This window comes from Carassius carassius, chromosome 26 (assembly GCF_963082965.1).
Source record: "Carassius carassius chromosome 26, fCarCar2.1, whole genome shotgun sequence".
Taxonomy (NCBI): domain Eukaryota; kingdom Metazoa; phylum Chordata; class Actinopteri; order Cypriniformes; family Cyprinidae; genus Carassius; species Carassius carassius.
Window position 1 is genome coordinate 3,589,291 of NC_081780.1, and position 72,089 is coordinate 3,661,379.

Here is a 72,089-nt window from a genome sequence, read left to right on the forward strand (position 1 = left end):
TAAGCAAACAAACACACTCTAACTCTTCTCCATCTAATTTAACATCCCATGCAGCACTGGGGCGATAAAGAGTCAGTCAGAGGTGACGCCCATTCTCAACTACACGTCCGTCACAACCCAAACATTCATTTCCTCCATAGCAGGGGGCTTATGGGACACCTTCTCTCTGATCTTCTGAGATTCTGACCTCTCTTATTTCATGTCCCCTCTCCACTTTCACATCTCCATCTCTTTTTAGGACTAGCTGCTGAGTTTTAAGGTATATATATATTCACCCACAGTGCATATTAAGAAATTTGCATCCCAGCAACCGTGAGGAGCTGTAAATACTGAGCGGGTCATGACCTCTCTTTTCTTTCTTTTCTTTCTTCCCTCTCCAAATGTTTGGAAAGATCCTTTTTTAAATTTGTACTGGTCTTCATTTTTCCTTTCTGCCTATGTTTAGTTGTCTAATTGTCAGTGCAAATTCTCTGCCTGTACAACCCAACTTATTCTTGCACTCTGGATTGTTTTAAGATGGTCTGACTTTTGATGAGAGATGTTTTTTATAGAGGTGCAGTCATGACACTGAGGTCCAAGCCCTAAGGTTACAAGAAAGATCATAATCATGGTGCTGCTCTGTGGCAACATCATGTGAAAGTCGTGGAAACTTATTCCACCACATTTCCAATAAATCAATCGTGTGGCGATAGATGATCATGTTGCAGCAAGGGTTTTTGTGCAAATGATCAAACAGCTGAATTGCAGAAAGCTGTCAGCACAACCACAAAAAAAAATAAAAATAATAATAATCTCAATGGACAACTAGTCGACCATCATGATCTATCATCAAATGATTGCGAAAGTCGACAAGTCTATAGTATAATCACACTTATAGCAATTTGCACTCAAATTAAAGCTGACTAATTAGATGACTATCTAATTAAGACCAGACTGTGTTGTATCAGCTCCTGGATGGCTGAGATCACTGGAAAGGAGTCAAATTAGGTTGAATTGTGACCATAATGAGTTTAGAATAATTACTTTAATCTGTTGTTCTGTGTGTGACTGATGGATTTATGTTGGTAAATGAAAAAGGTCTCTCTTACTTATTTTCATTCAACCACAACTGGGAAATTATAGGCGCCATTACTATTGCTAAGACAAACTGTAGCCAAACCACCCTGCTCAATTTTACCAGATGTTATGATAAGACCTCCGATAAAGAAAGTCTAAATCATGAAGTTGTCATGCAGAGATTCCCTCCACCTGCAGTAATGATGCACTTAAAACATAAGCTCTTCTCCTAAATGACGAAGCACTGTGTCATCACACTGACAAAGTACGTGCAGAAAATCAGTCAAGCAAACGTGTCTCATATGAAATCTTGTGGTTTTTGGCATGAAGAGTTTTATCTAAGGTTCTAAAATAAAAAATAAATTAATAAAAAAAACTATTATGCAACACTGAGTTCGGACTAAATTATCTGCAGCTGTAGAATTAGCTACAACTTAGGCTTTTTAAAGAAGACAAAAAATGTTTAACTCTTCAAAGACATACTGTAATATGAATGAAAGAATGCCAGTCAAGCCAGAAACCTGTGTAGAGATTCAGGGATGAGACATGCTGTGAGCCAACATACACACACATTAGAATCACGTGCAGCTGCCAGAGATAATATTCAAGACCGATATGAAGAATACCCCAGCTAGAGAGAGCGAGAGATGCAGTTCAGTAGTTAGGAGAGAATGAGGGATAGAAGAATGATGGGAAGGAAAGTGGTTGTACTTTCAATCCCTCTCTGGGTTAATTGATATGCTGAAAGATAAATTAGTAAGCTGCTCCCAGCTGTACTCCTTAACCTCTACAAGGTGTGTATTTGGGTGTTCTCTTTTCAAGCAAGAGTGTGTACAACAAATCAGTCAATGCCTTGGTCAGATCTCTTCTTGCATTCATCAAGACAACAGTATCTACTGTGTACAGTATATCAATGTTATGCATTGTCATGTATAACTTCACAGATACAGTATTCTCGGTCGTCTCAAAAACCAAATGCAGCATTATGAAAGGTTTCAATTACAATGTTACTGGAGAATAACTTAATTCGTGGACATAATGATTAATATCACACAACTGATGGTGCCTAGTAATAGGAAGTACCAAGCGAGTATATTGACTTGTCTTGATCACAGAGGCCAGGACACACCAAACCGACTTCAAAGAACTAGCAGCAACAAAAAAACTAACACACCACACAGACTACATCCAACTGCAAACTAGCCAAGGGTGTTCTGCGCCAATGTATAAAGACTGAACTATCCAAATCAGAAGGTTTCAATATTCTATATTCATCATGCAAAGGGGAAACCGAAATGAAGATGTATGAAATGTAAACAAATGCGGTGCTTGCTTACCATACTAAACATCAGCTATGTTTATTAATAACTTTATTTATATTTTTGAATAGAGAAAAAGAGAAATCTGATTTAGCTTAGTGAATACATGCACGAGAAACAAAAATAGCACTGATTAAAGCAAACCAATGACGGCATAAAGAGGGAACACAAAGGCACTTGTTGTCATTCTATATATTTCTTTATCCACAAGACAATATTACAGGGCCAGCAATGCCAGTGGCATTTGCAACTTAGCACTGCTTGCTGTGTACTACCATAGACAGTAAAAGAAATGGACACAGCCAGGGGTGGGTAGTAACGAGTTACATTTACTTCGTTACATTTACTTGAGTAATTTTTTGGGGTAACTAATACTTTTCGGAGTATATTTAAAGATGGGTACTTTATACTCTTACTTGAGTAAATTTTTGGGGAAAAATCTGTACTTTTACTTCGTTACTGTGGGTGAAGCTCCTCTCGTTACTTTATCTTAATGCAATAAATGTTATAATGCTTCAGTTTATTCCAAACGCTCCGTCTACTTTTCTCTGGGCAATGAGCGATGCCCATTCGTGAATGATTCATTCTTTTGAGTCAATTCTGTTCAAAGGCTTGATCAAACCAATTGGCAAACGAGTGAATTGGTTCATGAATCAGTTTGAATGAGTCGTTCAGTTCCCTGCCGCACGCGCTGAGCGTCTGAAGCAGTTCACTCAGAGTTGTAACGTTTAAGAAAATCAGCAGCGTTGAAAATGTGGCTATGGAACTGCACTGAAATGAAAGCAAATCTGCAAAGGCTATTATTCGCTTGCGATGGAGATCCTTATTAGATGAACACTGCGTGTGCTGTCTACTGTTTAACAGGTAATAACTTGGCCTTCATTTGATTACAGTACACGATACCACTGTGACATTAGTTTGTTGTACGTGTGTGGCTTATAACAGAGGGGAGTCAAGTTGAATGCAGCTTCCAAAAGACAAAAAATAGCCGATTAAGATTATTAATTTTAATACATATCATCAGCTGCTAAATTCAGATCTGTGATTGCTTGCTGGCGCTGAGCCAGAGACAGACGGGTTTTTACAGCACTGCGCATTATAACCAATCACACATGATTCCTTTGAGCTTATTAAAGCATTGGCCAATCAGAGGTGTTTCGATGAGTCATCGCTAAAATGCCGGTGCTTCCTTCACTCGCTCACTGACTGAATACCTCTTTCTGGCGAATTCTCTCGTCAGAAACAACAAAGTGCAGATGTGTGTACGAATCTGTAAATAAGATTGATTTCACCGTGTTAACAGTTTCAGTGATTTTTAATGGGAGTTTCTGAGAGTGATTGAAATCTAGACTGTCAGTGAAAATGATCTTTAATAATGTAAATGTTATTTGCTCTCTTTCCGAACAATGAAAGATTAGTAGCAATATTTATATCACATTAACTTTCAATGTTAAATTCACATTTAATATAAAGTCAGTCGTATTAAAAATATGTTATGGCATGACACCTATATCTGTTACTTAAGTAAACAGACAGGGTTTTATAATAAATTACATAAATTGGAGTAAAGGCTGATGAAATATATACATTTATACACGCACACATACATTACATACATTTTATCTATATATCTAAATAAAAATAGGCTCAGTATATATGACCAAAAGTAACTAGTAACTAACTACTTGAGTAGATTTTTTATCCGATACTCTTTTACTCTTACTCAAGTAACTATTCAAGACTAGTACTTTTACTTTTACTTGAGTAAATATTTCTAGAAGTACTTTTACTTTTACTTGAGTACAGTTTTTGGGTACTCTACCCACCTCTGGACACAGCGACCCCATTGGAACTCAATTGAGACAAGTGAAGCCCATTTTTAGCGATTTTTAGCACTTCTGTTTCTGACGCGCAGACTCAAACTAAGCTTGATGACGTCAGCCACCTGTCTGACAGATGTAAATCTTCTAGTAGCTGTGCGTGCAAACTGCCATCGTTAATCTTTAAGAGACGGCAAGCTTGAGCGGGGAGTTCTCTGGCGCGAGTGAGAAGTATTCTGATTAATTATTTTGTATAGTATTTTAAAATGTAACGCCAGTACGCCATATTAAGTCAATGCATACTATTAAGAAGTTATGTAAAATTATGTTCAAGAACTGATATGAATTCATACCCAATAGTTATTTAACTGCCCAGGGATCGAATATTTTAAATATAATTACATTTTTGATGCACATGATGTTGTATAACGTTAATGGGTGCCGAATATAACCACAAAATGGCGTTAACTGCTATCTACACATCTACATCGCAAGAGAAATGGACGAATCAGTCATATAAAAAAGTTATTCAATAAATCGCTTGGACAAGGGGAAGTCGTAGCCTAATGGTTAAAGAGTCGGACTCCCAATCGAAGGGTTGTGAGTTCGAGTCTCGGGCCGGCAGGAATTGTGGGTGGGGGGAGTGCGTGTACAGTGCTCTCTCCACCCTCAATACCATGACTTAGGTGCCCTTGAGCAAGGCATTGAACCCCCAACTGCTCCCCGGGTCCTGCAGCATAAATGGCTGCCCACTGCTCCGTGTGTGTGTTCACTGCTCTGTGTGTGTGCACTTCGGATGGGTTAAATGCAGAGCACGAATTCTGAGTATGGGTCACCATACTTGGCTGAATGTCATGTCACTTTCACTTTTTCACTTTCACAAAAGCGTCTGCTTTGGCCTGTTAAATAACATATAGATAATAAATGGACAATAACGAATGTCACCAATAACATCTATAACTAATGGTTGCCCTTTTCATTTTTCTTTCCTCATAGGTAAAAATACAAACTTTTCTTCTGCTAACACCAGAAAAAGAAGAAAGAAAAAAAACTAAAACCATGGCTAACTACTCTACCAACAAAGGTAAGCCATATTAATATAGTATCATTTAGAATATATAGTATAAAATATGGAAAGCAACACTGTAACAGAGAATAAAACAATAAATAAACCTTGTCTAATACCTATATTGTTATTATTATTTCAATGAACAGATAAGAGCAATTAATTTGTGTTTTATTGTATATTTGAATAGACTTTTTTCTGTTTTGTTCGGATATAAATACATCAATGTCAATGGCCAGAGACAAGTTACTTGTGTGTTAAAATCTGTTTACTCATACTGTATGCTATTAACAGGTCCAGTGATTTGGATCATCGGGAGTAGCTACATTCGTCGTTGGGAAGAGAGGGCCAGAGAGACCATCGGTGCCAATCTTGGCATAGCGGCCAAGGTTTACTGGTTTGGCTGGGGTGGACTTCGATGGCACGGACTCCTTCCTTTCTTCTACCGGTCCCTCAGAGGAAGTGCAGCCCCGGATGTCCTGCTGATTCACTGCGGCGGGAACGACTTGGGATGCAGGAAGAGCATCGATCTCATCGCAGCGATGAAGCAGGATCTGCAACATCTCTATCGGCGTTTCCCTCAGATGACCATCGTGCTGTCTGACATCACCCAGAGACGTCGGTGGAGATCGGGCCTTCCGGGGAAAATTGACAAGTCCCGTAAATGGGTGAACAGTTTCATGGCTACCTTTGTCTTGGGAATGCAGGGGGGTATTGTGCATCACCCTCAAATTGTATTTAACAAGCCTCAACTGTTTCTAAGGGACGAAGTTCATTTATCACCTAGGGGTAATGATATTTTTTTAAATAATTTAATCCAGTAGGGGTGATGCTGGATTAAACCTCTAAGCATGTTTGTAACCAAAGGGTTGCCTGTTCAATCCCGACCAGTAGAAAAAATGTGGGTGGGGGAAGTGGTACAGCACTGCTCTCCCATGCCCACATCCACGGCTGAAGTGGTCTATCTAAAAATATAAACTGAAAATGTGTTTGTTTGTGAAAATGTTAACTTTTTACATTTCAAAATATATTTCAAATGAAACAATTTGCAAAAGTTAAAACATATATGAAAATATATGTAAACATATTTACATATATTTAACTTAAATATATTTATTGGGCCAATTTCAAATATTTGCATATATTCCAAAAATATATTTCAAATATATTTATTTTGTGTATGGGATATGACACACACACCCATATGAATATGCACGTACAGACATGTGCATGCACAAACACACACATTATGCACATACACTCCCTATATTAACAAATATATATGATTGGCACAGCCATTCATTTAAAATAAACCTGTTGTTGTGGCATATCACTTAGAGTACAATTAGTTTTTGGGCTTGGTTTCTGAATTGCAGGTGTTTGAGTTCGTGACCTATGGTCATGACTGCAGCTGGCTGCTGATGAGGCCGAAACCAGCACATCCAGTGCATTTAATTTTAATTTACACTATTTTATATATCCTCTATATTGACAAAATATAATCTATATTTTACTTATAGCATTTTATAGAAAATAAACATGATTGAAATCAGATACTCTTACTGTACTTTTACTTAAGTAACGTTATGGTTTTCAGGTAACGTTACTCTTTACACCTCTGCTTAGGCCTATATAATGATGATTCAAAAATTCATAATCTTCCATTATACAGATGGAGAAAGTGTACTTACCTGAAAAAGCTCAACTCGGAAGAAGAGACTTGCCTCTTAGAACACATGTATGCTACACAGCAAGACATTTTTGCACGAGGGACAATATGCTAGCAACAAGTAAATTGAAGTAAATGGGAAGATTAAATCACGAAAAAAAGGCAACAAACAGTTAACTCACTGAATTAACAAAATACCACCTATAACACAATACTTAGATGTCTTGAATGATGATCAGAAGTTTCCAAGGTCTAAGTATCACGGCTTTCCTGAAATAAGGGCTCAGACTAGCCAGGTGTATATAACGTTACGTTAAGTGCAAGCAAGCTGAACTCGAACGCTCAATGACGCATCAGAATAAACTCACATATGTCTGTGTGTGTGTGATTTTGGAAATCAAATCGTATTGTATAGTAATAACATAAAATAATATAATAACATAATATAATATAATAATATTATAATAATTATATATCATATCATATTACGCTATATATAATTACAATATGACATCTTACATTAAAACATTATAGGCCTGACAAAAGAAGTGGCTAAAATCGACTTTTATTATTATTATCGACTCTGAAATTATAGCCTATTTTTAGATTGTAATCGTTTGCCTTTCTGCAGTACTTAGTCATTTTAGTTAGTTTAGTTAGCTTATTTTGAACACACACACATAATATATATATATATATATATATATATATATATATATATATATATATATATATATATATATATATATATATATATATATATATATTTATATATATATATATATATATAAATAAATAACAGATAACAAAGAACATGTACAATCATCCAAAATTATTAAAAGTGATTCAAATAGCACATGCACACATACATGCATAAACGCACACATTAAAAAAATGTTCGTTTCCTTCTATCTACATCAAACCGAATAGTAACCCATCCAAAGCAGACATATATAATCCCAGGAACCATACTGTCAGTATACAATATACCCTCGAGTCATTTTCGTATCGATTCAATATAGGCTGTTCATTTATGGTCTCTTAAAATTGCTTATTGTTCTACATGATTTCATCTCTTCACGTAAAACATTTGCCCATAGGCTAATATTCAAATAATTGTGAGCTAGGTGTTAAATCATGCAGTTTTGGCTAATAAATCACGGTCAAAAACACTTGAACAAAAAACTTTTTTCTTTATTTCACGTTATGTAGGCTATGACATTTTGTAGATGGCTTCCGACCAGGATGAAAGGGATAGAGCGTAGATCTGTAAATAAATAAAGGAACGTTAACCGCGATTGACATTGAGATTTTTCTTACACTGCCTGTATAATTTCCTGATAATTTCTCCATTCCCCGTCAATATACCGGCCGTTACCCATAATTCATTATTTAATGAAGTAGATAAATTATTAAAGTTTGTGGATAAAAGCTACTTCATATGTATTCACTTGCCACATACCGAATTATTTCCAATTCCCCAAAAACAATGTTGAAATATTTTGTCCCGTTGCTTTTATGGACTCTATATCTATGGGCTTCTCTCTTCACGTCTCCCCGATTGCCTGCGAGCTTCTCCTCCTGTCTGTAAGGTAATTTCTCTACTGTGCGACAGAGAGTCGAGTGGTTATGACGCAATCGTTAGCCTATTTTTACAAAAACTGTTTCTACGGGGCCATAATGTAACATAGAAGGTAATGGAGCCCTTTATACATTGTCGTGTATCTTTAGAAATAAATAATGGACAAATGGAGTCTTTAAATGCCTCAGATGTAAAGTTATTCGCTGTCAAAGTGATGCCAAAATGAATGGGAGTCAATGGGATGCTAACGCAAGTGAAGTTCTGCTACAAGATGGCGGCACGCGGCCGACTTCAACTTCCGGTCGACTTCCTTCCCGCCTGTGTACTACATCCACAGTTCTAGCTCTTCTGCTTTCCCTGTTTGAATGCTGAATACAGACTACTGCCACCTGCTGGTGCGGGAGTTGTGTTCTCTCATGCGAGCGCGATCTGGCCATCAGCTCTAGTCTGTTAGGTGTGTTTTAGTGCATCTTTTCAGGCAATGCAAGGAAAACACAAGTCAACTTTCCTCAGTGCTAGTTCTTTGGTGTGTCTCTACCCTCAAGTGCAGACCAGAGTCCACGTGACATCAGAGTTTGGTTTAATGGTGAAAACATAAGCAACAGCCACCTGAGTTCACAGTGCAATCAGACATAAGTTCTGTGCATATGATTTTGTAGATTTGTTTCAACTAACAAAAACAAAATAGTAAAGCCGACTTGTTAGTTAACTAAGTGGTAAACAATTGGTTTTAGTATTGATGGTGCAGAAAAAACAAAACAATAATGCAGTGAGAAACGAGACCTGTGTGGGCAGCGGAAGATGGGTGGAAACAAACTTGGGTTTGGACCAAGCATTTTAAAGAAGTAGTAAAGTAGTTTTAAGTCTCACGCAAATGCACATCATTTTGAACATTTCTTCAGCAGTTAATCTTTGAAGTCAGTGGACCTCTAATGTTGCGTCTTTCTCCTACATATCACTCCACTGTTGTCTGGTTTAGATCAAACATATAAATGATCAAACCAAACGACATTCAGCACAAAGCAGGATAAGTATCTAATATTGCAAATGTAAATGTTTACATCAGTGATGTCTATTTGTCCATTCTTTGTACTCGAGGCCATCTGGTCTCTCTTCTCTCTCCCATGTGAGGTTAATGTGACAAAAAAATGTGTGACAAATGAGTAAAAGGACAGAGGACACATCAAAAAAAGCAGGAAAACCAGGGTAAAAGCAGTTGCCTGGCTTAAAAGCTTTCATCTCTCTGGGTGTGGATCAAAGCTGACTGCTGCTTTAGGATTCTGCTCTTTAGAAGGATTAACGACCGACGGTTTGCATCTCTCAGATTGCAGACAGCATGGTGGTCTGGACACTACTCTACACTGCACCTTAAACCACCATTAAGTGTGTGCGCATAAGAAGATTCTAGACGGAGATCTACGCTTGTCAGACAAATGAGTAAAAGCATAGTAGATGAAAAGGCCTTTGCTCAACCTGTGTGTGAGAGCTCGGATCGCTACACATTCAAAGCTCATCTGGCCTAGCAACCGAATTGTGCACAAATGAGGTCGCCTGTTTAGATTTCAGTGTGTTTATGTTTGCAAGTTTGTTTAAGCCTCTCTAAGGTCACTATTTGCGTGTGGATGTGTGTTTTCGGCTGAGAGGTTTGGCACAAACTCCCTGTCTGCTGTCTGGAGGTATATGGATGTGTGTGTATTGTTGCTATTTCTGCTGTCTGACTAACACCTGTGGGCACTGCCACCACCGCACTATTCTTTCCTGCTGCCCAAACTGTCACTTTTGTGTAAATGACAGAAAAAGCAAGACAGAACGATGAGTTTTCTGTGTGCTATCCTGTTGGATGAGCAGTTTTACCTATGTTAAGTATGTTTGTGTGTGTGTGTGTGTGTGTGTGTGTGTGTGTGTTTGTGTTGGGCCAGGTGGCTCTGGAGGGAGACAGCTGTTTCTATTTTAGACATCAACCCTAAGGCCTATTATGGAAATAAGGGGACGAAAGAGAGCAAGAGACAAAGACAGAGTGAAAGAGAGAATGAAAAAATAGCAGTAACAAACAAAGCTGTCTCAAACATATGCCCACATATTGACAGTATCACAATTAAACTCATTAAGACGGACTCATCCTCAGCTGGACTGTCTGGGAGCTGAAAATGTTACATGAGAACTATAGACACTTTATCTTGGAATCAGAGTAACACGCAACCTTTTGAATTTACACCATAGTTTACAAGCACGTTTACTCTTTTCTTTTTATTTACTGACAAATAGAACTGAAAAGCTGCATTTTCCCCCATTTGGTAGATACATGTACAGTATGCCTACGCAGTGCACATTACATGATATCTACACTACAAGCAAGTGCTACGCATCAAAACTACCATTTTAATCAATGAAGCTGTCTACTCTGCCTAATCATAAAAGCACAAAAACATGTACTGGTCCTGACATCAGAACCAGCACCATTTGGACAGAAATAAATGATAGTCTTTGCATGCAAAATATATTGGTGGGACAAACACTCGTTCACAATAAGTATTACTTGCTTGGTAAAACTTCCTAGCTAAGCATAACATTACCATTCTGGAAGACAACGTCTCAGCAAAAGTGTGATATTTTGATGCATTTTAGCATTATTCCAAATTCAATTATCTCTTATTTTTAAACATTTAAAAGTCCACAAACAATGCCACCCAAAACTGAAAATATATATGTCTGACTCTCTGTGCATTGAAACCTGAATGCAGACTTAAGCCTATGGTATGAATTGTGTAAATCAGTCAGACAAACTCTTTCTTCTGTTCATAAGTATTTAAAGACCTGCTTCCAGAAAATAGGTACTTTTCTCATGTTTTATTACCAGTAACCATCTAGCCGTCCCAGTACATTGACAGCTATGTCTTTCGCAAAGGATTTATTTTAGCAGCACCCTACCTCAACAGTAACAAGATGTGCTTAAAGACCTGAGGTCACAAAGGGAACACTGGACAGACAGAAACCGCAGATAACATCTTTCTCCTGACATCATACCTCACCTGTGGCCAGATTTAACATCACCTTCTGAAAACCTGAGTCGTCAGGTAACACAGGCTCCCTTCACGTGAGCAGATCATCAAGACCTGTTTATCAGCATGGAGTACTGTGCTAGATGATAATGGGGGTGTCAGGCCTCCTCAGACGGAGAAATGAGCTGATAAGTGAGGTATAAGGGGTCTCAGTGGAGTTATAAACCAAGAATAAATCCTTAAATGCCGGTGGATGCATCATATTTCAGAGCTGCATCATGTAGAGAGTAAAATCCTATGACACTCTAAAAGGCGAGAGGTGAAAGGAAGCTGAACGGCCCAGAGGAAACACCTCCACTCCTAACCAAACCCAGATGTGTGAGTCAGCCTAAAAAAAGCAATGGTGTCAGCTTTCCAGTTTTTGGATAAAAAAAAATAAAAATGTAGAGTACATTGATTTATGCATATTTAACACCACCAGTAATAAAAAATATTTAAAAATTCACATTGCATCTGAAAATCTTGAGCATTCCTCTGCAATCAGTTTCATTAGCTGAATGATTTGAGTTCTACATTCCTTTAGCTTTTTGCTAAGAGATTTTATTTTTTATTTCTCAGGTTACAGGTAAGATTATGAAACACGGAAGGGAACTGAACTAAATGGTCTCTATCAACCCTAATCCACATTATCATGTTCAGAATAAACTCAGGAGAAAAGCAACAATGGATAGACTGGATGACCTTACTTTTTCACTTTGTAAGTCTCTCACAGACCGTCCTTCCAAAATAAACCGCCAGTCCCTAGCAACACAAGTCAAAAGCCGAGACAAGCTGATAAAAATGGTCTGATCTCATCCTGGCTTCATCAAAATAATGGAACGTTGTTCTGCTTCCTGCCACTTTAGACATGAAGTAACAGCGACTAGGTGTCTACTTTCAAAATTAGTCTTAAAGAACCACTAATATTAATGTTGTCATTAGCAATGCAGCTAAATATTGACAAATATATTCATAAAAAATAAAGAACTATTAGACAAATGTTCAGTCTTCTGAGATATCAACTCAATATAGTATTATTCATGAGTTTTGCATTGGTTATTTTGGATTTACTGGCCTTAGGTCGAGATGGATGTTTTTATTTCCTGAGTTCTGGCCTCATCACTCAAATTTAACAGGGGTAGTATCATCACTAGAACATTGGGAACATAAAAATCATGGGTTAAACATGAACCTTGTTTAATTTTCCAATAGTTGCAGTAGATGTAATGTAATTCAGGAACCCTGTCCAACACTATTTCAGTCACTTTAGGATTCCAATTGTCTTCCGTCTGTTTTCTGTTCAAACCAGCCTGAGGGACCAAACAAGTAATTTCTTAAAACAAACCATTACATTACATGTTGGCATGCAGACATCTATTGGGACAAACAGACACATGTGTAATACACACAAATTTTTAATTTGAGTAGACAATATGAGTTTTTACATTTAGAATGGCTTAATGGGTATTGCATGGGAAAACAGTGATATGGAAGAATATCTGTGAAAAACAGCCTGTATCCCATACAGTCCAAACAGAGGCCACATACTGTAAGTGGATGTAGGGGGAAGAAAACTCCAAGGGCACTTGGGGAAGCCAGCCCAGGAGAGGCTGTTATTCACAATGATGGAAGAGAATAAGATATTATTCGGAGTGATTTCTTTTCACGTGATCATGGAAAGGTAATTGAATTTCCAGCCTGGGTTTTTTTTAAGCTTCTTAGCAATATCTGGAGCAGTTCCACTGCGTTCCACTGCCAGGATACTAGGATTACAAGCCTTCATAGAGCCTCAAGCCAGACATTCCTAAAGGGAAGACCTGAGAGAACAGAGGCCTCGTTCTCCAGATCCAGCGGTGCACACAATCCAACAAAGAACGAGTCCAATTTCTAAACAAGACATTGCAAACATGTTGAAACTTACTGTAAGAAATGAACTAGACTAGGGGTCACTACAGACATAGAAAGGCTCAGCTTTTTTCTTATGCATAAGGTAAACTGAGAATGGCAACACAGTCCATGGATAAAATGTCCCCTAGTGGGTGAACATTCAGCTTCTAATGATATACATTGGAGACAGGGTCATAACCCTGAAAGCTGAGAAATCACAGAAGAATATGGTCACTGTTAAAAATCTTCTGGTTAATTAAAGCAAATATACAGTACTGAACAAAATACTATGTGATAAATACCCAGCTGGGTTGACAGTGAATGGCAAGTCATTTGAAACCATTATGGCACAGCTCCCAGTAATTTTTGTGTCTGCGACTTATCTAACAGACTTAAAGCCAAGTGTGCTTCTTTTATATCAAAGGTTGTGGTTTTCCGAAGCTACAACTTGTCTTCTCAAGTTGCTTAAATGCCACTCTTCATTGCTAAATCAAAGATACACCAATGGGGATTGACAGAGGTTTACACTGGCAAATCAGAGACATCTCATTAGGAGACATTATGCTTCCTCTATGACTTCAAGAAAAGCCAAGCCATATAGTCTTGAAAACAGGTGGTTGCAACTTAGACTCCTAAAATTAAACCTGCAAAACTAAGAAAAATCAAAGCATATCAAGTGTAAGTGTAAAGTTAATCCATATATGGGGTTCATACTTGCTGAGGTTATTTAGCGATAGTATGATTGCATGAACATTGATAACCTCATTCGTATCTGGACATGCTTTCCACTTTCTTCAGAGACTTGTATCTTTGGAAGATCAATAGTTAAAGACAAAAACAGTTATTTAGGGTCACCATAATAAAGATGAGTATGGTTTAGCCCACATATATACTTAATAAAGACTTAAACCAAACTCCTCAAAAGAGTAATCTGTATTACGGCCAAATCTTTATCGACTACGCTCCTCTAATATAATTTACGGGCTTAGAACAGTCTCTGGACTTTGTCTGGTGGCTTCAGCTCTAAGAGCAACAAGCACATAAGTGGTTTATACTGGGCATATTATAAATGCTAAAAGTTCTCAAAGAACTCTCAAACAAACACAAGTTCCCAAAGACATCTCCAGGGATGGCCATAACTGTGGTAACAAACCCTGGAGCACACAGGACTTATCCTAGTTCACACACTCTACTATTTTTGTCATCTAAAGCCTCCTCTAGCATAGACAGCATAGCCTTAGGTAATATAGATATTACTTCAGGTGTGGGAAAAGAAGGAATCTTTATCAATAATGCCGGTTAAGTTGACTCAGTGGGGCTTTTTGGGGAAAGAGATGTTTGTCCAGTATCATGGAGACAGAGACAGGTCATTCCAGATTTGTTGGTATTGTAGAGAGGTCTGTTTTATATTAGCCACCTCTCTTGAGACTTCTGGTTATTTAGCGCACTTACCCCTAATCAGATCCATACTCACCCCAGTAGGGGAGCCAGTTAACAGATGAGCCCTATATAGTAATCAACAGCCTGTCAGGCTTATGGGAGGAAAGCAGGCTTCATGTGAACGGAGGAAGTCCCTCTTGGACTTTTGGACAGCTGTGAAAACTGATGGTTTGTCCTTTATGGGTTACTGAGAACACTGAATCAAACTGTCTCTCACAGTAGCAATAAAGTTCTGTACAACCAACACACTGTAATATGCTATAGTTAGTAGCAAGCAGCCTTGTACTTAGCTACATTCTTCTATTATTATATTTTATTTTGTATATAACCTCTTAAACCAGATCTATTCCATCACATAAACCAGAAACTCATTCAGCTTTCCTTCATGTTATGATCTTAAATCTTTGCTCATGAATTTATGTTGCAAGGTCTAGTCCAGATGCAGTGGAAACAAGAAGCATTAAATAGGGGTTTATCTTGGTTTAGAGCAAAAACGGGTTCCTACAAAGATAGATCTAGTGCCATGCCTTAAGGTTCCGAAAAACTCTCTCTTTTTGTCTGCTAAGCGCTTCCTTTCAGGCTAAGCCAGATCAGAAACAGATGCAACAATAAGAGGCATCCCTTCTTAGACATAATTTCATCTTGGTGTTGTGTCAAGCATCGTTCTTCCATCTGCTCCTGAGGGTTGAGCATCGGGTTGTGTTTTAGTGCTTGTTATGGAAAGATAAATCTTAAGGTCAGAGTTTTAATTTGCTCCACTGGCAAAGTCCAAACAACTGCTCATGAAGATACTCACGTAAAGTGGATTTTATGTTATGTAGATGCATGATGAAACTTAGATTTAACGTCTTTCACACCCATCAAAAATTTCCCATCTGCTGTGGGATTCGCTCTCATGTTGCTCAAGCGGATGTGAGTACAAGAGTTTTAGATCATGCTTTGATGTGCAATGTTCTCCTACACCACCCACCAAAAACACTGATGTCCAAAGAAAAAAGACAGAAAGGGGCGTGAATGAAAGTCTGCACATGGTTACAACTTCAAATACAACTTATTTTTCATTAACGTCTAAACAAGAGGGTTCTAAACAAGTGAAGGGGCTCTAACCTCAAAACATAGTCATACGGCCAGAATCCTTATGAGGACAGCGGAGACTAGTCCAAAGCTATTATAAATCCTGATTAATCAGGTATGCACTGCCTCTGAACATGTGTTGAGGCCTGATCTCTGCCCTCTCACTAACCACTGGCAGGAGTTGGCATTCACATTTGCAGTAAAAACTCCTCAATTTTTGTTAACCATCCCCTTAGTCCATGAGAAAACGCCAGGTTTATTAATCACAATATTGACATATTTCTTCATGCATTTCGTTATGGTCTGGCTTTCCTGCTCAAACGAGAATCTAGATTCTCTTAAAAAATAAATGCACGCTATTGATCCTTGTCCAAGACAACCAATAAGCCTAAAGGCATAAAATATAGGATAGTCCTTCTCCAGGCAGTGATGCAAGAACAGGAGTGTTAGTTTCCATTTGCCAAAGCGAAAAAGAAAACATAATGGAGATTCTTCAAGCAGCATGATACCAGGCCTTTTTGAAAATGTTCTGCTTCAGCTGGGTTTTGCTTGGATGGATAGACATCCTTAGGAGGCAGTATGCAAGAACAGAAAAACCAAACATTTGTGCCTCTTCCTCAAAAGCAGCTTAACAAACCCCAGAGACCGAACTCAGTAGGGTTCACTGCAGTGTCGGTGTTCACTCAGTGCTTCAAACTAAATATTAGCAAAAACATCTTCAAAAAAAGCAAAAAATATAATGGTTTAATAGATGAGGTTAACTCTGAAAATAAACAATGTCTGGTGAGTACCTTCCCACAGAGTCCACAGAAGCCTGGCTAAAATCGAATGGTACATAGATGATGCAGGAACAAAAATCCTATTCTGAGCCAAAGGAGCAGTTAAAAAAAAAAAAGAAGAATTGCACAATGACTGAAAGAAAAACATTGAACAGGTGGCATTTTAAAACTCTGGCCCAGGGAACGCCAAAAGCTACTCTTCAATCCACCATTCTAACAGATGTAAACAAAGGAACATGTTCTCATTGGACAATTAACCTTGGTCTGCTGCAGTTCGTCTTAATAACAACATTATGCTTCATGTAACACAATATCAGGATCAATATCAGTGCAGTTTGTCCACAAACTCATGAGAAATGAACATATCAGCCATATCAGGATGCTACCAATTAAAATCTATCTTACAATGCTCACAGGAAACCTGAGAATTCACTTAGGTGATATTTGAACAGAGGTGGGTAGAGTACCCAAAAACTTTACTCAAGTAAAAGTAAAAGTACTTCTAGAAATATTTACTCAAGTAAAAGTAAAAGTACTAGTCTTGAATAGTTACTTGAGTAAGAGTAAAAGAGTATCGGATAAAAAATCTACTCAAGTAGTTAGTTACTAGTTACTTTGGGTCATATATACTGTACTGAGCCTATTTTTATTTAGATATATAGATAAAATGTATGTAATGTATGTGTGCGTGTATAAATGTATATATTTCATCAGACTTTACTCCAATTTATGTAATTTATTATAAAACCCTGTTTACTTAAGTAACAGATATAGGTGTCATGCCATAACATATTTTTAATACGACTGACTTTATATTAAATGTGAATTTAACATTGAAAGTTAATGTGATATAAATATTGCTACTAATCTTTCATTGTTCAGAAAGAGAGCAAATAACATTTACATTATTAAAGATAATTTTCACTGACAGTCTAGATTTCAATCACTCTCAGAAACTCCCATTAAAATCACTGAAACTGTTAACACTGTGAAATCAATATCTTAATTAAAGATTCGTACACACATCTGCACTTTGTTGTTCCTGCGAGAGAATTCGCCAGAAAGAGGTCTCCAGTCAGTGAGCTAGTGAAGGAAGCACCGGCATTTTAGCGATGACTCATCGGAACACCTCTGATTGGCCAATGCTTTAATAAGCTCAATAGAATCATGTGTGATTTGTTATAATGCGCAGCGCTGTATAAACGCATCTATCTCTGGCTAAGCGCCAGCAAGCAATCACAGATCTGAATTTAGCAGCTGATAATATGACTCGCTGAACGTACTTGCACAGGTGTGATTGTATTAAAATTAATAAAATCTTAATCGGCTATTTTTTGTCTTTTGGAAGCTGCATTCAACTTGACTCCCCTCTGTTATAAGCCACACACGTACAACAAAGTAATGTCACAGTGGTATCGTGTACTGTAATCGAATGTAGCCCAAGTTATTACCTGTTAAACAGTAGACAGCACACGCGGTGTTCATCTAATAAGGATCTCCATCGCTAGCAAATAATAGCCTTTGCAGATTTCAATTCAGTGCAGTTCCAGCCACGTTTTCAACGCTCTTTCTGTTCTTAAACGTTACAACTCCGAGTGAACCACTTCAGATGCTCAGCGCGTGCGGCAGGGAACTGAACGACTCATTCAAACTGATTCATGAACCAATTCACTCGTTTGCCAATTAGTTTGATCAAGCCTTTGAACAGAATTGACTCAAAAGAATGAATCATTCGCGAATGGGCATCGCTCATTGCCCAGAGAAAAGTAGACGGCGCGTTTGGAATAAGTAACGAGAGGAGCGTAACACACAGTAACGAAGTAAAAGTACAGATTTTTCCCCAAAAATTTACTCAAGTAAGAGTATAAAGTACCCATCTTTAAATATACTCCGAAAAGTATTCGTTACCCCAAAAAATTACTCAAGTAAATGTAACGAAGTAAATGTAACTCGTTACTACCCACCTCTGTATTTGAAAGGGCATGTTCTTGCAGTGAGGACTATTTTCACTCAGCAGTTAAAAGGCGATTAAAAGGTGAGGTAAACCATGCATGGATTGATGTCATGCTCGGGTGATTAGTGACACATACAGTTACACTTCCCAGTGTTATGCATTCATTCATGGTTTTATAGGTGTCCTATGATTCGCACAAACACAAAACAATGAAATGACAAAGAATATCATAGCTTATAGAATATCCTAGGTTTCTGACCTTTGCAGCCTATTTCCTTGTTTTTCGCTTTCTTTTGTAAGAGTGCATCTTCTAATTAGACATATACTTCAGACTAAAGAAGCTCTTGACTACCTGCTTTTCCTCTCTACACTTACAGGGAGACTGGAGGAGGCTCAAGTCTTTGGAAGTGAATGACCCCCAACCGAGAGGTGAACAGAGCACAGGGGTTTTTCACAGAATTCCACCTTAGACACACACAATGCGCTGTAAGTATGTGAATGGAGTGTCCTTCAGACTTACAAACTGTAGACTGTTTCTAGATTTTTTTTTCATTGTGTTGTCTCAAGAATGATAAATTGGGGGCTAATGAAGGTCATTTTGATAACAAAAACAATGATACATTAAAAAGACTTACATTTCGTTTTAACCTATGAGTCTGTCAGCAGGAACATTTCTTATCTAAGCACATACTTTCCAGACTAGCATCACTAACTCCCCTAGTGCTGAAGACATTTGTGGTTACTTGATAGTTTTACAGGTCTAGTTCTTATATGAGGCCTTTTAGAATAAAAGGTATTTTGGATTCATTCAAAAATATTATACAATGGCAGATCCCTATTTATTTATATTCAGTTTTTTTGCTCTAATGTCTCCTATCTGGCTCAGCTCCCAGTCCACATGGATCTGCAGACTGTTAAAAGATGATCTCAATGTTTAACACAAGCTTTATCTCTAACAATTATACTACCACCTATTGGACAGTTTAAGCACAACAGTAACAGGTATGCAGACTTGACATTTCCACAGCAGCTCAGTTTAGTAATGCAGGCTACAAGCACGAAAAGTATTTAGACACGTAAGCCACAGTCTAATTCTGTAATAATGGCTGGCATTATTTGTTTGCAGATGTTTGTTTGTTTTTCTTCTAATGCAATATGTGCAGCACTGCTCTAATGTCTAAGTACTCAGGGAAACCATGCATATATATTACTGACAGCTTCCCAGCCGCAGTGAGTGGATCATAATGGCCATGTAAATAATTCAACAGGAGAACAAGACTGATAGTGATAGTGAGTAGAGGACAGTGATGTCATCTTATGGCAGGTGGTCATTTCCTCTGAAAGGCACATTTGTCATGGGGAGCATCACGTGGATCATAGCTCAAACATACACCTACTGTATTTATATTTCAAAGCCTGGAGTTTAAGTAGATTTGTGCAAAAGTGAGAGTAAATGATACATGACAACATGCGACACCTCCTTTTTCAGCGTCAGGTTTTAATTAAAAATGAAATATGGCTGACTCTCCAACTTATTGCAGAGAGAACTGGCGTGTTACAGAAGAATCATGGCTATGTGGGTCAGGCTTCACTTTTTTTGTAAAAACATCTGTATGTTTACAAATTCTTTTGGTGTGTCTTCGTGACCGCATGTTTAGATTTAAGTATTAGAATACATTGTACTTAATGTGAGTACAACTGCAAAAATGTAGTATGCGTGCACTCTTTCTTTGCTCAGAATGAGTTTAAGCTATCTGATTTGTTTAGGAAAGCCTCTGAAAGTCCCATGGTATCCACCTGAGAGGAAGCAAGAAAAGTGAGAAAAGGATGGGAAAAACAAAGGTGGACACAAGTCACAAAATCATGTTCATAATTAAGAGTTATTTAGCAGCAATCTCATTTCTGTTTTATAGACCGACCACCCAGAGGTCACTTACCATCTGGTGCATATTGCAGAAAAAAATGCCAAGCTCTTTCTTTAATTATCAAGCTCTGGTCTGACTGTCTGTCTGCTACACAGTTCCACAGAATCGGCGTGCAAATGCTTTTACTAGTCTGCTGGGAAAACAAAAAGTTATTTTTGCAAAGTAATACAAGCTACTACAAAGAACAACCTATAGATACTGGATTTGGCAGTTTGACGAGTTATCTGGAATAAATTCTGTATTGTTTGAGCTGAGTAATAGTCCCAATTGGATATTCCTGTGCATAACTGAGTGCCTGATTAATTGGCAGCTTACTTTTGGATAGACAGAAATTTGGATTACTGTCACACATGTGGGCGGTTCTAGACCAGAAACATTGCAAAAGGACAAGGCACAATCAGATAACTGACATAAACTGTACGCAGAGTAGAATAGAAAACAAACACTGAGACTCAACTAAACAAAGTGGAAAAGACAAAAAAGGTGAATGTTTCCTTTCCTGCTCCACAAGCTCTTAGGAGTCTATCGGTCTTTGTGTTGACTGGGATGCGGCTTGCATGACATTAGCGCTAATAGGGACGAAGTGTACGCATATATTTGCCTGACCCAGAGAAAGGTGGAGAGAGAGAGAGAGACTGAGAGGAGAAAGAGAGAGGAAGTGAAAGGGCACATGAGGATAGAAGCTGGTGGATTTGAAGAGTCTGGGCCCAAAAAGAAAGAACGGGGACATGGAGAGGCCTGAATCTCCTGAGGCTTTCCCGAAAGCACACTGACTCTTTGAGTAGAGCCTCTGCCACTCTGCACGTACACCCAGAGCCTCTCCAGTCGCCTGGCTTCAGTGTGGGAGCAGAGAAGAAAGAGAATGAGGAAAAGAGAGACAGCGAGAAGGAGAGCAAGGCCAGGGAGGGAGGGTGTGAGGAAGGGAGGCAGAGAAAGGATGAAAGAGCGACATTTGTTGCTGTGCAGATGGGTGAAATTTCACGTCGCTGGCAGTGCGATATATCCCAGATTTCTGATCAGACAGGGGGCCGTGAATACACATTGTGGACATTATGAATACCATTATTCATGTTGTATCACTCCATCTGGATTCAGACAAACAGAGAAGTGTCTGAAAAGGATTTTTCTGATGAATGAGGTCTGTGATGAGACACGGTTTGAGTTTGTATAGTAATGCTGTATGTAAAAAGCATTCGTTTACATGTTCAAATGCATATGCTAGTGTGGTCAAAGTGTGCATTTGCAGAGCACTTAGGTCTGGTTTCAAACTAATTCAAGAAAAATGGAACTAATTATGGTCTGTTTTCGCAACTGACTCGGTCTACAGCAGCTTTGCAGTGAAATTATTCAGGCAGCAAAACCTCTCTGTGCTAATTGAATCAGAGAGGCTTTTCAACTCGGGCAAAAACCAAGTCAGACAGTGAGCCTGCATGATAACAATTATACAATCTACACTGATTTTTACTAGCTTCAGTTCAAACAATCCACAAACAGTGAGACGATGACAGTTAGCATTCATATCTAATCTTTCAGAGGGTAATTAGTCTATGAACACAGCACAGGAAAAGGACTGTCTGCATCAGCACTCCTATATTGTCTGTGACCTCTACATGGCTCTTCCTGAAGTCATGCTCGTCACCCCTACATGTTTCAGTGGTGCTAACCTCCTGCGTGCACACATAACTTCTCACTGTGACACTGTATCAACATGGAACCATTGTCCTCCATCTTTGTCAGTGGGGATGTCAGAAGCACTCTTTTCATCTTCTGAAAGTGATCTGATTTACTCCAATTTACTCCATCAGCTGCTATTTAGAGAGTTCCATGTTGCATTTGAATATCAAAGCCCATGAGAAGGTGGCCAGACACTTTAAATGCCATTTTGCACAGCACTTTTGTTAGGGAATGTGACCACTGAAGTGTTGATGACCAAATGAACGAGCTTGGAGAAACAAAGCCTGCTTTGTGCAGCACGACAATCACATGCACACACACAAAATACAAGAAACACCATTACTTTCTGAATCCAAAGATACGCAAACTTTTGACTACTGCGCTTGAATTCTGGGTCAAGTCCAAGATTTACAGATGTGTCAATATGGATAACATTACTGTTACGGACACAATAATATCCTCAGGACTCAGCACAGAATCTTGAGTGCCAAAAGTATTATTAAACAACAAACAACATTTCAGTCACAAATGGTTTTCAAAAGGCTCCTCTCACTGAAACAGCATTTGAGGTTCATGGAAAGGGTTTCCCACCATTTCCCTCACATTCTGCTCTCAAGATGTGATCTCACATGTCAAGTTAAAAGTCTCTGCCTGCGGTCTCTTCTATTTTTAAGACATTGTGCCCACTTTCAGGGATAAACTACATCACTTATATCTGTAAATCAAGAGGGACAGACACAATAACAATCAGAGACCTTCAACTATGCCATAAGAGCTCTCTGATTGGCTGGTTTTGTGTGAAAGTACAAGAGGAGCCTATTATTCAACACACCAATAATTTTCGCGAAGCTGCCAGAAATTCAAAAGACCCACCAGATCCAAGGGGCACCAGTGTAAAGACCAATAACTATCCGTGTTAATTAATGTGCTTGTTCACTAAAGAAACGACCTTGTTAACATCTATTTCCATCAGTACCATTGAGATATTTGCCAAGAACCATGAATAAGGTGGTCGGGCATTCTCGTTTCCCTTAAAATTGAGACCAGATAAATGGGAAGGCTTTTTACGTAACTTTACCAACACATAAAAAGGCCTTCCTTTGTGAGGATACATGGAGTCAAACAAGTCTGCAAGTCTTTTTATCACCAACCACCGTCAAGATTGCATTTTCTTTCTCTTTTTAACTAACACAATTCAGCTAAAAAGAACAGTAAACAAAATAAAAACTTGATGTCAATACATGTAACATCCACAGGCATAATCACACAATGACTGACTCTTTGTTTTTTGCTATTCTGCATTTTTTCTGAAAAGTCTGTTTGCATAAGGGACATAGAGGGTAAGAAAAGAATCTACTATCACAAAAAAAAAAAAACACCTGCATCTCAAGCACTGTAAGAGAGAGCCAGGACATGTTGCTATGGCAAGAGGCTCTGTGATTTATTATTATTATTTATTATTTATTTATTTATTTATTTTGCAAAGGCAGCTAGCAATTCTCACAACTTGTCTATATTGTTGTTCTACCAATTTCAAGTGTTTTAAACAAAACACCACTCATATCAACACAGATTATACACTTTTTTATGGTCATTTTCCATCAAGAAGTGTAGACATATTCAAGGTTATTTCCCTTTCTAAGTGCACAAATCAATGAATTTTACACACTGTGAAAATCTGAAAACATCTGGAAGAAAAGCATTTCCAGACCACAAGTCCTAATAACTTTAGAGTAAAGTCTTGGCTCATAACTTAAACTGGAAACTGAGTCCTGCTCTGGTGGATTCAAATGAATGTGTTTTATGAAAAGGATTCATATTAAAAATGTATTCAATAAACATTAAGTGACAAAATTGTTTCAAGTGTGTAAAAATCCAATAATTTTTTATGAAATTGATGGGAGATTCATCATGATAATGAAAGTTATCCTGTAGATCAATTTCAAAGCATCTAGATCAAACTTCATAGAAAGATAAAGTGGATTTACATCTTTTATTTAGATGCTGTGACATAAGTTAAACTCTAGTTATGCAGGTACAGTTTCATTTATATGCTAAGTTGCTAACAGTGACATGAGGACAGTCCAAGATCCGTGTCTGATAGTAAAAAAAACTAATCAACAAAGTGAAAATTGTGAACCATTCCATTGTGAACAAACGGCAGTCAATATAAATCACAGCACAATGAGGATACCTTGTACAGGCAGAAAAGAATGACTGCATTCTTCCCCTTCGGTTGTTCATTTCTTTGATTTATCTTGCTTCTTGTGGAGCTAGTGAAGATAGTAGATAAGATATGTAATTGAGGCAAATGTCTGTTATTGTACAGCCCTTACAGAGCAGCCTCCACTGCGTTCATGATAAGCATGAAGTCTTAAAATTAAAAACAGGCTGCACAAGGTTAGTTCAAAAGGGCTTAATTTTTTATCAAAGAAATGTAATCTTGTATCACAAGCGTGCTGTTACATTCATAAATTCATTAATTGTGTTCCACTAATTCATATATGCACACCTGTTGCTTAACACAATGACTGCAAAATATTACGTATCTCTACTAAATCTGGAGACATTTGAAAAAATGGCATGACAAATTTTTCCTTTCTCTTTGGAAGAAGAGAAGATCTGTAAAGTTTCAAAGACTGAAGTCTCAAATCCAAAGAGATATTCTTTATAAAAGTTGTACATTATGTGGAAAATGTTTTTCACCAAATAATTTTCTTATACTGTACAGTTCCTCCTCATTTATCTCCAGGTCTCCTACCAGATCATACCCCCCCCCTTACCTGAAGGCCATGTACCAAAACCTAAATCCAATCCACCTCTCAACCGGTACAGTCACCTCAGAAAGCAGATGTTAGTCACATATCTGATGAGCCTTATTTTCATATGGCATTTTTCTCTTACGATGTTACAGGTATCTGACACGTTACTCTGTGAATTCTGTGAAGCCCATCTACAAGACAGGGCTGACGTGGTGTTAGAAGAGAATGAGCGTAGGACATCCTGCCCTGAAAAAAAGTGTCAGATACAGACCCAAACCACTGTTCATAAAGCACTGATGGAAACAGCTGTTTACCCAATCTAAACAGTGACTTTCATGGGAAAGAGAGGATCTATGACCAAGGACTTTGTGTGGTGCCTCTGGCACAAAGAGACTGTGAGAGAGCCAGTGTGCACTAAAACATCAAGATGCAAATTCAGAGATCAATGTAATGTAACTCTAGAGCTATATGTTCAGTCCTCTGATTTGGCTTTCCATCATGTGATTTAAAGAAATGTTAAATTATTTTATTGCAAACGCATATTTTCAAATAAAAATGTTTACCTCACTTGCAGACGTTTCTAAGTTTGTATGTGTTTGTGCCAGCTGTTTTCAATCTGTGGCAAAATGTGCTGTCTTCAAAAGTCCTTTTGGCTGCTATAACATGAAGGGCAGGTCAAGGTTCATAAGTCCGTCTCCCATGTAGATGTGCCCATGCTAAGGGCTCTGGGGAATGTGGAAGAAGGTGAGATCCAGTCAGAGCAAACTGCGTAATACACACACCCTGCCGCCCAGTTCAAGCTGGAAGCACCATGACCCTATATGAAGAACACACAGTAAGCAAAAATGACAAGAAAAAGACTAGAATTATCCTACTGTGCAAGATCAAAGAGGAAAGAGAAGACAAAAAGCATTTTGTATAAACTGAACCTGAATTATCAGTCTTTACACATAACAACCACTGACAGAATCCAGACTGTGATGGTGTGACAGATGCAAAGTAAAATCTGGAGAAGAAAGTCGTGTGACAGAGTTGGCTCCATTATGGATGAGTATTATCGCAGTGGTGTATAAAGAAGAGGTGCTTTGGGGTCTTTCTGTTTGGGTGGCCCCAGTATCCAGCTGCTGGCATTGACTTGCACCCAGTACCGCAAAGCTCAATGCCAGTGAAGTCTGTTTGAATTGCAGCACTGAAAATTAACTGCTAGGAAAGGAAATGATGTGACGTGTGGCCAAGTATGGTGTCCTATACTTGGAATTTGTGATCTGCATTTAACCCAGCAGTGAATAGTGAACCAACATGCCCACACCAACCATGAACACATGCCTGGAGCAGTGGGCAGCCAATGCTGCGGTGCATGGGGAGCAGTTGGGGGTTCGGTGCCTTGCTCAAGAGTCTCACCTCAGTTGTGGTATTGAAGGTGGAGAGAGCGCTGGATATTCACTTTCCCCACCTACAACCCATGACCTTCGGGTTACAAGTCTAACTTTCTATCCATTAGGCCACGCTCTGCGCCCTGCCCTGCGCTAACTGCTAACAATGTTTAACCTAAAACACTCAAAATTTTCACTGTGACATCATTATGACTTTCAATATTTATAGGCAGCAGTTCTATACATCGCTCACTAATTAGAAAAGCTTTTGAGGATAATATGGAGTAATTAGATTTTCTCGTCTGAAAGATACAATATTAAATACTACTGGCAAATCAAACAAGTTGCTTCCATCAACACTGAACGAAACCATTTCCCTCCATTTCTTACAGTGATATTTGGCTTAAAAGTCATGCGGTTATACAATATTTTCTGCCTTTCCAAGTTCTTGGGAAATCTCCCTACTTTTTCCTAGTCCTGGCCACATTCAAGGAAACATGAGTGAAGCCGAAGGGGGGTGGCGGTCAGTATTACCACCCATTCCCAGTATCCCCCTACACCTATCTGAAGCGTCCAGATGAACCTGTTCACCTCTGGCAATTTTTGAAAGGGGATTGGTTTTTTCCACCTGATTGGTCAAGGGGAAAAGGAAGAAACTGTTACGCAGGGTGGGTAAATGCCCTCTGTTGGAGACCTGCTCTACTTTTTCAGGCAAAACAAATCAACTTAGCCTAGTGTTGCCTGAGGTTAGAGGCCATCCCTTAGAGAGAGAAATAAGGACAAATAACCTCCTTTAATGAAACAGCTGAGATGTTTCTACCACACTTAAAGTCTGGGCATGTGTCCAGTAAGTTGACTGTGCCTTCAGACTCTACTGAGAAACAACAAAGAGCCATTTGCCTTCTAAATCAGAGTCCGATAACAATATTCCCAGTGAGGAAATGCTCAAATTTACATAGTCTTTGATGAGTCATTGACTTTTGTCTTCCATCTATACACTTCAAGGTCGCATTCAACAGGAAGGTCACTCTTAATTTTGCAATAAACGCTCTTATGCAAGAGTCACAAACCATGTTTTCAGTAAATGTCAAGGCTCAAAGTGATGCTCTATGGCTTCGCTTGGGATGTTAAACAGGTCAGATTCCATCTGGTTAAGATTCAGGATCAGCAGAACAAGATATTCCTTGAGGAACTTGATGTTTAACAATCAGTAGTGGTTTGTAGCCTGTAGGAAAGCGATGGGTAATGCTTCATGAAGCATGCTTGATGAATACCTTTCAGCAAGTTTATGTCTGACTTGAATTTGTGGGGAACAACAACAGACGAATAGCTTTCTGAATAACTGTTTTGTTAGTTCACTCCCAACTGACAAACATGGCAGGCGACCCACTAAGACACACCAACATATACGAATGGGAGATTTATCGTTGTCATAGAAAATGGCAATCCAAAACGCATCTTCTCAGAAAGAAAAAAGAACAAAGGTATCATAGTTAGACCCCAGATGTCTCCTTGGCTTTAGCTCGGCCTTAGGCAGCTGTCAAATCATATCTGTCATTAACCCAGGGAAATCCAGCTACAGGGATCATGGGATGCCTTGCAGAAGGATTTTTACACCCTCCTCATGTTTCCCACCACTATTAAGACTTCCTAAATGCAATTTGCATGTCAGCATCATTTTTTGGAAAGTATGGTGGTGTTAACAGGTGTTGTTCACCTTTGAATTATAATGTCTAAAGCAAAATAAGGGTCCGACTTCATTGCAAACATTTCATTACAAGACTAGAGGGTGGGAGCTGGAGACTCCCACAGTACCTTCAGAAACAGTATTGTGACTGGAAATAAAACCACATCAAGAATAAAGCATCATGGAAGAACGGTAATGAAAGATCATTCCCTTTAATTACCTTTGGGAACATCCTCGCTCAAAGGATCTAGAAAGTCAGGGTTCAGGTGAGACATTTTCAAGATGGACTTCTTTTTCAGGTTAACCGGTTCACGAAAGTGCAGATAGTTACGCAGTTTCACAGACTCAATGGGATCTAGACCTGCGATCAAGTGTAGGGTGACCAAGACGTCCTCTTTTTCCTGGACATTTCTAAATTGCCTAAAATCTTCAGGGTTTTCCTATTGTTCTTCCTATTGTAGATAACTGACCAGTCATGGTGAGCAAGAAGGTGGGATCTTACAGAGAATGGTCAAAGCAATACAATTGCTCATACTGCACATATAATGTATGAGGACTGTGAAGAGCACATCAATTGATAAACAAAGACAAGACCCGGACATTTTTGGACTTATGGTCACCCTAATCATGTGTTCAAAATTTAAACAGATCTGACTGGGTCTGACAATTCAAATAAATGACAACATAAGGAGATGAACTGAAGACTGATTACAAGAAAGTGTCTTCAGAGAACTGAAATGGATTACATTTTACCAGGAAATGGAAACATACAAACTTTAGTTTTATACTCACACAGCTGCATCTGATTGCTGGTGGAGAACATATACAAACACTTGTGAATTGCTAAGAGTTTGGCTGTAAGCATACTGTACCTCCAAAGCTTCGGTTTGTCTGCACGTTGCCACAGAGGCTCTTATGCACCACGTGGCACTACAGGCGCATGTTTAGCGATGTTTGACACGGTCATTGCCAATCTACTTGCCTCGTTCACTTTCACCTGCAGAAACAGAGGCATGTTAACCGCTTCATAAACATTCAACAAGCCTCCTGCCATCTACCATGTTCACTCCATTATAAACCATGAATAAACAGAAAACAGAATAAATAATAACAGTTGTTTTACATCCAAACATTACCACAGACACATAAACAACATTCATTTTGTGTGTGTTTCCAATTTTTCTTGAAATGTTTAAGACTCTTTGATTGCTAAAAATTAAAGACTGGACAACAAAGCAAGATCTGTATTTTATAAAGACAAACATACTACAATTCTTAAGTGCAGATATACCAAATGAATCAAAGAAGTTGGGCTTTTGTTCATTTTCTTTCATCTACTTTCCTATTTCCAGAATGCTGCATGCTCGTTATAGTCCCATCTGTGTCATGTAACCCAAACACCCCTCCTCTCACCGTGACCCCTTCCTCTGTGGCATCGTCCCCCTCTCCCTTAATGCGCGTCTCTGTGTGCTCGTACTCATGGGATGGGTCGCCTGTGAATTGCCCCTGTGCTGCTAATGCCACATCTGCAATCATGGACTCAGAGGCTGGGGGAGCAGGTGCCAATCCATGCGGTTTAAACTGTTTAATGATCAAAACATTATACAAATTAATTTGAGACAGAACGTTTTATCACTCACTAACAAAATTAAACATATTGGTACTGATTATCAAAGTTTTAAAGTGGATTTACACAAAAATAATGAGTAATTCAAACAATAAAAGTTTATTTCATTGCAAAATAAATTTCTTATCCTGGCATATTTTGCTGAGACTAATTTAGTAAACAAGCACTTATTCAAACAAGCAAAAAGATTTCCTACCTGTACAGAGACTTTCTGTTCTTCATTTCATCCTCTCCAACTCCTTGAGCAATAAAATAGTCATATTTTAGCCCAAAATCTTTCCCCAAAACAAAACCTGGCGGAATTCATAGTTTCTCTTGAGAATGACCAGCGAGGTTTGAAGAGCGGCTCTGTGCTCACCATTACCGGTGGCTAAATCCAACGAGTAATGAAAGACTCAAAGTCCATCGCAACACTATATACTAACAAATGTTTATTCATAAAAGACTACGTTACTGCAGTAATTTGCATTTATTTTGCTTATTAGAACAAGCTAATAAGCCTCGCTCTCCGGTTACTCTGCGGTTGCTAAGGTTAACAAAATACCTAGCAGCCTGTTGTTATAGCAACTCTGTCTCTCTCTCTCAGGTGTGTGTGTGTGTGTGTGTGTGTGTGTGTGTGTGAGCATGTTTTTGTGACATATCAGGACACAACTCTTTATAATGACATGGGTATGACACAGGTATTACATATATATATATATATATATATATATATATATATATATTAATATTTTATTCCTTTTTTTAGCATTTAGGGTCATGATGATGACAAGAGATTTAATTTAGTTAGATGTCTGCACAGATGACAGTGGCTCCTCGTCTACTGAGAGAGACATGTGACACAGCTGGCAGGATGTATGTTCAGTCTGACCTAATGCCCTCTGCGTGATACCAGCAGCTTCACACGCTGTATGTGTGAACTAGTGCTGTTAACAGCATCCACAGCTGACAGAAGAAGTCAGCTGCCTGTTGAGAACACATTAGTGTGTTTATGTGTGTGACGACAGAGGCTGTGTGTGGCAGTTTAAGATGATGACAAACAGAAGTAGAGAGGGAAGTATGATTACAACTTTGCACAGGCATTAGAAAACTCATATTTCATCCCAAATGGGGGAAATATGTTCTATCTATCTATCTATCTGTTTATCTACTGTATCTATAATTATTGCATTGTGACATAATTATTTTGACAATTAACCCCAAATTTTCATTATGGTAAATGAATGAATGAATGATATTATAAGTCTTTTATTTATGCTGAATACTATTTTTTATTGTATCTGGACAGAATGATTTGCAGTTAGTATACAGTAAGTATTATTGTTAAAATACTATGCATTGTTGAAATACTAGTTGTTATAATTATTTTGAGTTACTTTTTTTTTCATTTTAGTAAATGTTTTAGTAATTTTGTGTTTGTAATTTTTGAAGCGTTTTTTTTGTTAACTGTCATGAAAATAATGTCAATGCAATAAACATTAAATGTTGTAAAGAAAGTTAAATGTTTCTCTCTCTCTCTTTATATACATATATATACACACACACATATATATAAGTACAGGAAAACGAGTGGCCATCATTACTTTAAGAAATGAAGGTCAGTCAGTCCGAAAAATTGGGAAAACTTTGAAAGTGTTCCCAAGCGCAGTCACAAAAACCATCAAGCGCTACAAAGAAACTGGCTCACATGCGGACCGCCCCAGGAAAGGAAGACCAAGAGTCACCTCTGCTGCGGAGGATAAGTTCATCCGAGTCACCAGCCTCAGAAATCGCAGGTTAACAGCAACTCAGATTAGAGACCAGGTCAATGGCACACGGAGTTCTAGCAGCAGACACATCTCTAGAACAACTGTTAAGAGGAGACTGTGTGAATCAGGCCTTCATGGTAGAATATCTGCTAGGAAACCACTGCTAAAGAAAGGCAACAAGCAGAAGAGACTTGTTTCGGTTGTTAAAGAACACAAGGAATGGACATTAGACCAGTGGAAATCTGTGCTTTGGTCTGATGAGTCCAAATTTGAGATCTTTGGTTCCAACCACTGTGTCTTTGTGCGACGCAGAAAAGGTGAACGGATGGACTCTACATGCCTGGTTCCCACCGTGAAGCATGGAGGAGGAGGTGTGATGGTGGGGAGGTGCTTTGCTGGTGACACTGTTGGGGATTTATTCAAAATTGAAGGCATACTGAACCAGCATGGCTACCACAGCATCTTGCAGCGGCATGCTATTCCATCCGGTTTGTGTTTAGTTGGACTATCATTTATTTTTCTACAGGACAATGACCCCAAACACACCTCCAGGCTGTGTAAGGGCTATTTGACCAAGAAGGAGAGTGATGGGGTGCTGCGCCAGATGACCTGGCCTCCACAGTCACCGGACCTGAACCCAATCGAGATGGTTTAGGGGTGAGCTGGACCGCAGACAGAAGGCAAAAGGGCCAACAAGTGCTAAGCATCTCTCGGGGAACTCCTTCAAGACTGTTGGAAGACCATTTCAGGTGACTACCTCTTGAAGCTCATCAAGAGAATGCCAAGAGTGTGCAAAGCAGTAATCAAAGCAAAAGGTGGCTACTTTGAAGAACTTACAATATGAAATATTTTCAGTTGTTTCACACTTTTTTGTTATGTATATAATTCCACATGTGTTAATTCATAGTTTTGATGCCTTCAGTGTGAATCTACAACTTTCATAGTCATGAAAATAAAGAAAACTCTTTGAATTATAAGGTGTGTTCAAACTTTTTGTCTGTACTATACAGTACAGACCAAAAGTTTGGAAACATTACTATTTTTAATGTTTTTGAAAGAAGTTTCTTCTGCTCATCAAGCCTGCATTTATTTGATCAAAAATACAGAAAAAACAGTAATATTGTGAAATATTATTACAACTTAAAATAATAGTTTTCTATTTGAATATACTTAAAAAAAAATATTTATTCCTGTGATGCAAAGCTGAATTTTCAGCATCATTACTCCAGCCTTCAGTGTCACATGTAACATCCAGTCTATCACATGATCATTTAGAAATCATTCTAATATTCTGATTGATTATGAGTGTTGGAAAAAGTTCTGCTGTCTAATATATTTGATGAATAAAAGGTTAAAAAGAACTGCATTTATTCAAAATAAAAAACAATTTCTAATAATATATATTCTAATAATATATTTTCTTTACTATCACTTTTTATCAATTTAACACATCCTTGCTGAATAAAAGTATTGATTTTATAAATTAAAAAAAGAAAGAAAAGAAATTACTGACCCCAAATTACGGACCAGTAGTGTATATTGTTATTACAAAATATTTATATTTTAAAAACATAGCTTTTTTTTTTTTTTTTTTACTTTTTATTCATCAAAGTATCCTTAAAAAGTATCACATGTTCTGAAAAAATATTAAGCAGCAGAACTGTTTCTAACTTTGATAATGAATCATCATATTAGAATGATTTCTAAAGGATCATGTGATAATGATCCTAAAAATTCAGCTTTGCATCACAGAAATAAATGATAATTTAAAGTATAATAAATTTAAAAACAATTATTTTAAATTGTAATAATATATAACAATTTTACATTTTTTTTCTGTATTTTTGATCAAATAAATGCAGGCTTGATGAGCAGAAGAAACTTCTTTCAAAAACATTAAAAATAGTAGTTTTTCCAAACTTTTGGTCTGTACTGTATATATATCACACACACACACACACACACACACACACACACACACATACACATACACATATATATATATATATATATATATATACAATTTCATTCCAAAATCAAAAGAAAAGAATATATATATATATATATATATATATATATATATATATATATATATATATATATATATATATATATATATATATATATATATATATATATATATAATATTTTCTTTTCTTTTGATTTTGGGATGAAATTGTAAGCATCATGCATGGTGATTTCTAACATCTTATATTTAAGGAACTTTCTTTCTTTCTTTCTTTCTTTTTCTTTCAATGGTTCCTTTATTGGCATTGATGGTTCAATGAATTACCTCCATTAAAACTTTCCATTGCACAAATAGAGGTCTTGGGTTTTGAAAACCCCTATGTAACCTTTATTTTTAAGAGCATATGTCTACAGCATAAGCTTTTTCCTGCATGGTCAAACCAAGCAGCATCCGTTACAGGTGTCAAGTGCTTAGCACTGCAGCGCTCTTAAAGCAGGTCCCTGTGAGCGCTAGCAGGCTCATGTGTCTGCACTGCTGTGGGATGTGCTTCAGTGCTGTCGAGGAGCAGTTAGCCACAAGGACTCTGTTGAGTTAGCAGCTCACGGGATCAACGCGAACACAGACGGCCGGCCGGCCTCATTCACAGGAGATTAGTGGCCACAACATCACACCCGACTCTGGCTATAACTCACAAAGCCTCTGAACCAGAGGAAGGAGAGCATGAGGAGGAGAGAAAGAGGGCAGGAAGGAAGTAATGCTGTCTGTATTTCACATATTTGGACAGATTTGTCTCATGCTTGTCTCGGCTGGTAGAACTCAACATGACTTATTGAGAAAAAACAAAAGGCCTTATTGGCGCACTAACTTATGTTTAGGTTTTCACTGCTTGACCCAACTTTGACATATACAGTGTTGGGTATAATGCATTATTAATTAATAATAATAATTTAATTACTTTTCCCATGAATAAGTAAGGGATTATTCTTATTTTTTTCTGTAATTTGATTACAGTTATGCGATTAAATACTTTATAGACTATAGAACAATTCTATATAAAAAATATTGGATTTAACATCAAAATTTAACATCTACTATTACAAAGTATGCATTTCATTATTTTATTTATTTAATATGCTTTTGTCATTTTTATTAGTTTTTTTTTTTTTTTTTAATAGGTAAGCTTATATTCGGTTAGTTGCCAAGGCATAATTTCTCATTTTTGTTTATGCTTTTTAAATTAAAATAGATTTTTTAAATTGAATATTTTTTATTATTTGGTTTTATTTCAGTTAACAAAAAACTATTTTGACAAAATCAAATGTTTTCCATTGAATGTTGCTATAGCAGAAATACTCTGCTTACAAATACATCTTTTATGATTAATTTGTGTACATTATTTTAGACACTTTTCATAAGTACACTCAAAAATACATATTGATTTTTTTTTACAGGTGTTTTCACAGCATCTAGGAAATGTCCGAAAATATTGTGGCAGAAAATGATGAGTACCTTTTCTGTTTGTATATGGATACTTTCTTACTCTTTAACTCTTTACAGTAGAAAAGTTACTTACTAAAAGGATGGTTCTGTCAAAAATGAAAATTCTGTTATCATTTTCTCTCCTTCATATTACTCCAATATACATTTCTTCCATCTCTGGAACAAAACTGTATGTTTTGCAGAATACTGAGATCCCTCTTTTTAGTACAGTGAAAACGAATGAGGCTGTCAAGCTGCACAAGATGCATAACAATACTTACATGAATTACTGTACGTGTGCACTGCATGTCTTCTGATACCATACTTATACATATTTCAGTATAATTAACCAGAAATATGATTCAAGCTCAAATAAAATTTCAATTTAAGTATGTTCCACACAATTTCCTCATCCAGTTTCTTTCACAGAAGAAAGTCGCACCGAACGACACGAGGCTGAGTAAACGATGACAGAATTTCCCCTCAAGCTAAAGAGAGATGTAGAGTTACAGACTGCAGATTTCCTGCTCCGTTAGATTCTGTTGACGACCAGATAACAGAACAAAAGTCCCAATCTGGGAATTTTCCCTCCAATTCTTCAGTTTCATTACTCATTTCTCTGTGTCTCAATTTCTTCCCTGAGTAAACTCTGCAAACCTTAAGAGACATCTGGCAAGGAAACAAAACTTTGCTATTAGTTTTCCCTTAAAAGTTGTGTCTGGGTGAAGTTGAATAAGTTTACCCCCAGGGCTTGGCGAGGGTCTATTACTCTCGGCTCTGAGAACGGTACCTTACAGACCACCGGCATTGCCATGGGAATAATCCCCGCAGACAAAAGGGAGGGATCAGCAGGGGAAATCAGTGCTGTCGGTCTTTGTGGTTGGCTGGCACAGAGATCAGTCATACGTACTCTGGGTCATCAGGTCAGAGGCTTCAATCACGGCATCAGAAAAGAGTGCAGACCATCTGAAAAGAGAAGAGAAGGAGGGAGGAGAGGAGAAAACATCTTGGCCTGTGTTACTGGAGGGATGAATTATCTTTGGAGTATTTCGAGGCACCATATACAAGTACAACGATAATTGGTTCCTATAGTTTGAAAAACCAAACGCAGCTGGAGACGAGCCATTCAGTGTGTGTGTGTGTGTGTGAGTGTGTGAGTGACAGTTCAATCATGTGATGTGAGTTACATGACAGAATTCACATCATTTCCAGAATCCAAGATTTAAAAAAAAATACACTTTCTTTAAAAATCTATTTGTGTGTGCTTATTGTTGTTTTTTCTCTGTGCAAATGATCATGATAATTCCAGAGCATTTGTAAGCTTGCTCACCAGTGGATCCTCTGCAGTGAATGGGTGCCGTCAGAATGAGAGTGCAAAATGCTGATAAAACCATCACAATGATCCACAAGTAAGCCACACCACTCCAGTTTATCAATTAATATCTTGTGAAGCGAAAGATGCGTGTTTGTAAGAAACAAATCCATAATTAAGGCATATTAACTTTAAACTGTCACTTCTGGCCAGAGTCCATAATTCATAATAACCCTTCCTTCTGAGAAAAAGTCCATTCACTGTTATTTTCTCACATCAAAATCCACCAACATAGTTGTTTAGAACTGTTTTGGACTATCTTTGCTTATAAAAGGTGTTTGATTTGTGCAGATTTTCTCTCCTGATTCAGACAAGATTAATTTTACATTCGAGAAAGCAATATTATGGACAAAGGATTCATATTTTGTCCAGAAGCAATGGTTTGGAGTTAAAATAAATGAAGGATTTGTTTATTAAAAATGTACAGCTTTTTACTTTACAATACATTGCTTGTGGATTACTGTGATGTTTTTATCAGCTGTTTGGATTCTTATTCTGACGGCACCCATTCACTTCAGTGGATCCATTGGTGAGAAAGTGATGTCATGCTACATTTCACCAAATCTTTTCCAATTAAGAAACTCAATTACAGTACATCTTGGATAAGTACACTTTCAGCCAATTTTTTTGGTGAACTATTCCTTTAAGGTATCATTCTCAAACAGCAAAGAACAAGTTACATTAATAAAGTTTATATTTAGTGATTAAGTGTTAGGAATTCATTTAAATCCATATGCAGAAGCATGATAAATAACACTGTTAACGTTTGCCTTAACAAGCAAAACTAATATAAGAAACAGTTTATTTACTTTCTAAAGGTACAGTAAGGTTTTTCTGGATTCGCTACTGCTGCCAACACTTGACACACATTATAACCAGAATGCTTCATTGGTTTGGCAGTTCTGCCACCCTGAGACCCCAAGCAAACACCATTCAGTGAAACCTGATCTGGGATTTCAGTCCATTTAAAGAAATACCGAAATGCTTTATTTGACTCACATGCATCATTTGTCTCAAGCTGCATATGGGCATTTGTGTCATTAGGACCGTAAAGCCTTCAGAGTGTTTATTGTGGTGTCAAACACTGTAAATACTGTTATTTCTGGCTCCCACAGAATGAAATGAAGCTGTAAAAATACATCTAATCTTCTTTTATATGACTGTGCATATGGTTTACAGTAACACCAAACATGTGACCTCTACACAGTATTGTGTATTAAGTATGAGATCCATCCTACTAAAATACAAACATACCAAAGAAAAAAATCTTAAAAAGTTACAGTTTACATGTTTTGTGCAATAAAATATTTGGAAACCTAAACATGAACCCAATGGACCACCTGGCACCAATAAAAAATAACAAAAATACCATAGTATTACCATGTCTTTTGTTCCCTTATAGTACCTGTTTATATATATATATATATATGAATAAAGTTTGACACAGACGCACACACACACACACTAATTGGATCAGTTTCTGTTCTTATGCGGTTTTGAATGCTGATCCTGGCGTTTGGAGCCGGTCACTCGAGTTTGTGGGCTGCTTATGGTGTTAAAATAAGACGATTTTGCTCTATCCTGACTAATGAGCTGAAAACCACAGTCAGGAGAAATGTGTCAAGTGTGTGTTTGGAGGACGTTCATTCATCCATTTCCAGGAAAATCTGAGGCTTAAGAATTTGAGACTCAATGTTTGGAGGTTGAGCAATTTAAATGATCAGACACTTAAATTCAGTTACGGCTCCACTCATATACTGAATATACAGAACAAACACAAACATACACAGCTGTCAAGTGTTCTCTTCATAGCCACAATATCTGCCCCCTGCATTACATCTAAAAGGAACAAATATGATGCTTGTACTTGATAGAACATCTACATGAATTAAAACTGTGTCTCCTTTGCTCTATGAAGTTTGCCCTTTTTAAAATTGGGAAGACTTGAGTTGTTTCTAGTTAATAGTTTCCAGTATAATTAGAATTTACTCCATGTAAACACTCCTTTGTTACTGGCGTGATCATGACATTAAGTTAAACTTTATACAAACATGGTCAGCAAGTGACTAAAACTAAAAAACATTTAAGACTATAAGGTTATTGCTTTGCATATTGTTTACTTCATTGTAAGAGCCTTCCTGTAAATACAATCTTTGCATAATTTCTTCTAAATTCTCTCTAATAAATTATAAAACATTGTGTTTGTATTGAAACTGAAACATCTCTCTGCTTCAGTCTGTACTGCTCTGGGAAGAACCAGGACGAGCTGAGAGGAACAGTGCCACCTAGTGATGATTCATTCTCTCACACAACTATACAGATATGCTATTGAAAGGCCACTGAGCTATGAGCTCAATATATCTGCAACATCAATATATTAACAAATTAGTATAAAGCGTTGCTTTATAATAGAAAATTAGGAATGAAAAACAATACAGAAGCTCACTTTCTCAAATCACACACACGTACAAATTACAGTTATAAAGTGTGTTAAGTTGGTTCCAAAAAGTCACAAGTGTTTGTTCAAGTGGTTTGATATAATCAAGTTATATTTGTACTCCTTGGCAAGTGCTCATTGGCGAAGCTGGTTTTGTAGAAATGTTTGGACAGTGTGCTTGAATGGCAATTTAGAAAAGTGTTTAAAGTCTTTGGCGAGAAGAATTGATCCTTTGGGTTTTGTTATATGGCAGTTCATGAATAAATGTTCCTCAAGTCCCTCAGTACGTATAAAAAAAAATTAAAAGCTAGAAAGTGTGACTTTTTTTTTTTCTCCCCAAGAAATCCCGTTTTTGAAAGTACATCCCCCTACATCTTCACACTGACCTCCAACCTCAATACAGCAGGAACCAATTCCTCCAGAGGTGAAATGCAAGTTGTGATTGGTCGACGTTGACTGATTATTGTTTTTAGATATCCGAATCTGGACACTCTTCCTCGGTGCTGAGGAAGGGCGGACTTTTGTCGGTGGTGCCGTATGTATGGTGAATGCTGCATTCATCAGATTCAGATGATGCATCTGGGTTCAAAACTTTAGGAAGATACACCTAAAAAGAGAGAGAAAGAGAGAGAGATTCTGGTCATCTCAAAATCTATCAGGATTTAAAAAAAAATGTGTGTAATGTAAAAATGTGAAACTTGCCGATACAGTTGAGCTCTGTGAACCTTTATCTGCGTCTTTATCTTCCTCCTTAACCTGAATTATAGACAATTACATTTATGCATTTAGCAGATGCTTTTATCCAAAGTAACTTAAAATAGAGGACCAAAAGCAATATTTCACAGAGCCAACAATATTTGAAATACAATGCCAGGTTTATTTATTCAATTAGGTTTAGATTACAACAATGCACTGTAAATGTTGCTAAACTTTGACATAGAACAAAGCAGCTTACATTGTAGTTGTGCGGGCTGAGGTATTTGAAGTGTCCAAAGAAGGTGTAACTTAAACAGATAAAGATGGTCACACAGAGAACCACTAAAGTGAACAGTGACGTAGCTGCCTTGAAGCCTGTGGAGACACGAAATCAATAAATCTCCACTATATGACTCACATATATGAATACAACTGTCTGAGAAACACTGGTTTAATGAAGCCAGTTAGTGGACGTAACCTGTTCTGAGCACAGAGAAGAAATAAAGCCACATCAGGCATATGATTGGTGCAGCCAGCGCTTGATTGACAGCTCCCAGGTGAACCTGCCGATCGAGGCGGGCGGGCAGGTACGCGAAGTACAGGTTGTGTTTGTCCACCAGGTGTTTCAGCAGCAGGTACAGCAAACCTACACACACAGCCTGTGTGTTAATGTGATGTTACATTCACTAATACTGTGTGTAAGACCTTGAGGAAAGAATCAGACCGAAGGGAACGATGACAGGACAGGTGATGCTGTACGCCATAATGACCGTGAACACACACAGAGTCCATCCGTACATCGCTCCGTACTGAAACTCATACGCCTGATTCTACACAGAGAAACAAAGAACCAGAGATTACAAGTGTATCAGCAACACATTTCAGTAATCGGACTTATTTCCAACCTGATGTCTATACAGCATGATGTCAAAGCTTAATTAAATTGAAAGTATAATAAAGTTAAAATGTACGTCTAAATTCTTTATTATTCCACGTTAGTTAACATTCTGAAGCAAGTTCTGAAGCAAAATTCCAAATTCTTTTTAAAAGATCAAAAGCCACAGACGGACCTGTTTAACATATTTCCTCTCAGCAGCCGAACCTGCGAGTGCCAGACGCACAATGTAGAGCAGTAACCCTGGCAACCGCAGCAGCTCCATGCCAGAGCCCACCAGAGCCGCCGCGATCACGTAATTTACAAAGAACGCCCCCTGATCAGGTAAAAACACACACCTGAGACACAGAGAAGAGAAGATGGAGAGTCACTGGTCACAAAATCATTCTGAATAAACCATTCTGATTTGAGCAAATAAATCACCAGGGTAAATACACAAGATACTCACTCAAACCTCAGCTTCACCGCTGAATGCGTATCAAACAACTGGCGGAAAAACAAGTCTAGACTGAGAGGAAAAAGAGCACATCTGTATCTGTACACATGCTCAGTTCGGGAACATTTTAGGCCCATTGTACTCTAATTCAAAATTCATTAATTTATGGTTCTAAATGATCACAGGTGGGTGGACTTCCTAGGACCAAGTTAACAATGTTAACAACGTTATGGCAGCACAATTTGGGGGAAAAAATCTAATTGTGATTTTCTTTTTTTTTTAATTATTATGAAAAATAAACAAACATGCAAACAAAAAAAATTAAATTTGTGATTGCAATATAAAATGTGTTGGTTTTTTTTCAAATCTCCAGGCTTTCTGTGATTGTAGGGCTGCATTCTTTGGTAAAAAAAATGTTGTGATTATATATCTATATAATAATAATAGTAAAAATAATTATAATAATAACATATTAAAACAAAATAATAAAGACTACTATTGTTATATTAAATAATAAAATAAAATGGTTTATAAATATAAACGAAATAAAACAGTATATATGATAATAATAATAATAATATGTATAATAATAACATTAAAACAAAATAAATAATACAACATACTACTAATGTAAAATTTGACTGTAAAACTAAAATTTGTATCTAATAATAACAATGATAATAAAAACATTGAAAAAACAATAATAAATGCTACTTTTGTAATATTTTAAGGTGAAATAAAAAACTGCATCTACTCATCATCAACAGCTCATACCTGGTGAGGCCCAGTGAGGGCAAAATCAACACCATGAAGATCAGGAAGATGTAGAGCTTGTACATCATGCTCATATTTTCGCTGGACCTTCACACACACAGATAGAGGAGTATTATTAATGGGCTTCTGGGTTTGTGTGTGAGTGTGTGTATATTTGAGTTTGATGGTCTACCTGGTCCAGTGGGCCTCCCCCAGTGTAGAGTAATATACTATGGTGGGCAACAGGGCCGAGAAGGTCCACAGCAGAATAGTGGGGAAGAATTGACTGATAACAGCACTCTGCAATCACAACACACTGTCTTCACACCACTGCACTTCATGAGCTCACGTCATTACACATGTTCAGTCACATACGTTCAGATAGTAAATGGGCTTGGTGACATTAAATTTGTCCATGGTGGTGATGATGATGGAGGGCGTTGTGAGGAAGAAGAGGAGGAGAAAGAGGGCTACATTTAGCAGCGTAAAGCGTAGCCACCAACGCCACCAATTTATTGACAAATTCTCCCTGAAAAAGATGAAGAGAAGGTGAGAGGTTAATATTGTGAATTGGTGTTAGGTAAATTGCTATATTCTTCTCTATAAATTAAAGAAGATTGTAATATAATAGATCCCATTCCAAAAAGGTATATTGGTACATACCAGTAGATATTATACGGGTGAGGAGCGTAATTCACTTTCCATTTGTTCACTCTAAGTTCTGTGCTCTTAGAGGACGGCTGAGGCTCTCGGCCACACCCACACCTGATTCCCCCGCCCATTACTTCTCCGACCACGCCCCTTGCCCCGCCTCCACACTTCAGGGCATTGAAATCTTTCAGAATACTGTGAGGAAAGAAGAGCAACACCAAATGCAATGGTCAGGTTCCAGAAATAATATTTCTCTTCATTTAATTTTAACAGTAACTTCTAAATCTAAAAAATCCAGACTAAGAAACAGTTTTTCTTTGACTTTCTTTCACAACAGATTTCACCTTAGATTCTAGTAAAAACAAAGTGGCTAATAAGCCAGTGTAATTCTGCATAATGTTTATACATAGGCAGTTGAGTCTGAGCGTGAATCACTTACTAACTGGCCATGTACTCATTTTGCAGAGAGACAAATGCCATGCCCAGAGGATGCAGTTCTTCACTATTCTTCAGTTTATCTTCTTCCTCACGCAGAGCAGCCACCAGTGAGCTGTAGAACTCTATAGCATCAACCTACAAATAAACACACATTTTATTTATACGCCCAGAGCTTGAAAGTCAAAGGCCATTGCTGATGGTGGCAGTACTGACCTCTTCACAGCCCTTACAGCGGCAGCCGCAGCAGCACAGGTGGCTGCATGGGCGCGGGTTGATGAGCTCACGACGTCCATGGCGCTGGAATATCTTATTGTAATGCTGCAGGTTTTTTTCTGCCCGTTTTCTGTTACAAAATATTACAATAAAAATAACATATGATGATGATGACATTATGATTTTTTTTACATTTTTTTTAATTAAAAATGTTACTTGAAAAAAAACTATTCACTGAAATGTTCAAACTATTTAATTTAGCTTTATGCACTGTCCTAAAATAGCTAAGACGGAATCTTAAAAAGTACTAAATACTAAACATATTTTAAAGGAAATTATAATAAAAATGACAAAAACACATAACAGAATTATTAAAACTCCAAATATAAATAATGACTGTAATAGTGTAATTAGTATAATATAGTATAATAATATCAATAATACTGGTTCATATAGGTATCTATAAGATCTACGGACAACAAGTCAAACTGGCTTTCTTACCTGTTTCTGTTTATATCAATCAGTTTGGCAACATCATAACACAAGTTAACATCAGTCACTTGACAGTTAGGGTACGCCTCCCTGCAAACAGATATACAGTCAAGACACATTAAAACCTTTAAAGTAAAATATGTCATTTGTGTATTAAAGGCAGAAAAAGAGAAATGCAAAAATAATTTGTTTCTAAACATCTCCAATCTATCTTCCTTTGCTCATGAAAACAGATAGTCCTGGTTTTAAAATTTTAGTATAATCTTTATCTGTAATTTTAATCAATTCCTGTGAATGACACGTAAATAAATGTTGCCCCATAAGTCTTTGAGACCCCACTGTCCCACCCACACACTGTAAGCTGAGCTCATGCCCTGCATGCTGAATGGAACAAATAACATGGAGATGGGAAGGAAAAGACGTCTGGATGAATGGCTAAAAATAAAGTGAACCGTATGAAGTCTTGGAAAATCATTCCCACTTACATGAAGTGAGTTTTTATAGTCTCACTACTAGCAGCAGTGGGTACAGACCTCACAAACAGGGTGTTTCTGGCCTATGGAAAAATAAACCAGGGTCAGACTGAGACCATGTATGTGTGTGTGAAAGAGAAATGGTAGGACGGCTTACTATGTCTCTCTTGGTTCCCTTCATTTTAGAGGTGTGTCGTCTCAGCAGGCCCACCGTGATCATAAGATACAGAACTGCAAATACTGTGTGCAGCCAAAGAAGTGTATCACTGCAAAGAGATCATTTAAAATACAGTTCAAATAGACACACACTGATGCATTCAGACATCTGTGCATAGATACATACCCCTGCTTAAGATTCCCTATGGTTGTTCTCCCGAAACTGTAGGGATCATTGCCTGGAACACAGAAATGACTGAGACTTTTTCCCATCAGCAGAAACTGAAGTCTAAGAAAAGAAACTTGAAAGTATTTCATAAGATGACATCATGTGAGGTTAGAAACCACTACCGCCCTCCCAAAAACTAGGCATCATAGACTTAAACACAATGACTCTTACAAGCAACATTTAGCTATGTAAAAAGATTATTTTATCCAAAATAAATAATTATATTAAAAATTGTATTATTATATTATAACTACTTTACAAAAATACAAAAAATTCAAAAGTGAAGATGAAACTTTTCCAGTAAGATTTGTAATTTTTTTTTTAAAGGCTCTTCACTGTTTTATTCTTATAGCTGGCACAGTTCTTTCATATTTCTCTGTCAGTGTCCCTGGTATTAGTCAAGTATCTGCTTTAGAGAAACAGTAAATGGTTTATAACCAAGCTACTGTTTCAAGGATTCTTGAGATCGCGTTGAATTTTCCAGTGTACATGTGTGTATGTGTGTTAGATACCTAGCAGGTTGCCGGATAGATTGACCGGCAGGATGATGGCGATGGACAGCACACAGATGATCAAGAGCATGATGACTAGGTGCTTCTGAAATGACAGATAATGTACTGCATCCACCCCACATTTCTCCTGGACCGAAGTCTCACTGCACAGACACACACACACACACATTGGTTTCACATCAGTTTATATTAGGACTTTCCCATGCAAATTCCCCTGTTTGAGTTTAGAAAAACGTAACAATATCAACTGGTAAAATATGTCCAGTTGTAAACATGTAGCACCAAAACAGCACTTACTCCATATTGACAATAAAGTTGATCCAGGAGCAGCACCCCTACAGGAAATGAGGAAGATGTCAATGATGTCATGAATGATGTCATAATGAGGATGACGATGAGATCAGAATTAACCTTCTCATATTCGGGCTCCTCAATGGACATGGATGACGTCATTCTGTTGTAACGGCGTTTAGTAGCATGTCTGAACCTGCAGCAACAAAAGACAGAGCTCTTCATCTCACCATCCTCACCGGTTTCAGCTTCTCTATTTAAAATGATTTCTTGAAAACTTAAAATACGGTAAAAATATACAAATACTACAAAAAAAAACAATCATTATAAATAAATATTATAAAAATAACTAAACATATACATTTTATTTTTTTTATAAATAATAATTTGTCTAGTTTAACGTTGCAATTTTTTGACTCACTAAAGACTATTTGCAATAAATTATAACACTGAATGTTTTCATAGTGACTACTATGGTTTTCATCTCACATACCCTTCAGTCTCTGCGACAAGAGCGAGTCTCCCATGATCCCACAGTCTCCTTCTGATTAGAGTGAAGACTATCAGCAGCAACTGTGGGAAGATACACAGCACCATACCAACCAATCAGATCGTACAACTCAAGCAGTTCCAGCCAATAGGATCCCAACTAACTGCCAAACTTACCACGAAGAGTATGAAGTCGATCAGCAGAACGATGGGCACTCCTCCGAAATTCACCCCCTTCAGCACGGTGCTCTGTGTGGCACTGAAACAGCTGCCGTTGTCCACAGGGGTTGTGCCATTATTCACCGACACAGAGAGGCGCTCCCACCACGTGGAGGCCATCTGGAGGACAAACAGGTACAAATTGCACAATTTTATTTTTGCTGCTCCTGAAAAGATCTGTTTCTTGACACACATGTCATTAGCATCCCAGATGACTATTGATTTTTTTGTTTGTTCATCTTTATTTATCCATGGAAATCAATTAAGAATTATTTTGTTATTTACAATGACAGCCTTTCAGGAGAAGAACATGATCCTGCACATGCACACACACAAAATTAAATAAAATAAAGAAAACAAATAAAATAACAATAAAATGAAATAAAAATATAATAAAACAATAAAAACACAACAAAATTAAATAAAATAATACAAAATTGAGTAAATACAGCTAAAACAATTACAGTAGTTGTTCAAAGCACTCATTACCAATGAAAAAAGATCAATTTCCAGCAATTTCTCTAAAATATAGAATAATTTATAGGCCTAGTGTGACGATGTTACAGGTTGGTATTAAAAATATGTTTGAGATTATCTGGTGTTAGTTCTCAAAAACTATCTGGTGTTAGCCATATTTGATTCAAAGCATGAATCTAAAGCATTGTGAATTGCATGTGAGTGTAAGGATGTGAAATGTCACGTGCACTTCAGTTCAAAAACAAGAGGAAGTCTTATAACGTTATTGCATGCAAACGAAACACAATTACACAATAGTATAGATCACATGTTGCATCAGAACAAAAAAAGTTTTGGGGGATTTATGATTATGATAGTGCCTTAAAATGCTTTTTACTTAAGATCCTAGATGATAGATTACTGGTGACTGTATTGATGTTAAATGTTTGAACATTATGCTTACATTAGATATAATCCATGCTAATATTAAATGCTCTAAGAATGAGTTATTAAAGTAAGGATGAAAATATAGCCACTAGATCACAAAGTCATAATCTTTGCCGCTCCTCCCACTGTGCCTTTAAGGGGTTGGGTCTCCCATAGATTTTTTTTTTTTTTGGTCAGATTACTCATGACATCTTTCTTACTTTGTCTTTTAATGCATTGCAAAATATCAATAAATAAATAAAAACAAGACATATTTACATGAGAAGAAAAAAATTAAAAGAAAAGACAAAAACATCTGTCAGTGGGCAAAAAAATTATCCTGCATTACCTTTGAATTGTTTTTTTTCTTTCCCCAATGGCAGATATTTTCTCATTTTAATCATAAACTTAATTATGATACATTTAAAGGGTTAGTTCCCCCAAATAGCAAAATTATGTAATTAATAACTTACCCTCATGTTGTTCCAAACCCGTGAGACCTCCGTTTATCTTTGGAACACAGTTTAAGATATTTTAGATTTAGTCCGAGAGCTCTCAGTCCCTCCATTGAAACTGTGTGTACGGTATACTGTCCATGTCCAGAAAGGTAATAAAAACATCATCAAAGTAGTCCATGTGACATCAGAGGGTCAGTTAGAATTTTTTGAAGCATCGAAAATACATTTTAGTCCAAAAATAGCAAAAACTACGACTTTATTCAGAATTGTCTTCTCTTCCGGTTTGTTGTAAGACAGTTCAAAACAGAGCAATTTGTGATATCCGGTTCGCGAACTAATCACTCGATGTAACCAGATCTTTTTGAACCAGTTCACCAAATCGAACTGAATCGTTTTAAATGGTTCACGTCTCCAATACGCATTAATCCACAAATGACTTAAGCTGTTAACTTTTTTTAATGTGGACACTCCCTCTGAGTTCAAACAAACCAATATCCCGGAGTAATTCATTTACTCAAACAGTACACTGACTGAACTGCTGTGAAGAGAGAACTGAAGATGAACACTGAGCCGAGCCAGATAACGACTCGCTCACGAGTCAAGAACCGTTTCTGTCAGATGCGTCCGATTCGTGAACTGAGGAGCTGATGATACTGCGCATGTGTGATTCAGCGTGAAGCAAACCGACACATAGAGCGTCTGAACCGAACTGATTCTTTTGGTGATTGATTCTGAACTTATTCTGTGCTAGTGTTATGAGCGCGGGTAAACCGAAGGCTTGAATCAAGGGCAATCATCGCCAATAACGCCATGACGTTGAGCGCAAATAACCGGTGAACCGTTTTCTTCAACCACTTTATTGAATCGAACTGTCCGAAAGAAGTATTGGTGATCCGAAAACCAACGCAACCGGTTCTTGACTCGTGAGCGAGTCATTATCTGGCTCGGCTCTGTGTTCATCTTCAGTTCTCTTCACAGTAGTTCAGTCAGTGTACTGTTTGAGTAAATGAATTACTCCGGGATATTGGTTTGTTTGAACTCAGAAGGAGTGTCAGCCACATTGAAAAAGTTAACAGCTTAAGTCATTTGTGGATTAATGTGTATTGGAGATGCGAACCGTTTAAAACGATTTAGTTCGATTTGGTTCAAAAAGATCCGGCTACATCGAATGATTCGTTTGCGAACCGGATATCACAAACTGCTTTGTTTTGAACTCTCTCACAACAGACCGGAATGCTGAATAAAGTCAGAGTTTTTACTATTTTTGGACCAAAATGTATTTTAGATGCTTCAAAAAATTCTAACTGACCCTCTGATGTCACATGGACTACTTTGAAGATGTTTTTCTTACCTTTCTGGACATGGACAGTATACCGTGCTCTCGGACTAAATCTAAAATATCTTAAACTGTGTTTCAAAGATAAACGGAGGTTTCACGGGTTTGAATGGAACAACATGAGGGTGAGTTATTAATGACATAATTTTGATTTTTGGGTGAACTATCCCTTTCACAGAAAATGAGACATATCTTAAGAAAATGTGTTTCTCAGTAAAATTAATATTGATTTAAGAATGTTTAGATACTAGGACTGAAAAATGCAATAAAATTAAGTTTTAAAAAATCATGTTTTGTGTATCGTTGCTGCCCTATGAACTCCCATAGTTTGTGTCATGAAAAACTTGGTTTGCAATGAGTATGAACAGACTGTGAAATCAAATATTTGCAAGTGCAGAACATATTTCAGCACAGATTTTATTAAGAAACATCTCAGTAATTTCACCTGATGTATGGATGGTCGCATGATGCGTGACAAAAACACTTTCGCTTTCGAAGTTGTCATGTTGTCTTGTCATGATGCATTAGATGACTTAAACGATACTCTCCTGTCTGTTCTGTTATCAACATTTTGCATGACTGAAAACAACTTCTTCATTATGTCGAAACATATCGTTGCCAAACTGACAGCAGACCAGAACTGGCACAACTGTCGATGGTTGAGAATAAAGCCAAAAACGGATAACGTTAGCTAAACGGTTAACAAGCAACTAAACTAAATGTCGTTAGACTCGTGAGTATGACCATGAACACACAACTAAACAAACACTAAACTGACAAATACTTCGACACGCTGCTAGTGACGTCATGGCGCTTCTGCATAATAGCTGGACAAACTTACTAGTTGTTATGAACCGAAACATTGAGTGTTGCTTTCTCGCGATTTATAAATAAAACATGATATGAAACAAAAACATACCTTGGTGGAATTTTTCCGCGTCTGGACTGTGCAGAACCGGTCGAGCTGTCAGCTGAGAGTAAACTAAGTTAAGTTTACACTGACTCACATCCGCACATCCGCACATGCGCAGATACACCGATCTCCGCCCAACCTACCAATACACACAACTTTTTTTAATATCGTTGTATATAACAGATATAATAAAATTCCCGAAATTAATTGGGGAATACAGTAAATAATAAGAATCAATTATTTTAAATAAAAAAAAATTATACAAGAAAATACTAGTTTCAGTCTTTCAACTTCTAAAGTTCACATTTATGTCAGTATATGACTTGCTATCTTTGTAGCCTAATTATTTAATAATTTACTAGCAATTTCTGAATATTTTTCTGAAAATTATTTGAACCTCAAATTATTTATTCTACACTGTTAAAAAGAATGTCTTTTTAAAATGTATATTAGGCTAGAGTATTTTTTATGGATTTGCTTGTTTTGTGTTTGTTTGATAGCTATGTATCAATGTGTGCATTTCTTTGTAATAATTTATGAAGATTCTGAGTTAAACATTACCCTATCATCTATTAAGTGGTAAAAAGATTATTAGAATATGTTTATAAGAAAACACAGACAATTTCAGTCTAATCTAATTCAACGTAGCCTATCTGTGTAATTATTTATGAAATTTAGCAATTACAGTAAATTATTTTCAGTCTATAAAGGTGGCATATAAACAATGAATGTGTCCGAACCAACATGCAATAAGCTATGCAAGGTAAATGTATTATTTATCTAACCATGTTATTAGATTGCTTCAATATGTCGAAAATAGGCAAAAATGTCCAAACAGCGTCTAATTTAATTGGTGCATCCTCACTTTTGTCTTAAATAGATTAGCTCGTCCCTGCGGGGGAGAAGAGCAAGATGAAGAGAGTCTCTGAGCCTCTACAGTGAATCCCATGTGATTGACAGGGCGGATATATCCGTGCAATATCCTCCCGCTCACGTTCTCATTGGCCTCTCCGTGGCTCCATCTGACGCGCGCATTAACCCCCGCCGCGGCTGGAGAAGGGCGACGGGGTCCTAATCAGCGGCTGATTGCGGCGCGGCGCCCGGGGAGAGAGCAGCGGTGATTGGGGGTATGGAGGCTTTGATTGTTTTCAGTCAGCCTGACAGCTGAGGAATACTGTCTCTAATCAGCATAGTCAAGATACTGGCATGATGAGCAAATGAACAGTCGAGCACACGAGCGCGCAAAGCCTCGTTTAGATGATGCGCGTGGTTGGGCTACTCTAAACACGAGAAATAGAGCGTGGGGCATTAATCTGACTTACTTCTGTCTGTGCTGTGTGCGTTAACATTACTACTCAGGCTGGAGATTATTATAGAGAAACATATATTTAAACAGTGGTTGAATTATAATAGAGCGGTAACCATTGGCCAGTTTCGTGCAGTGTTCACAACTCTTCCATGAACGTTTCTGCATTCACTTTTTTTTTTCTTTTTTTTTTTTTGTTTGTTTGTGTGTGTGTGTTTGTTTACGATTGTTTAAATAGAAAGTGTGAGTTTTGCCTAAAACTAAATTAAATGCATAAATAAATAAATGGCTTTATTTTTCCAGATTGTTATTTATTTATTTTGTAAAATGGTTGCATATTATTTATAGGTAACATAAGGTTTTATATAGTTGCATGATTATTATAGTAAAAACTTTCAATAATTAAAATAAACCTTGACTGAAATTATATATACATTTTACATTTTCATTGTACTATTTTATTTAATTATATAATTTATTCATTATTAAGTCAAATGATTCTTTTATATATTGTTTTCACTATAGATTCACATCAAAACTTGTTTGTTCATTAAAAGCTTTATTGTTTTCCCTGAGTTGGACAAATAATAAAATAATATCAATACACATTATCTAAACTGATAACAAGAACATTAAAGACATTCATGGAAAGAATGTCAATCGCAAACATTATGCAACTGCTTTTTTGTTGAATTGATTAAACAGGATTTTACTGGCAAGATAATTTAGCATAATAATTTAGAAAAAATAGAGCTCAATATTATTAATGACAAAACTGAGAGTTTTACATGAGTCCACTTTAAAAGGAAACTTCTGTCAACATTAACTCACCCTCATGTCATTCAAAACCAAACAATTTCAATTCCCATTGACTTCTTCTGTATTTTTCAGCCACTCAATTTTAATCAATGGGAACCGAAAGGGTTTGACTGCCAAACAAAAAAAACTAAAAAAAAAATAACAAAAAACATAATAATAAAAATAAAGTTTAAATAAAAATAATAATACATAGTTTTAGACAAATACCACATACATTTAAATATATATTTTATTTATATAATATTTTATATAAGATTAAGATTAAACAACATATTTGCAAAACATATTGGTCCTAAAGGGGTAGTTCACCCAAAAATAAAAATTGTCATCATTTACTCATGTCATTCCAAACCCGTATGACTTCCTTTCCTCTGTTTTTTTTTTTTCTCAAATGTAACAAAAGTAAATTAGAAACTTGATAATGTTTTGGAATTTTCATTATATGGACGAAAATATTCTTCAAAATATCTCCTTTTGTGCTCAGCAGGATGTATTTCAGGTTTGGAATAACATGAGGGTGGGTAAATAATGTCAGAACGTTTCTTTCTGGGTGAACTCCCAGTAGGAAAACATTGGATAACAACTCATTTTTGCATAATCTAATAATTATGCATAGTTTATGCATGCAATAATCTAAGTTGTTTGGTGCCTACTTGTACAGCTCTACTGTTCACTGGTTATGCTGTAGTATTAACTTTTTAAAAACTAAATTGATTTGATGTAAAAAAAAAAAAAAAAAAAACTCATGCACACAATGACTCCATGATCTCAAACTGTAATCCCATCAATCGTCTGTCAGCGTTGAGCCGCTGAGTCACTCCAACCAAAGACACAATGTCACAATACCAGTCCCCTTTTAGGGGAAGTCGTGGCCTAATGGTTAGAGAGTCGGACTTGCAATCGAAAGGTTGTGAGTTCGAGTCTCGGGCCGGCAGGAATTGTAGGTGGGGGGAGTGCATGTACAGTTCTCTCTCCACCCTCAATACCATGACTTAGGTGCCCTTGAGCAAGGCATCGAACCCCCAACTGCTCCCCGGGCGCCGCAGCATAAATGGCTGCCCAATGCCCACTGCTCCGGGCGTGTGTTCACAGTTTGTGTGTGTTCACTGCTCTTTTTGTGTGCACTTCGGATGGGTTAAATTCTGGGTTAAATTCTGAGTATGGGTCACCATACTTGGCTGAATGTCACTTCACTTTCACAGACACATTACAAAACCAGTCAAAACAAACATGGCTTGTGTTTAAAACCTGCTATTTGCATTGCATTTAAGCAATCTATTTAGTTGAATTCCAAGTACATATGATTGCAAAAAGGGAAGAAGGAAGGTCAATTCTGGGAGTTTTCTCTTACCTATTTAACAAAGGAAATATTTTGCACGACTATAAAGTAGCACATCAGTGTTGCATAACAGTTGAATAATCGTTACACGCTGCTATGAGTGCACTGCATTTAGAAGAACACAAGTGATTTAACTAATGTTATGTAGGCCTTATTGTACCATCATGGTCAGTGTGTACCTTATAAATCACTTTGTATAAAAGCATCTTCCAGTTGCATAAATAGTAAATGTATTTATTGCATAATGATAATTTATTAAGGTAAATTTGAACACTCTGGAATGGGGGAAAGTATAGGAAACAGTTATAAATATTTATTTCTGAGCATTAAAATGTAGCCTAATGGAAATTACATTAAAACAAATACACATGTATATATAAACGAATAATACATGCTTCCTAATCGTTTTTCTAAATTTTTGCAAAACTTTACAAGGAGAACAACGGTTTAAAAGTAATAAGGAAAAATCGCAACGAATTGATTACTATGATTTGGGGGTCATTGTTTGCTGTGGAAATGACGCTATTACTATTACTCACCACTAGAGGGCGGCGCTGCATTTGTATTTTTCAGCCCCTAGCATATAAAAGTATAAGATCATCTCGATGTTTATAATATCTCGATAGATAATGTTGCTGGAAGTCTTCTCATATCATGTGTTGTTTTTTGCTATTTAATAATTATTTTTATCATTACCCTGTTGAAAAAAAGCATATGCTGGTTAGGTATGTTTTGAAGCATGGCTGCTGAGCACGTGATCAGCTTAAACCAGCTCATAACCATTAGACATGCTTCAAAACATAAAATTTTTCAACAAGGTAGACCTACCAGTCTGTGTAAACTATAGCTACAGTATTAATTAATCGCTATAATTGCAACAGAAATCTATGTATTCACAGTTTATTACTTATGAGTTACAGGAGCCATCTCATTCAGCGTCATCCTTCAATATGTGTATTTCAGTCAGTGTTTTTAATGTATATAATGCGTGACATTTTGACAGTTGCTCCGTCAGAAACCTCCTCTCTCCTTGTGCATAACCTTGCCAGATTACCATACAATTATCATACCATTATCATCTCATTATCTTACTGGAGCCAGTGGAATTGGGTTTAAATTCTTTACATTTGTTATTTCATTCTACACTACTGAATTTTCAGTTTGTGTGAACCATAATTGGGCTGTTTTGTATATTCATATTTTAAAAAGCATGGATTTATAATGGATGGCTGGCCTGTCTAATGCCGCTAGTTACTGAATGAAGTAGTTTAAAAATATCAGGGTCTGTGTATCGTTTAATGGCCATCCAAGTGTATTAAACACCTGCAGGTGGTCTGATATCTCTCCAGTAGTATAATTACTTTTCTGCGTCCACAGAAATCACAGAAATCCCACTGTGACTGACCTAATCTGCAATCTTTCCACAGAGGGCTGGATAAAGTCTGTATTTAGCAAACATGACCGTCCCGTATCTTCCTCTCAAAGTGACCTGGGCTTCATCTCATATACATTAGATCATCCAGAGGGGTTCATTTTTCTCCATGCCTCTCTGTTCTCCATTACAATATTAAAGAGTGTCTTACTTAAGCTTCTACTCAAGGGTGGCCGTGAACTGAAATCTTCCCCAAAGTGCTCCAATCTATCATGAGGACAACACTGGGCCGAGTGTCCATGCATCATTTTAGAGAGGACGAGGGAGGGCTGTGGGTGTAATGGAGAGAGTGAGGCAGAGCCGGTGGGGTTTTCTTGCCAGTAGGGGGGTAGCGGAGCTGTGCGCTTTAGTACACTTGTAGTGTACTTCAAATCTTAAAAATGTCTTTTTAAAAAAACAGTACTTGCAGATAATATTAAGAAAATAAAATGGCCACTTAAGTGTGTTAATAGAAAGATGTTTTATTTCTTGTTTTACATATTTAAACATTCTTTTAAAATGCAAAGTTTTAATTTAGTCAATTTTAAATCATACTTTAATGATGTTTTTTTAATGCTTTTAAATAAGTACAATTATGTGTTGACTAAATAAAGCACATTTTATTAATTACATAGTTTATTTTATATATATATATATATATATATATATATATATATATATACATATATATATATATATATATATATATATATATATATTTATATATATACTTTAAAAGTGTCCGTTTATATATAAATATATATATATATATATATATATATATATATATATATATATATATATATTTATTTATTTATTTATATATAAACGGACATTTTTAAAGTATATTATTTTCTTTTTAAAAATATGCTCTAAGTCTAGCTACTCAGGGGCCACCTAGCAAGCTACCAAAATGACTTAGCAAACTGCTAACAATCACCCTGAACCCTTTTTTATCATGGCAGCCATTGTTTTTACAGGCTAGCACCATGCACATTTTCTTTTTGTTGTTAAGGAAAAAAGAGACGTCAGACGTCACCACTGTGAATTAAGACTTTAACGCCAATATGATTGACAGGTTTCATAATATCTGTCAACGGGCCTAGGCAATTTCTTGCTCTCTGTTTGCAAAACATTAGCATTAGCGTAAGGGAGAGAAAGACATGCGAGATCAGGTCGCCGTGGTACAGATGTTTTAATTGCGTTTGTGTCAGTGTGAAACACGATTAGCGTTTCTGCTCATTAACGAGCTGATGGGCCCCTCGTTCTGACACCTCGCTAATGCGCTAACACACTAACACCTCACACATCACATTCGGATGCAAAGACTGAAACAGAATCTAATCAACGAGGACAGCAACACACACACTTAACCGCTCTGCCGCAATTAGATGATCATTTGCTCAAGTCTTTGTGTCTGAGTCTATGTTCGAGTGTAATTACATAATGGATGGTTGAATAAAGCTGAATTCTGTATGGTTTGGTATGAAGTTCTTTGGTCCCTGCTGAGGTGAGACTGACAGAATGATGCCTCGCGTGTTTGGGTTATAGCCATGCTGTATATAATTTGAATGTGATGCTATTGCTGTACTGAACGTGACCTCGTGAACATTTCCAGCTGTTCAGATGTAGATGATGGCAGCTGTTATGTTTCCAACTGATCAGATATTCAGCAAGACACAAAGTAAAGGTGTCAACGCGGACTGTTCACAGCAAGGTTCTCTTACGGCTACAAATGAACATTCTCATACTGTTAATAGAATGATAATTCAAAATTATATGGTCTTCAATAGCATTCCTAAAATGTTACATTTATAGAAAGAACTTTTGCCAAATGATATAAAGAAACATTCCCTTAACGTTTTCTCTAATGTTTCCATAACCAATGTTTTTAAAACATAAATAAACGGAATGTATTGAATGTTCTTAGAATTCTCAGGAATAATCTTTTTGTAATTTAAGGGGAAGATTAACAAAACATTCCAAGAACTTATTTTTGTTAGCTGGAATGCAAAGTGTGCGCATTAACAAGGACACTAAAGGCTCCACTGCTCATAACAGCTGGCCTCCAACATTAACCGGCTGATGTTTTTTCATTTTTAAAATATTAGAATAATGTGAATTTGACTACTTTTGAATCCACCTTCTTCTGACATGCTGTTTCCTGGGAACAATATTCACTGTAGAAAATGTTTTATGCTATTGGTGTCAGGGCGGAAGTTTAATGCAGAGAGTATGGAAATTGAAATTCAGGGAATTATGGAATTATGATTTCCCAAACAGTCCCCCGTCTGCCACTATTTGCTAATTTAGGCTAAAACATAATGTTTTGATAAAGCCAATTTCAAATTTACAGTACTTGAAATAATTTAATAAGAAATGCATTGCATTTTTTTAATTCTAAACATTTTATTTTAAACTCATAATAGTATACAACATTAAATATCAATAAATATTAAAATTAACAAATATATTTAACAATTAAAGCCACCATTTAATTTATTTAATTAGATTTTATATATTTGATAACAGATTTTTAAACACATATTTAAAATATTTAAAGTCACCATGAAACTGAAATGGACCATTCTCATTATTTCTCATTCAAGAAGCTGTTTGATGTGGATATGAGTCATAACAGAGTGCAATGAAGCTGTATTTTTGTAGGTCATCCCGGAAGTTATTATCACCCTGGCTTCCAACAGGATTTTTCCAGTGGCTTTTGGCCAATGCAGAACATAAGCTCTGTGACCAACAAGTATATGATTCTTAAACATTGTGTGCATCAAGATAATGTTCACAAATGAACAAAAATTTTATAAATATTGAAGCCTAAATAAAAAGCTAAATGTAGGCCTACTTCAGTCTTTAATAATTAAAAAACGCAGCCATCTTTTTTTCAAAACAAGTAAAAGCTACAAAATACAGGTGATACTGATGTATTTTGTGTCATAAAAAATTACATGAAAATATTTTGAGCTTGTGGTAACAGACATTATTTCAGGAAGATGGAACCGGAGGTCCTAAAAAGCTATTTACAAAAATACGCTATTCCCGCAACATTCCATAGGAGAGAAAACATAATTTCAATTTTCATTCCTGCATGCCAATTTATTTACTGAAGTGGTTCTCAGTAGGCTACTAAACAAATAAATCAAGTGATTTAGCTAACGTTTATAATGTTTAGCTAACAAAAATAAAATGGTTGTGAATCTCTAATGAACGTCAATTTAATGGCCATGTTGGGTCGAAATATCTTGCTATGGTGCATATTGCAATGTTTTAAAGGCTGTGCTATATGTCCCGAAACTAATACATGACAAATCATATATGTAAATAGTTTTAAATGCACCATGCCCATCATATTACTTTATCACACCCTGATATATGCTGCTGAAAATTATTAATGGAGTTTTGCTGAATCTGGCTTTTGTTTGGCTCGCTATCGCATCGCTTGCACCAGATTATTCACTTTCTGTGTGTCAAGCACGGCAAGAAATAATACAAAGGAGCTCACAATAAGTAGATTTGCTTCGGTCTCCGGTCACCGTATGTGTGTGTGGATGCTGCAGCAGTGTGATACGGGTTGAACACACACCCTGAAGTGGACAGATATGAAGAATGACATTTAAAACGCTGCACTGTTTGTCAGTTTTTCAGACCCTCACCCTGACTGAACGCCCCTCAGCGCCGCTGTCAATCAACCACGTGTCAAACCTGTGAGGACGAGGCAGGTATGTTTATACTGGCAGATGAGACTAAACAAAAACCAAAAAACACAAACAAGAAACGGAGAGGAGATGAAAGGGTGAAAAGCATAAAACGGGGAGACAGTGTATCATAGAGACGCTGAGGAATCAAGAGAAACCTTAGCAGCCCTTTCCTCCTCCTCTCTCTCTCTCTCTCTCTCTCGCTGTCTGTCTCTCACCTGCGCATCAGTCGTCTGCGCCGTGTTTGATTGACAGCTTGGCAGAGATCAGTGTCTAGCTGATGTGAGGGTGGCAGACCTGGAAATGCAGTGAGAGGGTTTATCAGCTGCACAGAGAGAGAGAGGGGGAGGCAGAGGGGGGCACACAGAGAAAGAAGTGTGAAAGAGCTACAGGGAAGGAGAAAACGATGAAGGGAGGAGAGAGAGAGAGAGAGAGACGAGGAGGGGGAGAGGGCTCTTTTACTGCCGGTCTAGAATGTGACCGGATTCTTAAACAGCTTTACAAAGAGTGAGAGACAGCAGCAAGCAGTTCATCAAACACATACCTGCACACACGGGTGAATGTAATCAAACCAAAATCATAAGGTAAAAAAAATACAACATGTTATTCGTGTTAATTAATTCACTTGTGTTAACTAACTAGTATGATTATTATATTTTTTTTATTGCATTATGACATTATATTACTGACAATTAAGCAAAGTATCCCTTCATATTCTCATTAATGTAATGAGGTTTTTTTCTTTGTTAGTCCCATTATTCTCAACCACAACCGTCATTAGATTATCATAAATTTAATACAGTGATAATACAGTAAAAAAAAATGTTTTTTAATTATGAATAGAAAAACAGTACATAAAAAATGCGGTACAAATAGTTGTATTTTTGAAAATATAATTACGAATATAAATGAAGTACAACAAATACCGCCATGTGTATATTTTTTGCATTACATTAATCTGGTGTAAAAACATTGAAGCTGGCAGGGAACTTGTTTAATTATCTTGAAAATGTAACATGAAAAAATCATAAGAACAGGCTTCATTATTTTTGTTACTTTTCATCATGAGAATAGGCTTTATTTTCTTTAACAAAATAAAATGACTCAATCTCTTCATTTTGGTTTGAAATTAGTTTTAACGCATGTACATCTAATCAGTAGATGCATATACTTGCATATGTGTATTCTAGTGTGTTTAGCGTTTTTGTAACATAGTACACGGGCACAAACATGCACACGCACCTGAATACATCCCTATGAGAACAAACACACTCCTGTTTCACACTAATTTTAAGCTTGTCCTAGTGGAGGGTCCTTCCCCTACAATCACAGTCTGTTTTATGGACAATAAAAGCTTTAAACAGCAACACTATGTCTTTGCTTTAAATGGCACTGTCTTTCCTTTAAACTGCTGCTTTATAGCATAAGTCGTAAAGGCTGTATAATTCAGCAGCATTTTACTGATGCTGCTCCTGGCACTCTGCCTGCCAGTCAACAAATGACGCTTATGCTGCGGAGGGCGGAAGAGAGAAAGAGAGAGAGACCCAGATGCCCTGCTGCACTGAATCACTAGCTGTGCTTAAACTCTGTGCAGTGAGACAAATTCCATTACAGAGACACACAAACCTCGAGTCGGGCCTGACACACTGCCAGAATTTTGATAAGATTAGATCTCAGATGAAATTAGTGAAGAATCATTTCTGTGCTCTGAAAACACGTGATGTTATGAATATTTCGTGGAATTCTAATCATTTGATCATGAATACTCAATATTATATCAGTATATAAATAGATTATGATTGTTTTTTAAGTGCACTGATAAATATGATTTTGTGGTGAAGTAAATGATACAGAAAAACAAATGTAATATCTACATTAAGTAATTTAGTGCGGCCAAGAATTAAATAAAAATTATAGAAATGTTATAGAAATCTTGTAGAAATTAAGAAATGTAAACTTAGAAGTATATTTTACTTGGAATTGTTTGTTATTTTTACAAAGATAAGTAGATATCAAAGTCATGATCCTGCTGTTCCCATCATGCACTTGGGCATGAATTATTAATAAGGTAAAAAAAAAAAATTCTGCTGCGAGTATTCAGGTCTCTTGTGTTCATTTGGCTACACTGAGTCAACATATTACCTTAAGAAGAATAAGGAGCTGTCTACTTGCTTGCGTACATGTTATAAGTGAACCACATGCTTTAATGGCATTTTTTTCAGTGCTATGTGGTTAGAGTAAAGTTTACAAACTGTGTGAAATGTACTTGTGTATTGCAAAAAAGTAAATTTACTTACTTTCTTTCATAATTTTATATAACGTAGTTGAGTAGATTTTGTTTAATTCCATACTTATATTGTACTTTAAAGAAAACTTGCAAAATAGAAATTAAGTAAATTTTACTTGTTTTTTTTTTCATTTAAAAAAAGCTTTAGATTTTATTGAATGTAATTTCAACTTGTCTGTTAGTTCATAAATTGAACAAAAATCTGTTTCAAATGTGTGATAATCACTTCCCATCTTGTCCATGCAAATCTTTCAGCTCTTATAAACATGAAAGGAAAGAAAACCTGTTAACTTTTACAAAATGTACATAACACGTAACAAAGTTTCTCTGAGAATGGTCTGACAACTTTACAGCTTGAATATATTTTCAATATACATTTCAAAACATATATTTTTTATTCTCTACTGTTTGAGCTACAAGCACACCTCTAAACTAAAATAAATAAATTAATTAATTAAATAAATTGGAAGATTATTGGAGCATGTTTTACAATATAGTTTAATCAAATGTATTTAATGTTGAATCCAAATTTTTGCTTGGTATTTCTTTGTAACTACTTTTGGTTTGTTAATTTGTCCAATTTTGCCTTGAAACACCTTCAAATAACTGTAAGTTCAAGTGTTATTTAGAAAATGAGTGAAAAAATGTTTCAATGGTAATTATTCTGCATTTACTGATGCAATCAATTCAGTTTGTTTTTAATGGGCTGGGTACCCTTTCAAAAGGTATAAATCATTTAGGCAGAATATGAACACTTGGGTACAAATATGTATCTTTAAGTTACTAAAATGGGTAAATAAGGTACATGTGTACATTTTGAAAGGGTACCAAACCAATCCAGCGACACCACAGCTTTTGTGCCTTTTTCTGTGATAATGAAAGATGTTTATTTGTCAATAAAGCTTAAATAATAACTCACATCTACATTATTGTACACAATTAAAGAAAGCACCCTCTTCGAGTCTCTTTCCCTTCTATTTTCCATCACTCTCTCTTTCTGCTTCTCCCTTCATCTATCCACCATTCCTTCCATCAATCGCTCGTCTGTCATGTTGCAGGAGCACCCAATCTATCACAGGTTAGAGTTCAGGGGCAATGTGACTCTGAGCATTGGAGCGTTTCCTCCATCACACTCTTTACCTCTCCTTTTCTCCTCCTCACTCCCTAACAGACAGGAGGAGTGAAGGGAGCGGGAGGTTGAAGGAAATTTTCAGTGAGTATTTAACGTTTAGTGTTCCTAAAGAATGCCAGGGTTGTTTTGTGAGCTTTTTAAAATAAAAAAGGTGCTCGCTGTCTTCCCAGGGGCAACGGCAGACATTAAAACTCAAGCCAAGTCATTACCCGGCCAGCATGCGAGGAGAGTAGGGCATGGGGGGATTCACTTTGGACAAGTGGTCTTCAATAAGTCCCAATCTTGAGATCTGAGGTTTTATGTGGGGTAGCGGTGGTGGGTGGTCTATTTCTGGGGTATTTGTGATGTTTGTGTTTGTGTTTGTGTCGCTAAAATTAATGAGATATTGAGTCGCTCACCTCTCCTCTGCCCTCTGATTCCAAATTAAATTTGTGGGATCTTGAGGGTGGGACAGCCTCCTACCTCTCAAAGCCACATCAATTACTATTGGCCGCCGTGCATGGGCGACATATATTATCCAGAAACATATACAATCACATGCACTCGTGTCTGTGACCTCACAGAAAATTCAAATATGGAGCGTGTACAGTATTTTAGATTGCTCCTGTGGCAGTTTTGAGTGGCAATCAATCAGATTTTCCAGATACATCGACCGCAAACAGGTGAGAGCAGGCCAAAGGCCGGCAGAGGGTCGGAACCCAGAACGGTGACCTCTGATAAAAAGCACAACCTCTGATTTACACTACGCCCCCAGACAGGCCTATCAGTGACCTTAGCCATGACTGCAACCATGACAATCAGGCCACTGTTGCTGTGGGAAGATAATGAGAGAGAAGCTGGTTTGTGCATCAGTGCCCTATGTACACACACACACCTGATGTGCAGAGTTATGGGTGAATAGTTCTGCCTTGATCGACCATCTCTCTCGCTAGGGATGCACCGAATATTCGGCCACCGACAATTTTCGTCCGAAAATGGCCTAAAAGTGCATTTTCGGTTTTCGGCTGAAAGACTTTTATCACCGAAACAACACGGCCGTAATGTTGTGATGACGCAAACAGAAACCGCGACCTGCACGTGCACCTGCATAGCGCAGACCACGAGCTCCCCGCGACATTCACTTCACACCAAAGGGTCTTAATAGAGAACATTCTCTCTCTTCTTATTCCTTTATTCGCAGCACTAAAGCGTCTCTTAACAAAGAGATTGAGACGGACCACGAAGTGAAAACAAAGAAAAGTAGGCCTACAGTCTTATAGAGTCTGTTAGCACACGTCTCACAGAAATGATCCAGGCCGCGCTGGATGCGGAGAACGCGCGTGGAGACGGAGAAGCGCCAAGCGCAGGAGATAGATCAGAGCGCAGAAAAAAAGACTTGTCTCTGCACCAGATGAGGGACATGCACCCTCGTTGTCTGATATGTTCAGTGAAATTCTGCAAGAAAGTGCCTCAAATAATAATAATACGTTGGCTATTTTGAAGGCTACTATATATGTGACATTATATATATGGTTGGTTTTCGGTTTCGGCCAAGAATTTTCATTTCGGTGCATCCCTATCTCTCGCAACCATTAACACAGTGAATCATCCTCTGCTGCTCTGGTACTACAAAAATTTACCTCAGTTGGCTTTATAGTTTAAAAAATGTACAGAAATCAGAAAAAGAATAAGATAAAAATCCTGATCAGAATCAGGATTAGAATCTGAATCTAAAGCAGAGTCAGAATCAAAACAAGACTCAAATTCTGAATCTGAATACAAATCGTAGTTCAAACTTAGGCTCAGGATTAAAATCGGTATCAGAATCTGGATCAGAATCAAAATCGGATTCAGATTCAAAAATCAGATCAGGATTAGAATCAGGTACAGAATGAAAAAAAAAGAATCAAAATCTGGATCAGAATCTAGATCAAACCTGAGTCAGATTCAAAACAGTACTCAAACTCAGAATCTAGATACAAATCATAAAGTCAGAATCAGGATTAAAATCAGACAAATCGGAATCAGAAAAAGAGTCAGGATCTGAATAAGAATCTCAATCAAGAGTCAATAGGTCAGAGTCATAATCAAAGCCAGTATCAGGATTAGAACCAGTAACAGAATCAGAAAAAAACTAATACATAAAAACAAAATTCTGAATATTAATCATAATAAAAGTCCGTTTTCGGGGTTAGAACCAGGAAGAGATAATAAAAAGTATAAGAAGCAAAATCAGAAATCAAAATCAGAGTCAAAATCAAATTAGGACTCAAATTCAGAATCTGAATACCATTCATAATCAGTCAGGATCAGGATTAGAATCCTGAAGCAGAAAAGGAGTATAAGATTCTGAAACAAAATCTGGAACAGAATAAGAATCTGACTTAAAATCAGAGTCAAGATAAAAGTCAGTATCAGAATTAGAATCAAGGACAGAATAAGAGTCAAAACCTGAATCAAAATCAGATTCCGCATTAAAATAAGACTATAATTATAATATTAGTCATAATCAAAGCATCAGGATTAGAATCAAGTACAGAATAAGAATTAGAGTCTGAATCAGGATTAAGATCGATAAGAATCTGTATCAAACTCCAGGCCCAAAAAGAATCTTAAACACACTCAACAAAATATATATATATATATATATATATATATATATATATATATATATATATATATATATATATATATATATATAAAAATGAAAATTACATCAATCAGGATGCACATAGAATACTAAATGTAAAGAAGGTGGTAAAAAAAACTCTGCATCGACCAGTCCATCCCAAAATTCAGCTCTACTAAGATATTAAAACAAGAGAGCTAATCTGGGGCAAACTCAGCAGTTTTAAACATGATTTACAACAGATCAAAGAGCTTTTCTTGTGTGTAAATGAACCTCAGTACAGAAAGTTCTCTTCTGAGTAATGAAAATACAAAGACTCTGCAAAGGAGAAATACACTTTTTTTTCATTCACTCTCTTTGCCCCCTCAAGATCTTGCCTTTAACTAAAGTGTCTTGCCTTCCATCCCCTCTCTCGCTCTCTCTCTCTCTCCTCACTCTTTCTCCAGGGTAATAAGTCGGCTCTCTCATTCCGTCACACGCTGTGCTACATTGATCAGGCCTGCAGGTCAAGTTCAATAGGAGCAGTGAGTGCCTCTTTTTTTTTTCACCTTCCTGAAAACAACACGCACACATACACATTCTGAAACGCACATAATAACACACAAAAATACACACACATGCACTCACATTCCTCATTCACACATACAAAGTGTTACGTGTCCCTCTAAGGAGGTCAGACTCCTGGAACGACTGTTCCAGCCTGTAAACAGCGGCAAGGCTCCCACTTCATTAACATTCAAGCACACAAACAAACAGTCAGAAACGAGAGCAGAACGTTCCAGAAAAACAGTGTGTGATGTTTGCGGGTTGACGGTGACAGGAAATTTCGCACACACAAACACACGCATGCATCTTCTTCAGTGAAGCTTCAAGAGCCACATTTCTGTTTGCATTCATTTGTATTTTAGAAGGACACCGACCTCCATGGTTGCTAATTTATCCCGAAGAGAGCGATAATTCATTTAATAATTTTTACATTAAAAACTTGGTGCTGCACTGCTGCTGTGTTTTATGGGATGGTTTTAGCATTAAAAGGAGTTAGCATTTGTTGCTAACAGTGAGGGTCGTTATGAGACACGCTGACCTCCACAGACACACAAATTAATTTATGAAGTATTCTCACAGCCATCGTAGACAACATATATTAGCACACACACAATCTCATGAAACAGCCCTCTGTCCGTTTGCACTGGACCATGGCAAACAGAGCACATCTGTTAATACACACAAAGTAATTACACTTTCATTTAACACACACACACCACTTTCATTAAACACACTCTGACTGTTTTGAGCAGAAGAAACATCTCATTAGCCACTGCTGGGAAGTGCTAGATGTGTGTGTGTGTGTGTGTGTGTGTGTGTGTGTGTGTGTGTGTGTGTGTGAACATGAATTGCTTTGTATAGTCGAATGGCACTAGCATGTCATAGCACTTTGTTCCCCTTCTGTTACGGCTATTTGGTCAATTTATCTTTATTTCTTTCCGTTTTATGAAGACAAACTGTATCGCTGCAGAGGCATTTTTCACTTCTGCTGTCCTCCCCTTAAAAAATTACCATAAACACTATAGCTTCTGCCAAAATATTGTATTTGCTCAAGATATGGTTACTGAAAATCAGCCATCACTGTCATCAAAACAAGAAATTTATAGAAGAACAATGTTTTAAGAAGTTTCCATATTAGTCTTTTGGTTTTAAGAGTTCAGGAGCAGAATCTGAATTAAAATCAGAGACAAAATTTCAATCAGAATATGAGTTATAAACAAAGGATCTGGATTAGAATCAGGAACAGAATCTGAATCAAAGATCACAGCTAAAATTAGAATCAAAATATGAGCCATAACCAAAGAATCAGAATCTGAATCTGATTTCAAATTAGAATCAAAACATAAACAAATGATATATTTATAAAACATTATTAATGACTTCACAAAGTTTCTTATGGTTTTAAGATAGCAGATATGAAAGGATCAGGATTAGAATCAGTAACAGAATCTGAATCAAAATCAGTCAAAATTTGAATCATAATATGAATCAATATCAAAGGTTCAGAGTCTAAATCTGAATCTGATTCAAAATTAGAATAAAAACACAAGTCATAAACAAGATATTTATGACAAAAAATATTGAGTTCCCATAGTCTATTAGGGTATATATAAGTCATAATCAAAATATCAGTATTAGTATCTGAATCAAAATGGGATTCAAAATTTGAATCAGAATAGTAGTCATAAACAATGGATCAGGATTAGAATCAGGAACAGAATCTGAATCAAAACGAGAGTCAAAATTACAATCAGAATCAGTGATAATCAAAGGATCAGGATTAAAATCAGCAACAAAATCAAAATAAGAGTTTGAATCTGAATCAAAATGAGTCAAAATAAGAATAACAATTGAATTCATAATCAAATGATCAGAGTTAGAAGTAGAAACAGAAACAGAGTCAGGATCAAAATCTGAGTAAAATCTGAGGCAAAAACAAACATAAATAAATTAACAAAAAAGTATTTTGAGGAGTTCCCATAAAATGTAGCTGAATTTGATATTTTAACAAAAACTATGGTTACCATCATCAATGGCAAAGATGGGTTTTTAATCAAGCATACAGAAATTGCATTATTTTTAAGTTCCTCATTGTCTCATATTAAGAGCTGAACAAGGCTGCAGGTTTCTTCAAACATGACTGTTAACACAGAAGAGCAGCTTGGTCATAACTGAGACAGTGACTACGTTTACAAGCTGTTAAAATTCGGTTTATGGTCGGGTTAAGGTCACTATTCGGGTTTCTGAAACATTCGGGATAACCCGTTTACATGTGTGAGCAGAGAGAGTTACTCCTGTATACATGGAATGTGTAATCAGTCGCCAATATCCTGATGTAAACGGCGATGCACGGTTAGCGTCTGGACGTACGGACAACAAGACGCAATATGCGTCATTTCCGATTCTTCTTCCTGTATCCAAAGACAACAACAACAACAGCAGCAGCAGGCGGATAATGAATAGTTTGGGGCAGATAGCGATAGTCTTTGTTTGCGCTTTGCCGCTGGTACTGATCCACCAGCAGCACTTGACACTACTGTGCCTCATGGTCTTTATTAATAGAACGAGAGAAATTGAGCAAGAGATGGGAAATGTAGCCGGAGCTGTGCCACACATATCCACGATACCCGTTACCACCAGAGCCCCCCGGACACTCTGGATGCTATACTGCACGCAGGTTTTTTTTATGCGCCGTCTCTACTCAAAAGACCAAGATTCCTTGCGAATAGAACATGCGCAGAACACACATTTTGATGGGGATATGCCGAAACGCGTTTACAAGACCAAATATTCGGGTTAGAAAAGGGGTACCCCAGGTATAATATCCCGGTTTTTAAAAACCGGGATATGAGTATATTCCGGGTTTTTGCCGGTGTTTACATGGCCGTGCGCGACCGGGTTATTGCTAATATTCCGGTTTTGAACAGGTTATTGGCTGCATGTGAACGCAGTCACTGTCGTTATATTCAATCTATCAACTGCCAGGATGTGTTTCGAATGTGCATTATGTTTACTTAAATCTAATAAAACAGACTACAACTTCCTAAAATGAGGCCTTTTTAGCATGACACTAGTAAAGGGAGTTTTAGGAGAGGATGGAGGTCTAAATGGTTGCTATGGTGCCACAGGGTTGTGGGGGTCACAGCTGCAAGAGACAGCTTTAGGAGATCGCTAACAATTGGGGGTCTGCTAATCACACACACGCACACACACACACACACACACTCACTTATAGAGGCAGCTTTAAATGAAGCACCAGTGCCAGTGCAGAACGCTTCACTCTTAGCAGGAATTCTGTGAGCAGCCACTCAGCCTTTCTCTGTTTCACCCCTTCATTCTGCAAATCTCTCACCTCTAGCCCCTCTGTTGGGCCAGCAAACCCCTTCACAATCCCACCCTCCCACTCGCACACACACAAACACTTCAAGATGTCCTTGGTCCTTTATGGAGGAGGACAGATGGTGTCCTGCCTTAAACCACTCAATTCTTTTTTCCCTTCTTTCTCTATTTTGTATCTGTTCAGGAAGGGGGAGACAGGCTCTTGGGAAAGTGACCTAAATGTGGTGAACAATTTAGTGAGGCTTGAGTGGATAAAGAGAAAAAAATGTGCATTAAAAAGATGAATTTGATGTTTGTCACAAACTTTTTTAACCATGCATTTAATGTACAATCATATACATATACGTATTTGAACCCCCACTTACACACACACACACACAACAAAGGCCCAAACAAAGGGGTATTATTCCTTTCTAATGTGTAGTTGGACCATTTAGTGCTCCCTAACATCTAAACACACACACACACATCTTCCATTCATTCCATCTCCGCTGTGTGACTGGAGTTTCACTGTGTTAACCTGTGCTGGATGCACAGATTCAGCTCTTCTTCAGCTGTGAGTGTGGCCATCAGTGTTCAACTGGAGAGATTAACAGCCATTTTAACCCTTAGTTCAGACAGCTGTATTGATCTGAACTGATATACTTCTATATAAATCCCAGCAAGACAAACCAGCCTTGAAATCTGGGTTTAATCTGAGGTTAGCCCAGCTATATCGATCCACGAGGACTTTCAAAATTCTCCTGTTCTAGAAGAGTTTTCTGAGTTTCATGATGGGAGTATTAATGTTCTTGAATCATGGGAATGTTCTGATGCTGGAGTTCATATATAAAGAGAGTTCTAATGAGTTTATACATTAATATGTCTATGTTGAACAGAACTTTACTTATCTAGATCACTGGAATGTTCTGAAACCTAGAAGATTTGTAATGCTCTAGAATGGTACATGTATCAAATGGTCTAGAACACTGAAGATGTTTTGATGCTAATATTTACAGATTTTACTAAATTTTACTTAAACAGAATATTATTGTTCTAAATTATTAGAATTTTAAGATTCTGAGGCTAACCATGAGGCTATCAGTGCAGACATAAGAACATTTCTATGCTGAAATACATATATTGCAAATACAAAAATGATGTACAGTCAGCTGGTTCCATTAACATGAAATACTGAGTTTTAATTTAGCTATATAGTCTCTAATTCCATAAATTTTACTACATTTAGTAATTATGAAAAATAATGTAGGAGCAGCAAAAATGTTACAGTAATATACAATATAGTAATATGCTAAAGTCTTCTGAAGTCTTCTGCACTACAATCCCTAACTGAGATAAAAGATGGCGCTAGTTGCGATTGTATTACCCATTTCAGTTGTGTAAATTTCTGATATTCAGAGTTGTATTGGACGACAGTGAATATTACAAAACATCAGACCAATGAATTGAGCTTCTGACCAATCAGAGGCAGAGTATCCTCAAGTTTAATGTTTAACTTTCTAGCTACAATCATGAGGTTGTTGTAACACTGAGGTTCAAGCATACATAACAAAAGATCATGTGCTTGTATTTGGAAGAAAATTTTAAACCACAGCGACCCTGAAAACATGACATATTTATACTCTCACATCCTCAAAGAATAGATCAGGATGCAAAACGAGCAAAACACCCATGTGGATTTTTAATGGTCTGTTGCAATGGCGGTAAAATCCAATCAGCCATTAAACTACTAAACTCTTGCATCTGAGTCAAGGAGAAAAAGAGACTTAAGTTTTATTTCCATCAAGTCATAAAAGTTCAGGGAACAGGGGAATCAATCAGCGCTATCAGGCTGCGAGTTAGCCGCCTTCCAAAGATCATGGACAATCAACTAAATATCTTAATGACTTTGGATTTGCACATTACAGTTTTATCATAACTGCCTAAGCTTCTCAGACAAAGATTTACACCCATTATCTAAATAATACCCCTAATTAGTGTGTTCATTATATCTTCCCACACAAAGCCAGAGACACAGATACCTCTGGATTACCTTCTTAATCTGATGATGCAGTGTCATTTTCCCACTCACTCCAACCAGCGCCAAATTTTTGTCACAATCAGGCAGAAAACACATAATCCTCACAAATGCTCTAAATCAGAGGAACATCGTAGCAAACATGGAGCTAAAATCTGAATGCTCAGACCATAGAAGGGATAGAAGCATGCTGGAGCTTTAATCATAACCCCATTAAATCCAAAACCCTTTTGAAAAATACATATAGTTTTGTTGTAATAACGGATGTACCTGCCGGGCTTCCAAAGTATTCATATTTAAACAACTACCTAATAAAAATTAGAGAGCTATTGGGTGTAAGAGGAGAAAAAGCAAGAGGGAAATATTATTATTACTATTATTAATATGATTTAAAAAAATTATATATGCACTGAGCATAAAGTATACAGAACCTTATTTTAGCTATGATATTTAATATAAAAATATATCTGATCGTGGGTTTTCAAAGAAGTGGTTTTAAAATGTATTAGATTTTAAACATTTGTTCAGTGAAATATTGCAAGCACAAGCATTAAAAAAAACAGTACTCTTCAGATTCACTTTCACACCACAATGTTTTTGAAACGGGTGGTTTCTGAAGGGTTTGAACTAATGTGATGAGCCGGTGTTTCTGCGGCATGTACGTGTGAGAGACTGTGTTTGGGGTGCTGTTGACCCTAGTTTTGCCGTGCTCAGTGGGGGCCTTAATACAGAGAGCTGAAATGCCCCTCTTTTATAAGAAGCATAATAGCCATTCTCTCACAGCTGACCAACACAATCAAAGGGAGAGGAGGCATGTGGGATTACAGATTTAACGAGCCCTTTGTGCAGACTAATTACATGTGAATGAGGGTCTGTAGGAGCTCTTCCACCCCTTATATCTACCACAGGTGAACCCCAAACAAACCTCCCACACACAGTCAAACTGACAGAAAACACACCACAATGGAGATGTATATGTACTGTATGACATAAATTGCAATCAATTTGTTTTCAGTGCATTTTATTGAAAATGCAAAATACTGAAGCAATGAAAAATGCTCAAAGATTTTTCTAACAAAGATTACTGATGTTTTACCAAACAAAGATACCATTTCAGTTTTTTACTTTGAAAATGTATTTCGTAGTTACTGGCCACTTCTTTTTGACTATGTATAGCCTTACTAACAATTTCTGAATAAAAATTGTTACTATGCCAAAACAAAAAAAAATTCAGTTGAAATGTATATATTTTATGTTTTTATATTTATTTATTTTTAATTTATTATAATAAATTATGGGCTTTATGAAATCATGGACAGTTATTACTCAGTGTTACCAGACTGTTCTATTCCTGCTATGGAGAAGAAAAAAAAGTATAAAAAGAAAAATCCCCAGGATGATCATGTTTTGAATTGGAACATTTAGTTACTCAACAGTCCTATCTAATTAAGCCATGAGAAATTAAATAACTCCAGCACAGGGTCGATATAATTACTTCTAATTTATTACTCAGATTATTCACCACTAATTCTTATTCTCTCAAATGCAGATTGGAGGAACTATACCAGAGAAATAACTGTTTAATAATAATAAACGCTAGGCCTTTTCATCCCTTTAACGGGTCTAGCATCGTTTATGCGTTATTAGGGTGTGTAATTGAACAGCCCATAGTTTGCATATTACTTTATTAAGCTAATGTGTTTTCTGCTTGGCCATGCACGACTGTGTTAAAGCTTCTGAATCTTAAAATTACAACTCAATTAACATGACCGCTCCTTGCATTTCACCAAAACTCATGAGCATTTGGCACTCAAAATAAGTATCATGGGACCATCATGCTTTTTTAGACATACTACTACTACCATGTATTTTTTACCATGTATTTTTTTGCAGTGCACACAGAGATGCATTATAAATAAGTGCAAAAACATTTGTGGAGAACAGTGGATGTGGGTGCATGTTTACAAAAGGCCAGGGCTGGGGTGGAGGTAGAGTCTGCCATTCACCTCTCTCTGGCCCTGCGGCCTTGCGCTGCCCTGTGTGTGCTTTTCAGGCTTTCAAATGGGCTTTATGTGCACAGGGAGAGAGAGAGAAAAGGCTCGAGCAGCTGTGACGTGGGCGGCGTTGTTTCATTCACCTCTCGCCATGGCAACGGACAGGGTCCTGAGAAATATGCCCCCTCCTTGAGCCATGAGAGAGACACAGAGAGACTCTGAAATCCCATCAGAAAACAGAGCGCTATTATTTCAACCATATAATAATATAAACAAACAGAATTATTATAATGTCGAAAATCATTATTAATG

General features: G+C 37.0%; 1 protein-coding gene and 1 pseudogene across 2 annotated transcripts; both read right to left on the minus strand.

The window, feature by feature from the left end:
* Positions 1-28,249: 28,249 nt before the first annotated feature.
* Positions 28,250-34,272, minus strand: LOC132105372 (radial spoke head protein 9 homolog; annotated as a pseudogene).
* A 685-nt stretch (positions 34,273-34,957) lies between these two features.
* LOC132105542 (CSC1-like protein 1) lies at positions 34,958-49,408 on the minus strand. 2 transcript variants are annotated; one of them, XR_009423957.1, is made up of 24 exons: positions 49,276-49,408; positions 45,639-45,800; positions 45,466-45,545; positions 45,093-45,168; positions 44,979-45,016; positions 44,682-44,824; positions 44,128-44,179; positions 43,942-44,050; positions 43,797-43,867; positions 43,321-43,401; positions 42,820-42,949; positions 42,608-42,741; positions 42,181-42,363; positions 41,893-42,046; positions 41,711-41,817; positions 41,539-41,625; positions 40,777-40,836; positions 40,504-40,666; positions 40,158-40,263; positions 39,912-40,079; positions 39,693-39,808; positions 39,124-39,493; positions 35,093-35,894; positions 34,958-34,998 (listed from the first exon to the last, which is right to left on the minus strand). XR_009423957.1 is itself a non-coding variant. In XM_059510720.1 (23 exons), the coding sequence occupies exons 1-23, from the start codon at positions 47,039-47,041 to the stop codon at positions 39,207-39,209; spliced, it is 2,418 nt and encodes an 805-aa protein (XP_059366703.1). In that variant the 5' UTR covers positions 47,042-47,056; the 3' UTR covers positions 39,109-39,206. The 2 variants fall into 2 exon arrangements, 1 of the variants encoding a protein (XP_059366703.1); XM_059510720.1 differs by lacking the exons at positions 34,958-34,998; positions 35,093-35,894; positions 49,276-49,408 and adding an exon at positions 47,036-47,056 and having other exon boundaries at positions 39,109-39,344; positions 39,440-39,493.
* Positions 49,409-72,089: the final 22,681 nt, after the last annotated feature.

Excerpts from the sequence above, each read along its gene's own strand:
- LOC132105542 (XM_059510720.1), bottom strand. Across the intron at positions 43,402-43,796 it reads ACTATAAAAACTCACTTCAT|GGAGGCGTACCCTAACTGTC; the intron begins GTAAGTGGGAAT and ends ATCTGTTTGCAG. Across the intron at positions 42,742-42,819 it reads GCTGTAAGGGCTGTGAAGAG|GTTGATGCTATAGAGTTCTA; the intron begins GTCAGTACTGCC and ends GTTTATTTGTAG.